General features: G+C 37.8%; 2 non-coding genes across 2 annotated transcripts; both read right to left on the bottom strand.

The window, feature by feature from the left end:
* Positions 1-21,507: 21,507 nt before the first annotated feature.
* On the bottom strand, positions 21,508-21,639 carry LOC125999863 (small nucleolar RNA SNORA51). The gene has a single exon (XR_007492325.1). It is a non-coding gene; the product is annotated as a small nucleolar RNA SNORA51 (small nucleolar RNA).
* Positions 21,640-39,579: 17,940 nt separating this feature from the next.
* LOC125999745 (small nucleolar RNA SNORA51) lies at positions 39,580-39,716 on the bottom strand. The gene has a single exon (XR_007492218.1). It is a non-coding gene; the product is annotated as a small nucleolar RNA SNORA51 (small nucleolar RNA).
* Between the last annotated feature and the right edge of the window lie 32,373 nt (positions 39,717-72,089).

Genomic DNA, 72,089 nt, shown 5'->3' on the forward strand with positions numbered 1-72,089 from the left:
CTGTCTCCCCTCTGGAAATCCAACTATCCCTTCACCCCTCAATTCCATCCAGATCTCCCACCATATTAAAACTCTTCACCCTCAATCCTTAATCTATTAGGCATCAAGGCCGACCTCCTACCCAACGAAACAGTACCCAGCACCCAGGCGAGGGGACACCCAGTCAAACCCACACCTCGTCTCCTGCAAGAAAAGACAGCCAACTCCCTGCGGACTCATGCTGTGCGGCCTTCCCTACCAACTCCCCCTAACGTGGACTGTTTCTTGAAACCGGATCTAGGTCCAAAAGTATCCCCAACGCAAGAACTCTTCCAAGACCTCCCTGCCACAAATTTTTACCAATCTGAAGAAGGTCAGGGGGTGGGATAGGAAGATGCCTGGGAACCCACACACCACAGGAAACACCCAAAAGACAATGGGAAAAACTGTACCTCCAACATAGGCATAAGACTGGTAATACACCACCTCTTTACCTACTCTCCCCCAAATGTAAGGTAGTCTTTTGCACCACTTTGGTCCCTTAAAAAACCTCACTAACTCACCTTAAATTTTTTTTTAATTTTTTTATTTTTTTTTTAATTAATTAATTTATTTTTTAAATGTTTGTCCTACATATACATTTGTGAGCGCATACATTTTTATTTCTTTTTTTTTTTTCTTTTCCTCGCTTTTGGGTATGTGACCTGTTTCTGTTATCCCCTCTGTCCACCCACAAATACACAGACATTATAATGTAGCACCACTTCCCCCTGCAAAGGCACACCAAATAAAGGGGAAATCTTACATATAAAAAAAAAAGAGCTCTTGTCTACTAGAGATGGGAACTCATAGTTGTTTACAAAACAGGGATATCTCCTACCTTGAAAATATGTCATGTGGAATCAACTTAGACCTCAGGTGATCAGATACCATTCATCCAGCCTTGAACCCTGGATCCCAGACATAGAAACGGCACAGTTCCTCACAACAGTGGCAAGAAACAAATCCCAGCCGGGACTGCCTTAATACTGCGGGGTCAACAACAAGGGCCAACTCTAACATGATTTCCTGACAATGAGGAAAATCTGAACATCCTGACCTCAGAGCAGATTAACCTACCTTACCAGCTAACGACAAGACACAACCAGAAGTCTCGGCACCCTTTGGTAGGTCCAAAAGCCAAGATCGTGATTTATAGTTGACTGGCTGCTAGAACTACGACCAGACGGTATACATCTTGGGACCAAAAAAAAAAAAAAAAGCCCTAGTTTAGGGTTTGAACTATGACCTGCACAATAACCAGGATCCCCAGTCCCAAAGGTCCGGCAGAGAAAATTGTAACGGAACAGGGCTTTTGGAAGCACAAAGAAAGATGCTATCCTAGGTGCCACCCTAGGATCAGGGCAAAGACCAAGATCACCAACCACAGAAGATGGTTTAAAATGATACGGAGGTAACAGAACCTCTAGAACCACAAAGACTGACTTCATCATAAGTCCCACCTCAGGAGCTGTGCAGATACTGAGACCTCTAAACACAGAACAGAAGTCTTCCACACACCAAAAAAAAAAAAAAAAAAAAAACCACCACCGGGAGAGTAAAGGCTCCTGAGCAAAGTCTAGTGTTGATCCCATGACAGTATGCTCCAAGGACGGAGAAACCCCATATCTCTTAGGCCAAGTGAATTCCTTTTCGAATGACCCCAATATTTACTGTGCCAGGGCAGGAGGGAAAAAATAAAAATACAAAAAGCACAAAACCTTGGTTATTATCTATATATTTTTTACCTCCATTTATTATTGTCGTTATTATTTTTATTCACCTATCTATTTTGGTCGATTTCTCTGTTTGGGAGTGATTATTGAAACTGTCCCCAACCATACTTATATTTTCTCTTCCTTTCTTTTCTTTCGTTATGTGCTATGCCATGTTTCTCATTTCAAGACCATGGTGTGTTTTTTTTGTTTGTTTGTTTTTGCTTGTTTTGCTTTTTGTTGTTTGTTTGTTTGCCTGTTTTTTTTTTTTGTGGTGCTTATCGATACAGCTCAAGCCCTCACTAGATATTTGACACTTCTTTTGGTACTGGTGGAGTGTTTCACCTTCTTTTTCTCCATCTCTCAAAACGATGATGAGAGCCTCTAGAAGGATTCCGCCCAGTTTCGGGGTATTAGATCCTTACCCCAGTTTATTACTTTTCTCTTTTTCAAACAAAACCACGCAACTTGAACTAGCTAGTCCTGCCTCCAGTTAGAGGGGGAACTAAGGGAGGCATCAAGACCAAACAGGTGCAAGACTACTAAGTTGTGGGTTAGATAAAGAGGGGACCACATATTCAAGCCGACCTGGGATGAGGGAAGAGGAAATGGGAGGTAGGACAGAAATGGAGGTGTAGGGAGGACAATTTGGTGATGGGAATCCCCCCTGATTTTATGTAAATATGTACCTAAAATATTATTGTCAACACTATGTAAACCATTATGATCAAAATAAAAATTAAAAAAAAAAAAAAAAAAAAAAAAAAAAGAATTATAGCAAATCAAATATTCTTAGACAGAGAAGGTTCTGACTGTTTTTGTTCTGTGTTCAACCTTTTCTATGTTTATCTGAGAAGCATAAAGGTGTTTTTGTATGTTTCTGACAACACCTGTGCACTCTTTCTCATGCATTATTTTTTATCAAATGCATTTCACTATAGCACAATGCAACATTAATCCTCAGGCCCACTGCTACAAAATATTATGATCTTTTAAACAGCCTGCCTGGTGTCCAGAGATATTGGCTTTTTGAATCTGTTTGTGTTGAGGGAAGAATGAAGGGGAATATTCTGGTAATCAGGGAGCTTAGGGAGGTGGGAAAGACACAGGCATGTTTGGTTTTCTTTTTTCATTTTTAAATAATATAGCATCAATTTGAAGATTGATTTCAAAGTCTATATTAAGACTACCTGGCAAGGTCCATTCTTTCTCTTCTTTTCTTTTTTATTTTTAATCTTAGGAGTCCCATTAAAGCAGTCAGACACTGGGATCTATACCAGACACAATAAGGGTCTGATTACTGAATATCAATATATTCAATATAAAATTAGTACCCACATCTCTTTATTTGAGGTATAGCACTGTTGTTTTTTGTTATTCTTTGGAATACATATTCTTAAATATTTTGCTAGCGTGAGTGTATTTTATCTAATGGGGCATCATATTAAATTATCATAAACACATTAGGAGTAAACCCAAATATTATGGGAGGAGGTAGGGTCTTAAGGAGGATATATTTGTGGGGAGTGCCTGAGAACTAGAATTAATTCTCTCACTTTATCACTACTGTCCACATTAAACCACCATCATTTACTGAATGATTAATATATGCCTGGTATTTTGTAGACATTACATACAACAATAGCAGTGGATAGTGCTATTATCTCACTTATATAGTTAAGGAAACTAAGAATCATAAAATAGCAAAGTAATTTGAATAGTGTTTCTCACACTATTCAGAAGCCAAAAAGTGGAAATGACCTGAACCCAGGGTTCAAACACAAATCAAGAAGGAGGACCTTTCTATCACAAGAGACAATCTAGTTAGTAGGTTTGGAACAAATGTTACATTTTGGAATATTGCTCAGGTTCTAGTCATTGAATAAAAAATATGAAGAAGCTAATGAATTCAAATTCTATAAGTCTCACTAATTTGGTGGTTGAACTAGGTTTGCTAGAGCCCAGCATTGAAGGACGAGACCACAAAACTGGAATGAAGTCAATACTTTAATCCATCTGCTAAAAGGACCCCATACTGGCTGGTCAGGGTCATCTTACAAAGGAAAATCACCCTGCCCAAGGTAATGAGGAAGATTATATAGGGATGGGATGTAGGGAGGTTCCAGCTTTCTGATGATCTTTAAATGATTGGCTATTATCTGGGGGTACCTTCCTACTGCACCCTTGTCCTTCCCTGATAGGCTACCTGGTATGTCCGGTAGTTTGGCATGGTGTTAATAGAAATAGGCTTGTGAGGACCTAGCATGTGGTTTACACCATATAGTTCTTACAAAATAGTGTCTCTCCCTGCTCAGAACATAAGAAGAAACCTGCCATATGTCCTTTACAAAATGGCATTCTTCCTTGTTCAGAACCCAGGTCCTAACAAGTTTATGATTTACATTTCACAGATACAAGCCTGTATTTGATAATTATACAAGGAAAAATTGTGTAATTGTGGGAAATCACAAGTTTTATTGCACAAATATATCATTTTATTCTGAAGATCTTAATCCAAGTTCTGAAGTTCCCTTCTTTGTAATCAACACATTTTTATTGCCTTTTAGCTGCACAGATAGGAATTAGCTATTATACCTTTATTATTTTATTTTTTCATCTGCAAAATAGAGTTAATAATACCTCATAGAATTGTTGAAAGCATCAATGTGAAAGTGTTTTTAAACTGATTGAATTAGATACTCAGATGATAACATATGGATTGGAAAATAAAAATGTACTGCTTAAGGATATTCTTTCTTGATTAAAAAAAGGAAGTGGCCTTATGAAAAAAAGGAGGAATAAAGTAGATCTATGAGTAGATCTCATATAGGTTCTCAAAACTCCCTCAACACATTTTGTTTTGTGCAAGTCCTTGATTTTTTCAAGCACAGTCACTCACTCAGTCTGACTTGACTTTGGTTTCTAACAAAAGCTTTCTTCAAACTTCGATATAAAGATGGCACTAACTCCCAGAACAATTCTTTCTCTCAATGTCAATGGACTAAATGCACCAGTTAAGAGACACAGAGTGGCTAAATGGATCAAAAAACTCAATCCAACCTTCTGCTGCCTACAAGAAACGCACCTGAATAGTCAGAACAAACATAGACTCAAATAAAAGGCTGGAGGAAAATCATCCAAGCAAACAAAACCCATAAAAAAGCTGGAGTGGCCACAATAATATCAGATGATGCAAACTTTATACTTAAGAAAGTTGTAAGGGACAAAGATGGACATTTTGTATTAATCAAGGGGTACGTAGAGCAGGAAGAATTCACTCTCCTAAACTCATATAGCAAGGTGGCAGGCTACAAAATTAACACACAAAAATCAATGGTTTTCTACACACCAATAGTAATAAGGAAGAAATGGACATTAAGAAAACAACCCCATTCACAATAGTGCCACACAAACTTAAATATCTTGGAATCAACTTGACTAAAAATGTGAAGGACCTATACAAAGAAAACTATAAAACTCTGCTCCAAGAAATAAGAGAGGACATGCGGAAATGGAAGCACATACCCTGCTCATGGATTGGCAGGATTAACATCATCAAAATGGCAATACTCCCTGAGGTATTATACAGATTTAATGCGATCCCTCTAAAGATACCCATGACATTCTTCAAAGAAGTGGATCAGGCACTTTTGAAATGCATTGGGAACAATAAACACCCTAGAGTAGCTAAAGCAATCATTGGGAAAAAGAATATGGGAGGAATTACTTTCCCCAACTTTAAACTGTACTACAAAGCAATGGTTATTAAAACAGCATGGTATTGGAATAAAGACAGGCCCTCAGATGAGTGGAATAGGCTTGAATACTCAGAGAATGTTCCCCAGACATACAATCACCTAATTTTTGATAAAGGAGCAAGAAATCCTAAATGGAGCAAAGAAAGCCTCTTCAACAAGTGCTGTTGGCACAACTGGCTAGCCACTTGTAAAAAATTGAACTTAGACCCCCAGCTAACACCATGTACAAAGGTTAAATCCAAATGGATGAAAGACCTCGATATCAGACCTGAAACCATAAGATATATAGAACAACACATAGGTAAAACACTCCAGGACATTGACTCTAAAGGCATCTTCAAAGAGGAAACTGCACTCTCCAAGCAAGTGAAAGCAGAGATTAACAGATGGGAATATATTAAACTGAGAAGCTTCTGCACCTCAAAAGAAATAGCGCCCAAGATACAAGAGCCCCCCACTGAGTGGGAAAACTATTCACCCAATACCCATCAGACAAGGGGCTAATCTCCAAAATATACAAGGCACTGACAGAACTTTACAAGAAAAAAACATCTAACCCCATCAAAAAATGGGGAGAATAAATGGACACTTTGACAAAGAAGAAATACAAATGGCCAAAAGATGCATGAAAAAATGCTCCACATCACTAATCATCAGGGAGATGCAAATCAAAACAACTATGAGGTACCACCTCATACCCCAGAGATTGGCACACATCACAAAGGATGAGAACAAGCAGTGTTGGCGGGGATGTGGAGAGAAAGGAACGCTTATCCACTGCTGGTGGGAATGCCGTCTAGTTCAACCCTTATGGAAAGCAATATGGAGATTTCTCCAAAAACTGGAAATCGAGCTCCCATACGATCCAGCTATACCACTCCTAGGAATATACCCTACGAACACAAAAATACAATACAAAAATCCCTTCCTTACACCTATATTTATTGCAGCACTATTTGCCATAGCAAGACTCTGGAAACAGCCAAGATACCCTTCAACAGATGAATGGCTAAAGAAACAGTGGTACATATACACAATGGAATATTATGCAGCTGTCAGAGAGATGAAGTCATGAAATTTTCCTATACATGGATGTACATGGAATCTATCATGCTGAGTGAAATAAGTCAGAGAGAGAGAGAGAAAGACACAGAATGGTCTCACTCATCTATGGGTTATAAGAAAAACGAAAGATATTCTTGCAGTATTAACTTTCAGACACGAAAGAGAAAAGAGCTGGAAGTTACAGCTCAGCTCATGAAGCTCACCACAAATAGGGATGAGTTTAGTTAGAGAAATAACTACGTTTTGACCTATCCTAATAATGAGAATGTACGACGGAAATAGAAAGCCTGTCTAGAGTACAGGTGGGGGGGGAGGAGGGAGATTTGGGACATTGGTGATGGGAATGTTGCACTGGTGATGGGTGGTGTTCTTTATATGACTGAAACCCAAACACAATCATGTATGTAATAAAGTTGTTTAAATAAAATAAAAAAGGCACATAAAAGGCTAAATAAAAACATAAAATTAAAAAATAAGTTAAATCAGCATATACCAAAAAAAAGCTTTCTTCTTCTGGAACATTTAGACATTATGAGTTGTTAATAAAATGTAGCAGCACTATGGTTTGGATAGAGTTCACTTATATTGCTCTGATACTAGGAAATTGAGGATTGTACTACTGACAGGGAAAACTAGATTTGAGGTTTATAAATGGGCATTTAATAAAAATATTTTCAACAGTCCAACCACTTTATAGAGCATAATCATTTAATTTTTGGACTATAGTGAAAGAATGTGTTTTTTCTTAGAACTGTCTCTAGGAAAATTTGGAAATTCATTAAAATTTTCTTAGCAATCTTTTTATTAATAAATGACATTCATAGAGTACTTACCACTTGCCAATAACTGCTGTATGCTTTACAAAAAAATTAGAAAATCACATTTAATTCTTGCAAAAAGTCTTGTACAAGGGCTTCACTTGCCATAATCTAATCCCAGAACAGGTCAAAGACAAGAATTAATAAACCAAGACAGTCATAAGGGAGTAGGAAAAGGCATGCAGGGCCAGGGGGCTTTAAGCCTCTTGGACTGAGAGTGTGCTAAACCAACCTTCCTCTGCAGTCTTTATTTCTAGACTCAATCCACATTAGCAGGGAAGGTAGAGTAACAGACAAAAGTACCTATTTCATGCTATTCAAGCGTAGGTGAGTCGTTCCCATCTTGAAAGGGGTGGCTGAAGGGAAAAATGAATCTATGGTAGAGTCTTTGTTTTGGGTAAAATAGGATGTAGTTATGTATATAGCAACATTCTTATACAACAAGAGTCTTGGACCTTTTTATTTTTTTGCATTGTGATTTCTAAGTGTGCTACACAATGCTTTGTATTCTCTGTATGTCATTTTATTTAAACTTTATAGTATCATATGAGGTAGGCATTACTATTATTTGTATTTTGTTTATTGAATTGTAAAATAAGACACAGTATAATAAAATACACTTTATCAAAATCATACACATATAAAGTATTATAATTGAAATGTAAAATCTAATGCCATAGATGGAGTTGAATTTTATTCACACAAAATGGTAAATTTAAATTTAGTAAGATGGTATATTGAGAAATTTCTGTCCCATGTGTAATTTTATTTTTATTCAGTCATTCATTCAAATGTATTTTTTCAGTCATTCTGACTAATCATTTTGGAGTATTTCTGGACTCACAAATACATCCAGTTTATGATAAAATTTTTTAAAATTTAGTTGTGTCTTCAAATGCCCACCATTCTTTATCAATCTCTGCAATACAATCTTGATACAAGTTATTCTGAGCTTTAAGTTGTATGGCTTTTATGCAAGTTATTTTTAGATATACGTTGATTTGCTACAGCCACATTAATGTTCGGTTTGTGTGTATCCCCAGGAAAGGATTTATGAGGACCACAAACACTCAATTGTTTATTTAAAAGTATTGTCTAAAAACATCAAATATCCAGGAATTGATTTAACAAAGAATGTAAAAGACTCTTACACTATACGTTGGAAAGTACAAGTCACTGCTGAAAGAATTAGAAGAGGACACCAGGAAATAGAAAAGCATTCCATGTTCATAGATCAGAAGAATCAACATTGTCAAAATGATCATCTGGCATTTATGTAGATTTAACATTTGACATTGTAGATTTGACAGTTTTCCAAGGACTTAGAACAAATTCTAAAAATATTTTTGTAAGGCCTCACAAAAGTCCCTGCATAGTCAAAGAAATTTTGAGAAACTAGAAGATTGAAGATATTATATTTTACTGACCTTAAATTATACTATAAGGCTATAGAAATCAAAATTACAATATACTGGAATAAAGGTAAACCAATGGAAATGAATTGAGAACCCAGAGAAAAACCCTAAATTACAGAAATATTAATTTATCACAAAGAAGTTGAGTGCATGATTGGAGGAAAGACAGCCTCTTTAACAAATATTGCTGAGAAAACGAAAAAGTCACATGCAAAAGAGTTAAACAAACATATTTGCATTAACAACATTATTCAAAAAAGTTAATTAAAAGCGAATTAAGGACCTTAAAATTAGACTGGACTCCATAAAATATTTTTTAGAAAAACGGACAGAACCCTTCAGATTTTAAACCTTCAGGTACCTTCTATGACAACATTGACAAAGACAACATTTAACAATATTGGCAAAGACAAGAAAAATAAAAATAAAAATAAACAAATGGGACTAAACACAATATCAAATTTAAAGTTTTTGAATGGTCAAAAAATCTCAAGTTAAAAGATACTCTCCTGTATAAGAGGAAATACTCTCATAGCATTGTTAAGGGATAATAACCAAGATATATAGAATACTCATAAAGTTAAACAATACAAAAAACCCACAACTCTATCATGAAATAGTGAGAGGACTTGAACTGACAATACAATGAAGACACAACAACCAGACTGTCAAGGTGGCCTTGGGGATTTGAATTGAGGGAACTTGGGAACACCGGTGGAGGGAAGTGGACACTTATGGTGCTATAAGATTATATGTCTAAAACTTAACTATGAGTAACTGTAAATCATGGCTCTTTAATATTCATTTATTTATTGTTTCTTGGGCCATACCCAACAGTGTTCAGGAGTTATTTCTGTCTCTGTGCTAAGGAATCAACTGGTGATTAAAACTGGTTGTGCAGTGTACAAGGCAAGCATCATACCTGCTCCATTCCCAATATATATTTTTTAAAAAGACAAAACAGCCAGTGTTCTTCCTCACTTATTATATGGGAAATGCAAAAAAGTATGAGTGGTCTGTGGAGTATATGGGCCACCACAGTTAAAGGCTCTGCACAACTTCTGCCAGCATCTTTCTGAATGTTGTCATGGGTAATGTCCTCCTCTGATCCCCTGCCCTGTGACTGCAGATTTTGACATTAGTTGCTTACAGGACAAGGGTCATTAGAACTTCAGCCAACAGACTGGACCATGGCTATGGACAACTGGCACAGGTCTTTTGCTGTTATTGACAGCAAGTGAAGCTGAGGTTTGTCCAATATGAAGATATCCAAGAAATGAATAAGTTTAGCTAGAGAGTTCATAATCCGAGGAGAGGGATGGAAAGAGATAATATATATTTTATTTTTTTTTAAATTTTTTAATCAAATAATTTATTTAAACATCGTGATACAAACATAATTGTAGTTGGGATTCAGTCATAACAAGATGGAAAAAGATGATCTTAGGGCTCTTAATTTCTACAAATTAAAAAGCCAGCACCCCTAGGGAATGCCTTGGTGGGGAGATATCCTGTATTCACTCTTTTGTCCTGCCAACTCTTCTGGAGTAAAATAACTCAAGAAATTCTACATTATCTTCCTCTTCCATATACACTCTTTCTGAGATGTAAAGACCCAGTTAAGCTTAATTAGCATTAGATAGGTATTTTCCTGTTAACATCTGCCTTTCTTCCCTTGTTGCTTGGCCCTGAACAATAAATATTGGATGTGGAGGACAATCAGGGCTCTCAGTCCACAAGGCTTCATGCTTTTCTCTTTTATATCTGTCTTGTTTTCCTTTCTTTTGTTTTAACTTCATTTTTTTTTCAGTTTAGTCAAGAGTAATTTATTGCTTGTGAAAAAAGTAAAACATTCCTTAAAGGGCAGACAGATGAAACCTAGCCAACTAAATTCTTAGGCTAAGATAAACTTTAAAAGCTAGAATGTCTATAAGGAGCAAAGAAGCTTCACATAAAATATACAGAATTCCTGCACTCTGGACATTTAATGGGAAGGAAAAGCAAGGAAAAAAGCAATATCATATTTTAGGATAGTCGCATAATATTTGAATTATCAAAAGGATGAAATAATATAGAAAATTTTGACATTTTGTGTCAAATGCCCATTTGTGTCTATTTCCACTGAAAAAATTTTTTAATTTATTTAAACACCTTAATTACATACATGATTGTGTTTGGGTTTCAGTCATGTAAAGAACACCACCCATCACCAGTGCAATATTCCCATCACCAATGTCCCAATCTCCCTTCGCCCCACCCGACCCCCGCCTGTACTCTAGACAGGCTCTCCATTTTCCTCATACATTTTCATTATTAGGACAGTTCAAAATGTAGTTATTTCCCTAACTAAACTCATCACTCTTTGTGGTGAGCTTCCTGAGGTGAGCTGGAACTTCCAGCTCTTTTCTCTTTTGTGTCTGAAAATTATTATTACAAGGGTGTCTTTCATTTTTCTTAAAACACATAGATGAGTGAGACCATTCTGCGTTTTTCTCTCTCTCTCTGACTTATTTCACTCAGCATAATAGATTCCGTGTACATCCATGTATAGGAAAATTTCATGACTTCATCTCTCCTGACAGCTGCATAATATTCCATTGTGTATATGTACCACAGTTTCTTTAGCCATTCGTCTGTTGAAGGGCATCTTGGTTGTATCCAGAGTCTTGCTATGGTAAATAGTGCTGCAATGAATATAGGTGTAAGGAAGAGGTTTTTGTATTGTATTTTTGTGTTCCTAGGGTATATTCCTAGGAGTGGTATAGCTGGATCGTATGGGAGCTCGATTGTATGGGAGCTCGATTTCCAGTTTTTGGAGGAATCTCCATATCGCTTTCCATAAAGGTTGAACTAGACGGCATTCCCACCAGCAGTGGATAAGAGTTCCTTTCTCTCCACATCCCCGCCAACACTGTTTATTCTCATTCTTTGTGATGTGTGCCATTCTCTGGGGTGTGAGGTGGTATCTCATCGTTGTTTTGATTTGCATCTCCCTGATGATTAGTGATGTGGAACATTTTTTCATGTGTCTTTTGGCCATGTGTATTTCTTCTTTGTCAAAGTGTCTGTTCATTTCTTCTCCCCATTTTTTGATGCGGTTAGATGTTTTTTTCTTGTAAAGTTCTGTCAGTGCCTTGTATATTTTGGAGATTAGCCCCTTATCTGATGGGTATTGGGTGAATAGTTTCTCCCACTCAGTGGGTGGCTCTTGTATCCTGGGCACTATTTTCTTTGAGGTGCAGAAGCTTCTCAGCTTAATATATTCCCATCTGTTAATCTCTGCTTTCACTTGCTTGGAGAGTGCAGTTTCCTCCTTGAAGATGCCTGTAATGTCCTGGAGTGTTTTTGCCTATGTGCTGCTCTATATATCTTATTGTTTTGGGGCTGATATCGAGGTCTTTAATCCATTTGGATTTTACCTTCGTACATGATGTTAGCTGGGGGTCTAAGTTCAATTTTTTGCAAGTGGCTATCCAATTGTGCCAACACCACTTGTTGAAGAGGCTTTCCCTGCTCCATTTAGGATTTCCTACTCCTTTATCAAAAATTAGGTGGTTGTATGTCTGGGGAACATTTTCTGAGTATTCAAGCCTATTCCACTGATCTGAGGACCTATCCTTATTCCAATACCATGCTGTTTTGATAACTGTTGCTGTGTAGTACAGTTTAAAGTTGGGGAAAGTAATTCCTCCCATATTCTTTTTCCCAATGATTGCTTTAGCTATTCGAGGGTGTTTATTGTTCCAAATGAATTTCAAAAGTGTCTGATCCACGTCTTTGAAGAATGTCATGGGTATCTTTAGAGGGATGGCATTAAATCTGTATAATGCCTTGGGGAGTATTGCCATTTTGATGATGTTAATCCTGTCAATCCATGAGCAGGGTATGCGTTTCCATTTCCGTGTGTCCTCTCTTATTTCTTGGAGCAGAGTTTTATAGTTTTCTTTGTATAGGTCCTTCACATATTTAGTCAAGTTGATTCCAAGATATTTGAGTTTGTGTGGCACTATTGTGAATGGGGTTGTTTTCTTAATGTCCATTTCATCCTTATTACTATTGGTGTATAGAAAGGCCATTGATTTTAGTGTGTTAATTTTGTAGCCTGCCACCTTGCTATATGAGTCTACTGTTTCTAGAAGCTTTTTGATAGAGTCTTTAGGGTTTTCTAAGTAGAGTATCATGTCATCTGCAAACAGTGAGAGCTTGACTTCTTCCTTTCCTATCTGGATTCCCTTGATATCTTTTTCTTGCCTAATCGCTATAGCAAGTACTTCCAGTGCTATGTTGAATAGGAGTGGTGAGAGAGGACAGCCTTGTCTTGTGCCAGAATTTAGAGGGAAGGCTTTCAGTTTTTCTCCATTGAGGATAATATTTGCAACTGGCTTGTGGTAGATAGCCTTCACTATATTGAGAAAGGTTCCCTCCATTCCCATCTTGCTGAGAGTTTTGATCAAGAATGGGTGTTGGACCTTATCAAATGCTTTCTCTGCATCTATTGATATGATCGTGTGGTTTTTATTTTTCTTGTTATTGATGTTGTGTATTATGTTGATAGATTTACAGATGTTAAACCAGCCTTGCATTCCTGGGATGAAACCTACTTGATCGTAGTGGATGATCTTTTTAACGAGGCATTGAATCCTATTTGCCAGGATTTTGTTCAGGATATTTGCATCTGCATTCATCAGTGATATTGGTCTGTAATTTTCTTTTTTGGTAGCGTCTCTGTCTGGTTTAGGTATCAAGGTGATGTTGGCTTCATAAAAGCTATTTGGAAGTGTTTCTGTTTGTTCAGTTTCATGAAAGAGTCTTGCCAAGATTGGCAGTAGTTCCTCTTGGAATGTTTGATAGAATTCATTAGTGAATCCATCTGGACCTGGGCTTTTGTTTTTCGGCAGACATTTGATTACTGTTTTAATTTCATCAATGGTGATGTGGGTGTTTAGATATGCTACATCCTCTTCCTTCAACTGTGGAAGATTATAAGAGTCCAAGAATTTATCCATTTCTTCCAGGTTCTCATTTTTAGTGGCATAGAGTTTTTCAAAGTAGTTTCTGATTACCCTTTGAATCTCTGTCATATCAGTAGTGATCTCTCCTTTTTCATTCCTAATACGAGTTATCAAGTTTCTCTCTCTCTCTTTCTTTTTTAGGTTTGCCAGTGGTCTCTCAATCTTGTTTATTTTTTCAAAGAACCAACTTCTGCTTTCGTTGATCTTTCGGATTGCTTTTTGAGTTTCCACTTCGTTGATTTCTGCTCTCAGCTTTGTTATTTCCTTCTGTCTTCCTATTCTTGGGTCCTTTTGTTGAGCATTTTCTAGTTCTATTAGCTGTGTCATAAAGCTACTCAGGTAAGCTCCTTCTTTCTTCCTGATGTGTGCTTGCAAAGCTATAAATTTTCCTCTCAGTACTGCTTTTGCTGTGTCCCTTAATTTCTTATAGTTTGTGTCTTTATTGTCATTTGTTTCCAGGAACCTTTTGATTTCCTCCTTGATTTCATCTCGGACCCACTGGTTATTGAGCATGAGGCTGTTTAACTTCCAGGTGTTAAAATGTTTCTTCTGAGTCCCTTTGGAGTTCACAAATAATTTCAGAGCCTTGTGGTCAGCGAAGGTAGTCTGCAAAATTTCTATCCTCTTGATCTTATGGAGGTATGTTTTATGTGCCAGCATGTAGTCTATCCTGGAGAATGTCCCATGTACATTGGAGAAGAATGTGTATCCAGGTTTCTGGGGATGGAGTGTCCTATATATATCCACTAGGCCTTTTTCTTCCATTTCTCTCCTCAGGTCTAGTATATTCTTGTTGGGTTTCAGTCTGGTTGACCTATCCAGTGTTGACAAAGCAGTGTTAAGGTCCCCCACAATTATTGTGTTGTTGTTGATATTATTTTTTAGATTTGTCAACAGTTGTATTAAATATTTTGCTGGCCCCTCATTCGGTGCATATATAATTAGGAGAGTGAATTCTTCCTGCTCTACGTACCCCTTGATTAATATAAAATGTCCATCTTTGTCCCTTACAACCTTCCTGAGTATAAAGTTTGCATTATCTGATATTAGTATGGCCACTCCAGCTTTTTTATGGGTGTTGTTTGCTTGGATAATTTTTCTCCAGCCTTTTATTTTGAGTCTATGTTTGTTCTGACTATTCAGGTGCGTTTCTTGTAGGCAGCAGAAGGTTGGATTGAGTTTTTTGATCCATGTAGCCACTCTGTGTCTCTTAACTTGTGCATTTAGTCCATTGACGTTGAGAGAAAGAATTGTCCTGGGATTTAACGCCATCTTTATTTCAAAATTTGGTGTGTCTTTTGGGTAGTCTTGTCTTAGATTATGTTTTTCAGTTTTTCTCTTAAGACTGGTTTTGTGTCTGTGAAGTTTCTGAGCTGTTTTTTGTCTGTGAAGCCATGTATTCTTCCGTCAAACCAGAAAGTGAGTTTTGGTGGGTATAGTATTCTGGGTGAAGCATTCATTTCATTCAGTCTTGTCACAATATCCAACCACTTCTTTCTGGCATTGAGTGTTTCTGGTGTCAGGTCTGCTGTAAATCTCAGGGAAGCTTGCTTGAATGTGATTTCCCCTTTTGATCTTGCTGTTTTCAGAATTCTGTCTCTATCTGTGGGATTTGTCATTGTGACTAGGATGTGTCTTGGGGTGGTTTTTCTGGGGTCTCTTTTGGTTGGTACTCTTCGGGCATGCAGGATTTGATCACATATATTCTTTAGCTCTGGAAGTTTCTCTTTAATGATGTTCTTGACCATTGATTCTTCCTGGAAATTTTTTTCCTGGGTCTCTGGGACTCCAATGATTCTTAAGTTGTTTCTGTTGATCTTATCATAGACTTCTATTTTCATCTGTTCCCATTCTTTAACTAATTTTTTCATTGTCTGCTCATTTGCTTTAAGTTTTTTGTCCAATCTCTCCTGCTGTATGAATTGTTATGTTTCTCATCTTCCACAGCACCAAGTCTATTCTCAGCTTCTGATACCCTGTCCCAGAGCTTATCCATTTTGTAATTCACTTCGGTTACTGACTTTTTCAGTCCTGTTAGTTGACATGTTATTTCAGTTTGAAGTTTTGTGATTTCTGTCTTCATATTTTCTTGGTTCTTATTAGTTTTCTGTTCAACTCGATCCATGGTTTCTTGGAGTCCATTGAGCATCTTCCATATTGCTAGTCTAAAGTCCTTATCTGAGAGGTTGATTAGTTGGTTGGTCATTATCTGGTCCTCAGAATTGTCATCTTCATTCTCTATGTCTGATGCTGGCCTGCGTTGTTTCCCCATTGTCACACTTGTATTGTGGGTTTTTCTACGTGTTGTGGTGGTATTCATTGTCTATATGATGCAGGCAGCACACTCCTCTGGCTCCTCCCTTTCTGGATGGGCTGACTTGCCTCTAAGGGAGGGGAGTCCTCCGTGGATGAAGCCTCACACTGGGTAAAATCTTAGGCCCGAGCATGCAACAGAGAAGACAGTCCGGAGAGAAATGTTTGCTTCTGTGATATAGCACCGTTCTTAGTGTGATTTTTCCTTCTTGTTGCAATGGAGTTCTTTCCTTAGAAAGAGTGCATGGCCTTGTAGCGAATGGCAGTGCTCCGCTGGAGCCTCTTTTTGCCCCACTCGCAAGCGTTTCACGCAAGAGGACAGTAGACAGACATAGACAGGTCACACTCACAGTTTTTCACAGTTGGGCCCCACTGGGCCGGTGTAATTTCGCGGATTTTCCCCGCCTGGTGTCACACACAGGGAGCCGGCTTTTGCAAAGCTTAGCCGGTTTTCATGCTCTGTAGTCCCTCCCTCTTCATTTTTATTGGTTGATTGGCTTGTTTCTGGGAAATACCCAGTGACACTCAGGGGTCAATCCTGGTTTCTGCACTCGAAAATCACCCCTAGTATGCTGGGGGACCATATGGGATGCCGGGAATCAAATCAGGTCCCTCTCAGGTTAGCCGCATGCAAGGCAAATGCCCTACCGCTGTGCTATCTCTCTGGCCCTGTCTTGTTTTCCTTTTTGTTTGTTTGTTTGTTTGGGGGCCACACCCGGTGATGCTCATGAGTTACTCCTGGCTATTCACTCAGAAATTGCTCTTGGCTTAGGGGTTCATATGAAATGGTGGGGATCAAACAGAGGTCCGTCCTGGGTATCTCATGCAATGCAATTGCCCTACTGCTGCACTGTCGCTCGGGCCCCTTTGTCTTGTTTTCTTAATCCTTGTGACACCCCTGTTTCAAGCATATTCACTTGGGTTTGATCCCTGGCAGAATTTACCAGGGGCCAACAGCTCCTGCATTGCAGCACTCTGCCACCAGTTAGATCTGGGTATTTCAGGTGGCATGATAGTGGAAGTCCTTAAAGGAAAAGGCCTCCCTTACGACAGCTTCCTTTTCATCAGCTCATTTGATCTCTATGTGGGCCTGGCTCAGGAGTTGTTGCTGTTGTTTTTTGTGCCAGAGAGGGTGGGGAGACTGAGTTGGGCTTGGTCGGGTGGGAGGTTCTTACCCAATATCTGAGGTTATCATGTTCTAGCTATGGTCAAGGAATGGGTTGTGTCTCAGATTGAATTAGAGTGTGCAATGGGCTCTGGATCCTGATTTGAAACTCTTGTCTGTGGGAATAGAGGAGCCATCTAGCTTGTAGAAAAGCCCGTGCCTGCCATGAACATGGAGCACTGGGAACCAGGCCTAAGTATTCTTTTGTCACTGCCTATCCTAACTGTGCTTCTTTCCCCTTCGTTCTAGAGGGGCCTGAAGACACAGACTCCAATATGTGCTACCAGAGAACCTAGAACAGTATATATTCAACACTGTCCAGTAGTGGGGCAAGAGCACAGAATGCCCATGCTATAAGCCCTCTCCAAGAATGTGTACCCTGTCTGGCCTGTCATTTTGTGGGGAATAGCTCAGAAGAATCTATGAAGCACTTAGTATCACATCATGTACCCAGATTGCTCCCCAGTTGTACCTTCCATTGTCTCCCCTGCACTTAAATTTTTCCCAATTTTGTTTTGATAGGTGCCTCAAATACTGCTCTGGTTGCTCAGGTTGTGGTCTACTAAGTGTTCCTGGCACCTGATGCATAAATTTTGTGTTACTTGCATGATGGCCAGGTGAGCACTAGGGCTCTGGAGGGTGTAGGTCATCCTCAGACACCAGTGCTTACTGAAGGCAGCTGCAAGTGTTTCTGTGGCTCAGAGTTGTCAATCAATAGCTCTGTGTTCTTTGAGTCTGAGTTAAAGAAAAATAGAACCACAAGGCTGATGACTTGAAAAGTACAGGTTAGGGGTTAAATCCTTTTGGAAGGACTTGCTTGTCTTGGCAGAAGAGGATGGGGGGAAGTTCGGCTTGGAAGCACACAAGACCTTTAGAAATGGGTGCATTGGGGAACTTTATGGCAGAGCAGATTGGTTCTGGAGGACTGATTCAACTGCCATCAGCATGGCGGCATGTTCAATTCATAGGAACAAGCTTGGACAGTTGCTTTGTACTGGCTCACCTGGAGAGAACCTGATTTCCCACCAAATGAGAGTTGTCCTATAAATCTCTCCAGCTCAGTTTCCCCATGTACAGGTTACTGGCAGACCTCTGGTGCTTGATCTTAAAAACATTTTTGGTAGGGTCCAAGGGTGCAAGGCAGAAGTACTTACAGGGCTGGTTATGCATTTGACTCTCTGGGACACACATCCTAGCCTCTGTGTCCCAAGCCATTGAAGAAAGATGAGTAGGACACCAGGCTCAGCCTTCCTTAACAAGTATACTAGTGCTAATAGCTGTTTTCAGTATTCTCATTAGTTCACCAAGACATTTATTTTGGTCTAAGTCCCTAAACAGCTTGCAGATTCAAAACTTTGTAGGAGTTGCAAGTCACTGAGGAATATAAGGGGAGAATGGAAGAATTTTAGGAATTGCAGAATTAACCACATTTTTCTCTCTATAAGATGCACCTGACCATAAGACACACATAGCTTTTTAGACGCTCTCCTCCCCTGCACTCAGGCTTCAGCTCCAGGTGGCATTTGCTCCATAAGACACACTTTTGGGAGGGAGAAAGAAAGTGTGTTTATTGCATAAAATGTTATATATCTAGAAAGAGGAGGCAGTAAAAATGTGGGACCAGGAGGAGTGATAGAGTATAGCAGGAAGGGCATTTTCTTTGCATGCAGACCCGGATGTGATCCCTGGCATCCCATATTTGCCCCTGCGCCCAATCAGGACTAATTTCAGAGTGTCAGGTGAAATGCCTGAGTGTCGCTGGGTGTGACCTCTCACCTCAAAAAGATGGGTCTAGAATAGAAGGATATTTAAATTTTTATTAGTTAAGTTGCTCCTGTATTTTTTAAGTAGCAAATTAAAAAATATGGGGCTGGAGAGTTATTACAGTGTAGGTTGGAAGCTTACCTTGCACATGTCTAACACAGGTTTGATCTCTGGCACCTTTTATGGTCTCTTGAGACCTGCCAGGAGTGTAGAGTAAGTCTTGAGTATGCCTACTGTAAAGCAAATGAAAAAGAAAATAGCAATTAAAATGCAAGCCCTGTATGAACCAAAGGAACCTGTATCTAACAATTGGAGTCAATAGGAGGCCTAGTTCAGGGATGTGTGTAACAATCCTTTTGAGTGTTTTCTGTTTTGTTGAAATAGGTTCAGGAAGTGTCTCCAGGCACTTAAGTTGTGAAGTCAGTGTGTGAACCTGTCTATGGTACCATAGTTTAAACTAGTATGTTATGTGGGTTCTGTAGATTCAGAAGGGTATAGAGGTTATTGAATATTATCTGAACAAGGTGATTGTGCATTTTTCAGGCTTTGGGGCAGTAATTCTTAAAGCTTTTCCACTTGTGGGTGTGTGTTGCTTGCTGGAAACACCTCAGGTTCATGACACAGTTGGTCACATTTTGAATTAAATGTCGGTGATTGTACCATCAGGAAGGGAGAGAAAGAGCACATCATGAGAGCAGGAAATTTTATTCACTGCTGTATCTTTTGTTCCAGGACAAATGCCGATATTACTCTAGTGGAAACATTTTAATCTTGAAGTCCACTTACCCAAAGGTTCAAGTAGTTTAGGCTTTGGAATCCACTTAGTACTGTTCCAATGTCAGAGTATGTTGGTCAGGAAGATTTTCCCACAACCAAAGTTTTGTGTAATTTAATGCTCGTATAAATCAAGTGAATAACATTAAAATGTAAATTGTAGGCCCCAGTGGTGGTTCAATGCCTAACACAGGTGCCTTGTAAGTTTATGACTATGATTCAATTTCTGGAGCCACCCACATGTGCAAAACATGCTTTCCTATCAGGGATTCTTGGCTCTAGCACAGAATGTCCAATCTCTGGCACACTGGAGTGATGTGTGTACAAGCAAGTTGTAAAACCACCATTGAACACTATAATTCACCAGATGGAAACACTACAGCTGAGAATATAAACCCTAGCATGTACTTGTGTGAATACCATTAAAGCCCCAGGTAAGTACAACAAAAATACACATGCTCACAATAACTAAGTGCAACCTCCAGTGAGCACATATGTACATATAATTATGTGGCTTCCTGTGAGCATTGTGGCCAGGAGTGTGAGCTATATAACCAGACACATAGTTGTGGTTACCAACAGCAACAACAAAGGAAGAGAAAAGAGGGTAAAAACAATGAAAAACTTGATGCAAATTCTGATTTAATGAACTGGGAGTGGGCCTGAGATTCTGCATTTCTTTGAAACTTTCAGGTAATGCTGATACTCCCAGTTCATTGACCACACTTTGAGTAGTAAGGCTTTGAGCTAAAATAGGGTAATAGGCATAGCCTGCCAGTTAATTGCTGTTTACTTGGGGCGACTTGATCCTCTGCTACAGAGAAACTTCCTTGCTTAAGGCCCAATAGTAGCTTATTAATTTTCAAGCTCTACCAAACAACTATACATGTTTTAATTAAAAAAGACCCCAAATCAATTAAGATAGACATCTCTGCAACTATAAAATTCATGGATGTAAATTGTGTTGTTGTTTTTTTCTGACAGGAATGGAATAATGTTCCTGTCTTTGTTTAATTAAAAAACGAGACAAGGGAGGTTTTGGAGGTGACAGACAGATGCCTGAATGTGTTACAATGAACTTAGGACAAGAGAATTTTCCTTTGGTGAATGTTTTAGTCTTCCACTCACCCTAGACTGGATGGCTTTAACAATTGATAAATATTTTTCTAAATACTGCAATCTGGTAAATTAAAAATCAAGAAGTTAGAAAGGTAGGTTTTTGCTTTGTTTTGTTTTGGTTTGGTTTTGGGTCACATTTGGTGATGCTCAGAGTTTCTTCTGGCTCTGAACTTGAGAATTACTCTTGGTGGTGCTTGAGAGACCATACAGCATGCCAGGGATAGAACCTTGGTTGGCCAATGCAAGGCCAGAGCATCATTCCATATACTTATTATTGTTCCTGCTACAGGAATGTAGGTCTTATTCCGAGGCCTCTTCTCTGTATGCTCACATGATCTCTTTGTGTGTATTTTCTTAGTAGGCAAAAATGAAAGATAGCTTTTATCTGGCATTTCTAAAAGGGCACTGCTCTTATCTGATCAGGGTCTCACCCTTAGTTTTCAGAATTTGTAATTCCTAGAATTTTCATTTGTAAATATAGTTACATTTGGAGTTAGGGTTTCACCTTATGAAATTTGTGTATATACAAATTTTTCATAATAATGCACATAATCTTAACTTATACCACCTTTTTTGTTCCCCAATTCACAATACAGACCAGGAGAAGGGCCTGGGTTGAGGTGTATATGGTGTGCATTTACTGAACCTTTTTTTTTATACAGTCAGTGTAAAGAACACAGCCTGTGATAAGAATTTGGAGGCCTTATCTTTTCTTTTCTGTTTTTTGATTTTTTAATATATATATAATATATACAAAAAATCCTTCACCAGTGCAACATTCCCATGACCAATATCCCAAGTGTCCTTCCTCCCCACCCCACACAAGCCTGTACTCTAGACAGGCTTTCTACCTCCCTCATTCAGTCATATTTTGTCATGATAGTTCTCAGTGTAATTATTTCTGGGACTGTACTAAACAATCCCTGTGGTGAGCTTCATGTCACCATGAAGCTGGACCCTCCAGTCCTCTATTTTGTCTCTGAGAATCATTACACAAATGTTTTTCGTTTTTCTCAAAACCCATAGATGAGTGAGACTATTCTGTATTTATCTCTCTCCCTCTGACTTATTTCATTCAACATAATAGATTCCATATACATCCATGTATAGGAAAATTTTATGACTTCATCTCTTCTGATGGCTGCATAATATTTCATTGTGTATATGTACCATAGTTTCTTTAACCATTCATCTGTTGAGGAGCATCTAGGCTGTTTCCAGAGTCTGGCTATTGTAAACAACACTGCAATGAATATAGCTGTGAGAAAGGGATTTTTGTATTGCATTTTTGTGTTCCTAGGATATATGCCTAGGAGTGGTATAGCTGGATCATATGGGAGCTCAACTTCCAGCTTTTGGAGAAATCTCCATATCGCTTTCCACAAGGGTTGGACCAGATGGCATTCCCACCAGCAGTTAATAAGAGTTCCTTTCTCTCCACATCCTCATCAGCACTGCTTGTTATCATTCTTTCTGATGTGTGCCAATCTCTGGGGCGTGAGATACTTATACCACCTTTGTAATAGAATTTGGTGGGTGAAAATAAAGTTTTGTTCAGATTTCCTCGCCTATCAAGAATCTTGAAATTCCCACTTAATTCTATTGTTTCAATGCCTTTAAATTGCCACTTAATTCTGCTGTTTTAATGCTTTTAGATTCCAAAAGTTTCCCCATGACAATTGAAATTTTCTTGAACTAGGAAAATAGTAACTACTTCACTTTTCAAGTCAGCAGTTTTTTACTCTATGACATTTTGAGGGGGTTGAGTCATATCCAGCAGTGCTCAGGGGTTACTCCTGACTCTGAGATCAAAAGTTGCTCCTAGGAGGTTCGGTGACCATATGGGACGCTGGGGACTGAACCTAGTCCATCCCAGGTCGGTCGCATGCAAGGCAAATGTTCTACTGTTGTTTTATCGCTCCAGCCCCTGGACTTCTTAAGGTCAAAGAATCTCAAGTCACTCAAATTTTCTGACAAATTTACATATAAAAATAAATATATAATATATAACACCTGTGAAGTTTTTGAGAGACAGAGAGAGTTAGTGCTTATATAGAGTTATCAGAAGGGACCAGTAATTCCTAAAGGCTAAAATTCTCTGATATAAGTAGAACAGAATTTAAGGCAAGGTATTTTGAATAAAGTTGAAATATCAAACATTTTATTGCATTATGTTGTGTTTCATATATCTCTCAGATCTTCCTTGAAAGAAATTCATAATCATATTTGTATACCTTATTCCCAGCATGGTGTCTACTACAGAGAATTTAGACAATACGTGGTCTGATATTATGATTATTTATGATTATGTTTATTCCCCTTTTTTCCTTTAGTTTATGGTTGTTGTAATGGCAAGATGTCATGCACACTTGGCTGCAGTATGTGCTAAGAGTCACACAATCGGTTGTGGTGCTTATACAGATGTCACCAAGGGTTTCATTTTTTTTTTGCCACCCCCCCAGGTTTCACTTTCTTTTTCTTTTTTTACTTTTTCTTTCTTCTTCTTTTTCTTTTCTTTTTTTTCTTTTTTTATTAATAATTCTTTTTTTTATTTCAACACCTTGATTACATACATGATTGTGTTTGGGTTTCAGTCATATAAAGAACACCACCCATCACCAGTGCAACATTCCCATCACTAATGTCCCAATTCACCCTCCTCCCCACCCGACCCCGTCTGTACTCTAAACAGGTTCTCAATTTCCCTCTTACAGTTCAAAATGTAGTTATTTCCCTAACTAAACTCATCACTCTTTGTGGTGAGCTTCCTGAGGTGAGCTGGAACTTCCAGCTCTTTTCTCTTTTGTGTCTGAAAGTTATTATTGCAAGAATGTCTTTCATTTTTCTTAAAACCCATAGATGAGTGAGACCATTCTGCGTTTTTCTCTCTCTCTCTGACTTATTTCACTCAACATAATAGATTCCGTGTACATCCATGTATAGGAAAATTTCATGACTTCATCTCTCCTGACAGCTGCATAATATTCCATTGTGTATATGTACCACTGTTTCTTTAGCTATTCGTCTGTTGAAGGGCATCTTGGTTGTTTCCAGAGTCTTGCTATGGTAAATAGTGCTGCAATGAATATAGGTGTAAGGAAGGGGTTTTTGTATTATATTTTTGTGTTCCTAGGCTATATTCCTAGGAGTGGTATAGCTGGATCGTATGGGAGCTCGATTTCCAGTTTTATGAGAAATCTCCATATTGCTTTCCATAAGGGTTGAACTAGACGGCATTCCCACCAGCAGTGGATAAGCGTTCCTTTCTCTCCACATCCCCGCCAACACTGCTTGTTCTCATCCTTTGTGATGTGTGCCAATCTCTGGGGTATGAGGTGGTACCTCATAGTTGTTTTGATTTGCATCTCCCTGATGATTAGTGATGTGGATCACTTTTTCATGTGTCTTTTGGCCATCTGTATTTCTTCTTTGTCAAAGTGTCTGTTCATTTCTTCTCCCCATTTTTTGATGGGATTAGATGTTTTTTTTCTTGTAAAGTTCTGTCAGTGCCTTGTATATTTTGGAGATTAGCCCCTTATCTGATGGGTATTGGGTGAATAGTTTCTCCCACACAGTCGGTGGCTCTTGTATCTTGGGCAATATTTCCTTTGAGGTGCAGAAGCTTCTCAGCTTAATATATTCCCATCTGTTAATTTCTGCTTTCACTTGCTTGGAGAGTGCAGTTTCTTCCTTGAAGATGCCTTTAGCCTCAATGTCCTGGAGTGTTTTACCTACGTGTTGTTCTATATATCTTATGGTTTTGGGTCTGATATCGAGGTCTTTAATCAATTTGGATTTTACCTTCGTACATGATGTTAGCTGGGGGTCTAAGTTCAATTTTTTGCAAGTGGCTACCCAGTTGTGCCAACACCACTTGTTGAAGAGGCTTTCCCTGCTCCATTTAGGATTTTTTGCTCCTTTATCAAAAATTAGGTGATTTTATATCTGGGGAACATTCTCTGAGTATTCAAGCTTATTCCACTGATCTGAGGGCCTGTCCTTATTCCAATACCATGCTGTTTTGATAACTATTGCTTTGTAGTAAAGTTTAAAGTTGGGGAAAGTAATTCCTCCCATATTCTATTTCCCAATGATTGCTTTAGCTATTCGAGGGTGTTTATTGTTCCAAATGAATTTCAAAAGTGCCTGATCCACTTCTTTGAAGAATGTCATGGGTATCTTTAGGGGGATCGCATTAAATCTGTACAGTGCTTTGGGGAGTATTGCCATTTTAATGATGTTAATCCTGCCAATCCATGAGCAGGGTATGTGCTTCCATTTCTGCGTGTCCGCTCTTATTTCTTGGAGCAGAGTTTTATAGTTTTCTTTGTATAGGTCCTTCACATTTTTAGTCAAGTTGATTCCAAGATATTTGAGTTTGTGTGACACTATAGTGAATGGAGTTGTTTTCTTAATGTCCATTTCTTCCTTATTAGTATTGGTGTATAGAAAGGCCATTGATTTTTGTGTGTTAATTTTGTAGCCTGCCACCTTGCTATATGAGTCTATTGTTTCTAGAAGCTTTTTGGTAGAGTCTTTGGGGTTTTCTAAGTAGAGTATCATGTCATCTGCAAACAGTGAAAGCTTGACTTCTTCCTTTCCTATCTGGATTCCCTTGATATCTTTTTCTTGGCTAATCGCTATAGCGAGTACTTCCAGTGCTATGTTGAATAGGAGTGGTGAGAGAGGACAGCCTTGTCTTGTGCCAGAATTTAGAGGAAAGGCTTTCAGTTTTTCTCCATTGAGGACAATATTTGCCTCTGGCTTGTGGTAGATGGCCTTAACTATATTGAGAAAGGTTCCTTCCATTCCCATCTTGCTGAGAGTTTTGATCAAGAATGGGTGTTGGACCTTGTCAAATGCTTTCTCTGCGTTGATTGATATGATCATGTGATTTTTATTTTTCTTGCTGTTGATGTTGTGTATTATGTTGATAGATTTACGGATGTTAAACCAGCCTTGCATTCCTGGAATGAAACCTACTTGATCGTAGTGGATGATCTTCTTAATGAGGCATTGAATCCTATTTGCCAGGATTTTGTTGAAGATCTTTGCATCTGCATTCATCAGCGATATTGGTATGTAATTTTCTTTTTTCTTAGCATCTCTGTCTGGTTTAGGTATCAAGGTGATGTTGCCTTCATAAAAGCTATTTGGAAGTTTTCTTGTTTTTTCAATTTCATGAAAGAGTCTTGCCAGGATTGGTAGTAGTTCCTCTTGAAAGGTTTGAAAGAATTCATTATTAAATCCATCTGGGCCTGGGCTTTTGTTTTTGGGCAGACATTTGATTATTTTCTTAATTTCCTCAATAGTAATGGGTGTGTTTAGATATGCTACATCCTCTTCATTCAATCGTGGAAGATTATAAGATTCCAAGAATTTATCCATTTCTTCCAGGTTTTCATTTTTAGTGGCATAGAGTTTCTCAAAGTAGTTTCTGATTACCCTTTGAATCTCTACCATATCAGTAGTGATCTCTCCTTTTTCATTCCTAATACGAGTTATCAAGTTTCTCTCTCTTTCTTTCTTTGTTAGTTTTGCCAGTGGTCTATCAATCTTGTTTATTTTTTCAAAGAACCAACTTCTGCTTTCGTTGATCTTTTGGATGGTTTTTCTGGTTTCCACTTGATTGATTTCTGCTCTCAGCTTTGTTATTTCCTTCTGCCTCCCTATTTTTGGATCCTTTTGTTGAGCACTTTCTAATTCTATGAGCTGCGTCATTAAGCTATTCAGGTACGCCCCTTCTTCTTTCCTGATGTGTGCTTGCAAAGCTATAAATTTTCCTCTCAGTACTGCTTTTGCTGTGTCCCATAGGTTCTGATAATTTGTGTCTCCATTGTCATTTGTTTTCAGGAAGGTTTTGATTTCCTCTTTGATTTCATCTTGGACCCACTGATTATTCAGTATGAGGCTATTTAACTTCCAGGTGTTAAAATTTTTCTTCTGTGTCCCTTTGTAGTTCATATATAATTTCAGGGCTTTGTGATCAGCAAAGGCAGCCTGCAAAATTTCTATCCTCTTGATATTATGGAGGTATGTTTTATGTGCTAACATGTAGTCTATCCTGGAGAATGTCCCATGTACATTAGAGAAAAATGTGTATCCAGACTTCTGGGGGTGGAGTGTCCTGTATATATCTACTAGGCCTCTTTCTTCCATTTCTCTCCTCAGGTCTAGTATATTCTTGTTGGGTTTCAGTCTGGTTGACCTGTCTAGTGTTGAAAATGTCGTGTTGAGGTCTCCCACAATTATTGTGTTGTTATTGATAATATTTTTCAGATTTGTCAACAGTTGTATTAAATATTTTGCTGGCCCCTCATTCGGTGCATATATGTTTAGGAGGGTGATTTCTTCCTGCTGTACATATCCCTTGATTAATACAAAATGTCCATCTTTGTCCCTTACAACTTTCCTAAGTATAAAGTTTGCATCATCTGATATTAATATGGCCACTCCTGCTTTTTTTTGGGTGTTGTTTGCTTGGATGATTTTCCTCCAGCCTTTTATTTTGAGTCTATGTTTGTTCTGACTATTCTTGTAGGCAGCAGAATGTTGGATTGAGTTTTTTGATCCATTTAGCCACTCTGAGTCTCTTAACTGGTGCATTTAGTCCATTGACATTGAGAGAAAGAATTGTCCTGGGAGTTAGTGCCATCTTTATATTAAAGTTTTGTGTGTCTGTTGGTAAGCCTTGTCTTAAAGTATGCCATTCAGTTTTTCTTTTAAGAACGGTTTTGAGTCTGTGAAGTTTTTGAGCTGTTGTTTGTCTGTGAAACTATGTATTGTTCCTTCAAACCTGAAAGTGAGTTTTGCTGGGTGCAGTATTCTAGGCGAAGCATTTATTTCATTGAGTTTTTCACTATGTCCCACCACTGCCTTCTGGCCTTGAGTGTTTCTGGTGACAGGTCTGGAGTAAATCTCAAGGATGTTCCCTTGAATGTAATTTCTCTTTTCGATCTTGCTGCTTTCAGAATTCTGTCTCTATCTATGGGATTCGTCATTATGACTAGGATGTGTCTTGGGGTGTTTTTTCTGGGGTCTCTTTTAGTTGGCACTCTTCGGAAATGCAGGATTTGATCGCATGTATTCATTAGCTCTGGTAGTTTCTCTTTAATGATGTTCTTGACTGTTGATTCTTCCTGGAGATTTTCTTCCTGAGTCTCTGGGACTCCAATGATTCTTAAGTTGTTTCTGTTGAGCTTATCATAGACTTCTATTTTCATCTGTTCCCATTCTTTGAGTAATTTTTCCATTGTTTGATCATTTGCTTTGAGGCTTTTTTCCAATTTCTTCTGCTGTATGGAATTGTTATGCATCTCATCTTCCAGTGTACTGATTCTATCCTCAGCTGCTGTTAACCTGTGGGAAATCTCAGCCATGTTTTTCTTCAATTCATCTACTGAGTTTTTCAGACCTGTTATTTGATCTGAAATTTCTGTTTGGAGTTTTCTCATTTCTATCTTCATATTCTCCTAGTATTGCGGGTTTTTCTACGTGTTGTGGTTGTATTCATCAGCTAAATGATGTGCACCATCGCGAAGGGGTGCGGAGCAACCGTGCTCCTCTGGCTCCTCCCTTTCTGGGCGTGTGGACTCACCTCCACGGAAGGCTCACAGGAAGGCAGGCTGGCAGATGAGCCACACCCAGGATGAAATCAGGCCGAAAATGCAGGACAGCAGAGTAGAGAGGCAGAAGGGTGCTGGCATCTGAGATCCAGAGGAGTTCAGTGGCTCCTCCCTTTCTGGGCGTGTCGACTCACCTCCATGGAAGGCAGGCTCCACGGAAGGCTCACGGGCAGGCCGGCTCCCCGAAGGCTCACGGGAAGGCAGGCTGGCTGATGAGCCGCACCCAGGATGAAATCAGGCCGAAAATGCAGGACAGCAGAGTAGAGAGGCAGAAGGGTGCTGGCATCTGAGATCCAGCGGAGTTCAGTCCAGGTTTCACTTTTTAATGCTGCTGCTTGCACAGATTTTAGTTAAAGTTCCCAGTGTTTATACATTTAGCTGTGGTTCATCACACCTTTTTGGTTAGGATAAGCCAGAGATTACCAGCTCCAGTGCAGTGTTGGTTCGGAACAGCAGAGCCACAGCACTGAGTACATGCAAAGGGCATTTGTGGATTGAACTCAGGACCTCACACTTGCAAGGCAGTAACTTTTGCTACTAAGTTAACTCTGAGCATCCAAATAATAATTATTTATTATTTTTATTCAATTTAATTTTACATTTTATTAATAACCACGATTCACTAAGTTGTTGATAGTTATGTGCTAGACATCTAATATTCTAGTGCCAATCCCACCACCAGTGTCAACTTCCTTACACAAGTGATCCCAGGTAACCAACCTTCTTACCTCCCAGTTTGTCAACTTGACAGGCACAATTTTAAGTTTGGTTGCTATAGATTGAATCTCATGTTTTCAGTATTATTGTGACTCTGGTTTGGGTATATAGATATTTTTAAATTTATTTTGGGCCACACCGGTGGCACTCAGGGGTTACTCCTGGCTCTCTGCTCAAAAATCGCTCCTGGCAAGCACGGGGGACTATATAGAATGCCAGGATTTGAACCAACATAGATCCTGGTCGGCCACTTGCAAGGCAAATGCCCTACCACTGTGCTATCTCTCTGCCCCCTATATAGCTATTTTTAAAGAGAAAATAAAACCAGATCTTCATCGATTCCTGGAAAATGCTCTGAAGTACAGAGCTCTGGCTATTTAGGTGCCTACCTAGGTGGGCATGGACAGAGGATACAGAAGTTCAAGAGTATCAAGATGAAACTTCAGTTAATTGATGCTATCTACAGGAACTCAAATCCATATACATGTATTCTTTTGGGAACCTATTCTCTGTCAGAGGCAAATTCCATGTCTAACATCTCAGCTTTTTCCTTCTTGTTTCCTAGTTAAAATGTGCTATTCAATCAATAAAAATGAATAATTTAAATTCAATATCCCTCTGTCGCTATCAATAATACTTTTGTGAGTGATGTAGTACTATGGTAATTCAATTTGTTAGTCGCTGCCACATTTTCACATGACAGTCTGCTGAAGTTGTAAACTTAATTTACTTGAGGCATTTGACACAAGTAACATTGATGGGTTTTATCTTTGAAAGTATTGATTTCGCCCCTCCTGGAAAATCCATCCTCTGTATTTGTGTTTATTAAATAAATAGGCACCTGTCTGTTTCAGGAAAATTTTCTTAAGCTAAGAGAGCTTCTTACTTAGTTTTAAGCAGATCTTTGTTAAGCACGTTAGAAACTTAGAATTGAGAGAGTCTGAGTATTTGTAGCCTCTCCTTCCAACGAATTCCCTCCCCATTACACTGATAAGTTTTAACATCAAGAGAACAGAGTCCACTGCTGGGTAGAGCTCACAGTTGGAAAGTTCCCCACAGTGGATAAATCTATTTTGCAACTTTCTTCTATTATTAGTTTTCTAAACGACATCGTAAATCTATTCATCAGTTGTCAATTCCTCCAGTATTTGTAGATTGTTTTCATGTACTTCCGAGATTTCTTGTCCGAGTTAAATATTCCGAGTACTTTCAATTCCTTTTTACTTGACAGGATTTCTTTCTAGATGACTTCACAATTATGCAGTTCTTCTTTGCCTATACTATGGTTGTTACTTAGAAGATGGCACCCGAGAATAAACAAAGCACTTCTGAGATCTAAAGGGATGAACTTTACTTAGAACTCCTTTCAAATAATGCTATAAAGTGACTGTCAGTTCAAAGTATTATTAATAAATGGTATTTTAGTTTCCTCTGTTGCTCTCTCCCTAGGTTAAATATCTATTCGACTCATTTTTCTACAATGAATAATTTGCATGTAAACAAAGTCACTAACTTAAATATAAGAAGTGAAATTATGGATCTATTACAGTCTTATTATTAATAACTAAGTGAAGAGACCCCTTGCTATAACTCATTGCACTGTTTCTCTTTGAAAAATAAACATTACATATTTCATAAATTACATCTTTAAATATTAGGTCATGGGTTAAGGGGGGGAGAACTGGCAGTCTTGATGAGGAGTTGTAGTACACACCCAGCAATTCTCAGGAGGTACTCTTGGTTCTACACTCAGGAATTACCACTGTGAAGGCTCAGGGGGCAACTTGGGATGCTGGGAATTAAACCTGGGTCAGCTTCATGCAATGCAAGCATTCTACCCACTTCACTATCTCTCTGTGACTTCAGAACTGTTGGTTTTAATGAGTTTTTTCTTAACAATTTGTTTTTCATTTGGAAAAATTCCAAACATTTACCAAAATAAAAAGTACATTATAAAGAATATCTATAAGCTCACCCACCCAGGTTTTATGAACACAGATTAAATGGCAAATTTATTCCACCTGTGAAATCACACTCTCCTTTCTGCCTTACCTATTTACTGTCTCCCCAGCCCCAAGCCTTATTGAGTATTTAGATTTTGCTTTAACCTTCTTTATCTCTGTCTGCCTGTCATTTAACCTCTTTCCAATAGAGTTGTCCTTTTTTTCGGTATAGTTTCCTAGTATGTATTTTTTAGTTGTATCCCACTAGTAGTGTTTAAAATTTCATCAGTTGTCACTTCCTCCAGTATTTGTAGATTGTTTTCATGTACTTCCAAGATTACTTGTTTGAGTTAAATATTCCTTAAAAAAAGTTCTCCCTTTCTTACTTTGGCCCAATTAGATATTGACTAAAATAAATTTAGGTTTGATTTTTTTTTTTGGTTTTTGGTTTTGGGGCCATACCTGGCGGCACTCAGGGGTTACTCCTGTCTCTGCACTCAGAAATCACTCCTAGCAGGCAAGGGAGACCATATGGGATGCAAGGGTTTGAACTAGGGTCTGTTCACTTGCAAGGCAAACACCCTACTGCTGTGCTATCTCTCTGGCCTCAGGTTTTATTAGAATGCTTCATAGACAATGTCCTGTGAAACTATTAGGAGGCATTTGCCCCCTTGTTTCTCTTTTGTGATGTCAGCTTCCATTGATGCTCATTGCAGATAATCTATAGGGATTACAAAATGATGATATATTTGTACTATTATTCTCAAGTCATTTATTACTTTGAAGAAATTTACAAATACAATCTGTTCCTCTTCAACTATATAGTTTCAATACGATTAATAGAAGAGATTAAAAAATTAATTCTTTATAGCAGTAGGGACTGAAGTGTAAGGCACTTACTTTGCATGTGGTCAACATGGTTTTGATCTCTGATCCCACACATGGTCCCCTGAGCACCACCAGAGGGGATCCCTGAGTACAGAGCCAAAAGTAATTCCTGAGCTCCATCCTGCATGACTCCTAAACAGGAAAAAAAACAACCCCAAAATTCTTCATAACATTGCAAAAATTGGATAATATTCAAAGTATGTAAGGAACCCATATACAGTTACAAAAACAAAACCTAATTATTTATCTCATTAAAAGGGGTAAGGTACTTGAATGGACATTTTAGCAAATTTTTTTCTAAAGAAGACAAAATTATCAACTGGCACATGAAATGATGCTCAGCATCACTAACCAGGGAAATTCAAATCAAAATCATAATGTGATATCACTTCCTACTTCTTAGAATATTATTGGATAAGAGACAATTAGTGTTGAGGAGCTTGTGGAGAAATAACTCTTATACACTGTTGGTGAACTGTAAATTGAAGTTACATAATTATGGAGGTTCTTTAAAGCACCTCTTGTGTGATTGGTGTTGGAATATCTTATGCCTGAAACTCAATTATAAATAACTGTAAATTATAATGTCTAAATAGAATTTTTATTTGGAAAAACTCTAAAAATAGTACTATATATTATTCAAAGTTTCCATAAATATATAAACTTCTGGCTATATATTCAACTAAGAAAACCTTGTGAGAGTTTTATGATTATATCATGACATATTTTTGGTTTTCTCTGAAAAAAGAGGCAAATAAAGTTTGGCCTTTTACCTTTATTTAAGGTGAGTCAAAACTAAGTTGGACTATGCTAAAGAATAAAAATAGAAAAATATGTATATATATATATCAGTTTCACTTATATTTTTAAATATGATGAATCACACATAAGATCATACAATGAAATTATATCCATGTGGTAAGCCATTAATATATTTCAAATGAATTCATATATTTAATTAAGTGATAGAAGTAAAGATGTGACAGATAATTATGAAATGGACTTACTCATTTATAGAATATAATAATTATTGCAATTGAACTGGCAGAAACAACCGAGCCATCTCCTAGACATAGTAAAAACTATGATGGTTGCTGAATAAAAGGGGATTTCTCACCTCCTGTGAGAAATAGACAGAAAGGTCTTTTGTATGTGTGGGGGAATTAAGATTGTTTTATTATTTTTATTATTAATTGCATAATTTAAGCATGGTAGATACAAAATTGTTCATTGTTGGGTTTCAGTCATAGATTGTACACCATCTTTTACACTTTCCACCACCAATGTCTCCCATTTACCTCCCACTACCACCCTACCCCCCTTCCTTCACCTATATCTAGGGAAGGCAATTTACTTGTATTCCCCCCATTTTTTTTACACTATGTTTGCTTGATTATAAATGGAGGGGTCTTTTTGCATATAGATGGGACTTTGGTCGTGAGAATGGTTAGTATTCTGTGTACATAGAGGTTTAAAATTGCAAATAAACTTTAGTAATTAATATTTCACATGTAGGTGAAACTGTTGCTGGCAGAAATATATAGAGGGCCCTAGTAATATGCGTATTTGGGAAAACTGCATCTGAAACTTGATCTAGCTCTAAGGCATGGAGCAATTTGATTCACAGAATTCTAAGCCATGTACAAGGAGGCTTCCAAAGAGATGTTTGAATTAACAAAGGTCACAGAAAGTATATCAAAAAGAGACCATCAACTGCTCCAAATTCTCTAATCCTAGGTCTCCCAGCCATTCTTAGGGTGTAGAGGTGGATAAAAAATAGGAACTTTTCTTCTTGAGACTGCCCCCATATAAGTCACCCTGGGAAAGCTAACAGCATCAAAACTATCTAATGAGTACCTTTCACCTCATATTGTGGGGTCCTGTGTTCTGAATAAAGAGGGACACCATTTTCTAAAGGCTACATGTCAGGCTTCTCTTAGATTCTGAAAAAGGAGGGATGCCATTTTGTAAAAACCACAGTTCACCCACATGTTAGGCCTTCTCAAGCCTGTTCTCATTAACACTGCTCCAAGCTACCTGGCCACATCAGGTAGTCTATCGGGAAAGGACACAGGGAGAAGTAGAAAGGTAACCTAGAAAACAGCCAATCATTTTAAAGATCATCAAAAAGCTAGAACCTTCCTCTATCTCTTATACAATCACATTCATGACCTTGGGTGGGGTTCGTCTCCTGTGAGACAAAATCCTGACAGGTCAGTTTGGAGCTGTTGGTAGGTGGATTAAAGTTTTGTTCAGTTTCGACTCTGGACCCTAACATTACTACTACACATAATTCCCTTAAGTTCTATTCATTTTGACCCCAAAGAGCATGATTTCATTATTTTTCCTTGACCAACTGGGGGTGACAAGGGTTCTGCACTGCCAGAGATTACCCAGGCCACCTCAACAATGATTGCGGGGATTCAGAAATATATCCAGTGATGCTCAGGGTTCCATGTAGTGCCTGGTACTAAATCTAGGTCAGCTATAGGTAAGGCACTTCAACCTATGATGATCTCTCTGGTCCCTCATCATTTTGTTTTGATTTTAATTTTCTATACTACTTATCTTTGCTTTGCTTATATATTTTCCTTTTGTTATTAGATACATATGAGGTTTTCAGAAATGTGATCTCTTGTTGAATAAAATGTGAGCTATAGTAATAGTTCTGTCTTCTTTTATAGAATGCTTTGTTTGGAAGCTCATTTTAAAGTCTAAACTATGCCCCTAATTGTGATACTATTGCTAGAGCCATACTGTGTGCTCTCTAGCCATAATTTTATCTTCAAAATAGACCTACTTTACTTCTTAGCTTGAGTTTATTATCTCAGATAATTCTAAGACTTGATGTTTGTAAAAACATAGAGTAGGTTCTATATTTTGATAGAATATGTCCACATCTTTCTGTTCTATGCTTTAGCAAGCATTCTTGATTAGGAACTAATATATGGGATTAGTAGGCCAAATAGAACACCTAGATGACCTGCATTGACAGTAGGAAGAGAGTTCAAGTTATGGCTACAATTATGATAAAGTTGAGAAGGGATATTACTAACCTAGTATTACTAAACTAGTAATCTTTAGGTGCTAGAATATGACAAAATCTGCTGAAATGTTTGTTAAACACATTGCTGATCCCAAGCTCCAGAATTTTATATTCATTAGGTGTGATGTCAGTGCAAAACTGTTACATGTCTAACAAGTTCCTTGGTGATTCAGGTGATACCTCTTTGGGGACCAAGTCATCTTCATTGGCATAGAATAAATGTCATTTTGGTATTGCCAATCTGCTAGATTGAATTTATTGTGTCTTGTCTGTACAGTGAATGATACTCATTATATATTTCCCTCATCCAGATCTTGGTTTAATCAGGAAAGAGGCATGAAATAGGTCTTCTGATTGTGTACATTTTTAAATGCATAGCTTATAGCTGAATCTGATTATGTTATATAAGTTGTTTTATGTTATGTTACATTATGTTATATTATATTATGAACACTGCATTAAGGAGATAGAAATAAGGAAGGCTAAGAAGAACAAATCTTTAGAAAATATCCTATTTTATATTGAAGAACTATATACTCTGAGATACAATGAGGAAAAAGTATATTACTCAGAAACAGGGCTTTTCATAATACTTTGTAAATCATTGGATGCTCTTTAAAATTGATGTATCGATATCATGGGATTGAGCCTAATGAACACAGTACAGGCATGATAAAAATGTGGTCTATGTAAAAAAAACCCAATTGCTACTTGCTGAACCCATCAAATAGGATATGTTGTCCCAAAAGGCAGGCTTATGGAAAAAGCATTGCAATAAGCCACCTGATGCCATTCATAGAAGTTGAAGTGAATATCTTAACATTCAACATGAGACATAGAAAGTTTCTGTAGGTTCATCCAAATTGTTTATTTCATTATCATTATTAACTGTTTGGGCACTGAGACTTTATTTTCTGGTAATGGCAATTCAACATTCTCAATCAACTAAGATTCATGAGTCTAGCTAGACTTGGTAGTAGATTGGTTTGTACCATACACTTTAGATTCAAAGAATATTTGTTTTAGCTCCCATTTTGTTTAAAGCACTGTGTTAAACATATCAGGAACACATGGTCTAAGGAAAGAAATAGGTCCAATGCAAAGAGTTGATATCAGAATATAAGGATATAATTAAAATATATTTTATATGATTTTAAAGGAAATGAAATTAAGGTTGATTGGGATAACCAAAGATAACTTTAAAAGGGAGGAATAGACATGAATTTAGCAACATAAAACAGTACTGGGTGAAGTGGGGTGGTATTCTTGGATTTCTCAATAAGGAGTAAACAGCAGAGGCAAGCAAAAGTGAGTTGTTAGGACAATGGATAGGGCATTTGCCTTACATCCGACCAAATTTGGTTTGGTCTTCAGCATCCTATATGGTCCCTTGAACCCAACAGAAGTGTTCTCTGAGCATAGAGCCAAGAGTAAACCCTGAGCACCAGAGGGCATGACCCAAGAACACACACGAAAAAGGAGCAAACAGCAAATTAAATAGGTCTCAAGTTTCTACTCCAAGGAAATGATTTCAAATTTTGATTTTGTAGATTGTATAATTTCTTCCACCATTTTTTGAAAAACACTTTTTCTTTAATATTTACTTTTAATGTACTACTTCTACCTTTTAATGTAGTATAAGAGTATGTTTTAAAGAGTTTACAGTATAGAAAATATAATGATGGGAAGAACATAATTTTCACTCATGTTCTTAAACTAAAGTCCCCAATGCCAGACTCATGATTTGATAGAAATAATATGACCTGATAATGAATTATTTTCCTATTCAAAAAGCAAGTCAAATATTCGTTTCTTATTAATAATTCAATGTGACAAATTTATTACCTTGAAGGTGCTGCAAGTCAATCAGACAATAGGAAATTGTGTCTTCCTTTCAGCCCATTTAATTGGTATCGAAGTGTGACCTTCATCAAAACCTTGACTTTGACTGTAAACTTTTATTATATTAGCTGTATTGGAGGTTTGACACTGAGCACACTTTACTAACCCTCTGAGGATATGGACTCTAGAATCTTTACAGAAGCCCAGTCAGTCACTTGTGACATTTTGATGTAGAATATCAGTGATTGGTTATATAGTGTGGTTGTTGCTAATGCTGGACAGGAGAGAACTGCCTTGAAGATCATTTTTAACTATCCAAAATTTTTTTTTGGTTTTTCGGGCCACACCCGTTCAAAGCTCAGGGGTTACTCCTGGTTAAGCGCTCAGAAATCGCCCCTGGCTTGGGGGGACCATATGGGACACCGGGTGATCGAACCACGGTCCTGATCTTTGGCTAGCGCTTGCAAGGCAGACACCTTACCTCTAGCGCCACCTCGCCAGCCCCATCTATCCCAAAATTTTTTTTTTGTTTGTTTTTTGGGTCACACCCGGCGGTGCTCAGGGGTTACTCCTGGCTGTCTGCTCAGAAATAGCTCCTGGCAGGCACGGGGGACCATATGGGACACCGTGATTCGAACCAACCCCGTTTGGTCCTGGATCAGCTGCTTGCAAGGCAAACGCCACTGTGCTATCTCTCCGGGCCCTATCCAAAATTTTTAAAGTGTGTATTTATCTTTAATAAAATCTCATGATTTTTAAAATGATGAGCCTAAATAGCTTTAGAGTTTTCCAAATATGGTAAATGTGCTGCTAGAAGAGTGTTTAAGTCTTTCAGGCACTACAAAGATGAACATTTGTATTTTGATATTATTTGTGGTTTATATATTAAGTAAATTCATAAATAGTAAAAGTAAATTATTTGCATATGTAGTATGCAAAAGAGTGCATATAGCTATCACAAAGGCCCATTATATATACATATACATTATAAAATAGGATAAGGATAAAGCAGATATTTAAATAAGTTAATTTAAAGAAAATATTCAGTATAGTGTTGCTAGTGCATAATGCATGGAAACTCAGAGTACCAGCAGTTCATTGATATAGAAAGAATTGTAAAGGTGGAAAAGGATGGCTAAGTTTTAGAAAACACCACAATCTATACACAAGACTAACTTTATGCAGAATTAATGAATGATGTCAAGGACATCAGAAATGCTACTCAATAGAAAGAATTGTCCATCAGAACCCTGCCTCAGAGAATCACCAACACCAATGTCACATCCTCAGGATCTCACCCTGAGGCTCCTGCCAGGAAATAAGTATTCAAACTGGGTAAAAATATTTCTTTCTAAAATTATCCTAGTACATACTAGTATGCCATTATCCATTTAATTGGATGATCAGAACATTTTTTACATCAGTTGCAACATAGAATAGGATCCTGAGTCAGCAAGTCCTCATGTTTGGATGAGGAAAGAGAAACCCTGAGCATGGATATCAACATATATGTTTAGGTAATGTGACTTGAAAAAGTCCTTTGTTTTCAGTACTCCATGCGACTGCTTTGATTATTATACTCACTTAAATGTGTTTCTTCTAAAGAAATGCAGCAAAATAATGCAACCTGAAGGAACATTTAAATTTGGGAGAAGTTATTTCCTTGACAAAAAATACTATTTGATTTTCCAAAGGATTTAACTCTTGTGAACATTTAAGTTTACAGCTGTTAACTCACCATGTTTCTTTAGGGCCAAATATCCATCAAAGTTTCAACTACAGTGAGTAGAAGACATATTAGAGAATAGTTAAGTGAAACAGTCAAATTAGCTTTATTTTTGTATTAGTTTGGTTTTTGTTCACACTAGGTACTTCTTAGAGCTTACTATTCCTAACTCTGTCAGGTTCCCAGGATCAAATATGGGTTGGTTGAGTGCCAGGCAAGTGCTTTACCTACTATACTATAAATGCTGTCTCCAAATTTTGTTTGCAGAGTTCAGTTTACTTGTAACATATTTAAAATGTCATTTCAACAAATAAAACTATAGGCATTTTATTTCTCAGACTATATTTTCTGCATGTTTACCCAAGGATTTTTAAGGCAAAAATAAAGAAAATGCCCGTTAGATGCTTATTTTAGTTCTACTGCATCTCTTGACAAGATTTCCTTCATCAGTCATTCCATTTACACTTCTGTAAGATGTTTGATCATGGATCTTTGTATTGGAGTCTGCATGGAGAGGTGCTATTTCTGTTCTGTATCTGCTGATGGCATTAATCTTTTCATCTTTCAAAATATATTTTCAATGGTGTTTCATCTGGAGAATACTTGCTCAAATCTTTGAAAGGATTTTGGCCACCCTGTCAATACAAGGAATTTTTAGAGTAGGCGTTCCATTAAGATGAAACAGAGCACAAAACAGGGAGTAGCCCCTGATCACTGCAGGGTATAATTAAAAAAACAAAAACCACAACCACCACCAACAAAGATAAAACCCAGAACTCTTTCTAGCCTTTTTTTTGCTGGAATGTCTTACCTTATTCAATATTCCTTTTTTATTAATTTATTTTTCTTTTTTCCCTCATGTCCCCTCATTCACAATACAGACCAGGTAAAGGCCCTGGGCTGAGGTGTATATGGGGTACATTTACTGTGCCTCCTCTTTCTATATATAGAGTCAGTGTAAAGAACACAGTCTGTGCTAAGCATCAGGAGGCCAATTAATTTATTTTAATTTAAACTCCATGATGCTGTAGAATTTTAGTGGTTTAAGAATAGCTCTTAAATTGGCAAAAAAAGATATAAACTTTTTTCCCTTTCAATCCAACAGCTGTTTGCTGTTTGAGTTTGTGAATCTGGGGTGAATGGTGAATGGAATATAGAGAACTCAGTTGAGTGAGGGTGGGTGGAAATGAAGGGTGAGGAGGAGAGGGGGAAATACATGTTGTGGTACAAAAGTAGATTAGAATATATGAAATATGCATTTGAAGTCATGGATCCCAGTACAATCTCAATAACATGCTCTTTAGTAAAGGTTTAGTAGCCTCTTTCTGCTATATATTCAGTTTTGACTGGTGGAACATGTGGTTACAGCAGGCCTGTTATAGTACTGAGTTGATTTAATAAAAGTAAATTTACTTATTAATAATGTATCCTTGTACTTCTTGAATAACCCTAGTCAGTTTTGTGAAGCTCAGATTCTATATACTCAAGAATCTGATTACACAGTCTGATACTGTGTCTACTATTCTCTTTTATAAGGAGCAGAATTGCAGTCTGAATCCTGGCTCAAGAGGTCTTTGCACTGAATGATTAGAGTAATTTTCTCTTCCTCCCTCCCTCTCCCCCATCTTCCCTGTTCATTCACTCATTTGCATATTTTTCTTTTTTGAAAAATTAGATTCTGTGACTCAATATCATTAATGGTAGTTTTTTCATGTACATAATTCCAACACTATACCCATCAATAGGATACCCATCTTCCTCCTTCAAAGATCCCCCCAAAACATCCTTTCAACCATTTCCTCTGCAATGCAAGAGATCAATTCTCCTGTTCTTTTCATTGGCTCATTGTTGCAATCTTGCTGTTTATCTTTAAGTTTCATATATGAAAGAGATCATTCCGTATATATTTCTTTCTTTCTGATTGGTTTTACTCAACATAATATCCTCTAGTTCCATTCATGGTGCTGAAAATTGCATGATTTTGTTCTTTTTTAGAGCATATATTCCACTATGTATATGCATATTCCACTGTATTTCACTATACAACTAGAGCACAATTTCTTGACCCATTTTACCTCCTTGGTTATTTGGTTGTATTCATATTTTGTCAATTGTACTAAGTTCTGCAATGAACATAAATGTGCATATATCCTTTCAAATTTATGATTTTCTGCTTGGAGGAATATTGACCAAAAATGGTATCCCGGGGTCATAATGGAGTTTTATTCCCATTTCTTGATAGATCTCCATATTGCATTCCAAAGAGGCTCAATTAGATTACATTCCTACCAATTGTCAGTAAGATTCCCTTTTCTGCTCAACCCCAACACCACTGTTACAGTTGTTGTTGTACTTTGCTTTTCTTCCTTCACCTTTTCTTCTTCTTCTTTCTTCTTCTTCTTCTTCTTCTTCTTCTTCTTCTTCTTCTTCTTCTTCTTCTTCTTCTTCTTCTTCTTCTTCTTCTTCTTCTTCTTCTTCTTCTTCTTCTTCTTTTCTTCTTTTCTCCTTCATCTTCTTCTTTCTTCTTTTTCTTCTTCTTCATCATCATCATCATCATCATCATCATCTTCTTCTTCTTCTTCTTCTTCTTCATCATCATCATCATCTTCTTTTTTGTATTTTAGGTCACTCCTGGCTCTATGCTTAGAAATCACTCCTGGCAGGCTCAGGGGACCATATGTGATGCCCGGATTCAAATCGCCATCCTTCTGCATGCAAGGCAAATACCTTACCTCCATGCTATCTCTCCGGCCCCATCAACAGTCCCATTTTCACTGGCATGAGATGATAGCATCTAATGTTGTTTGTATTTGTATTTTGATAATCATGGGTGGTGACGAGCACTTTTAATGCTTATTAGTTATTTATGTGTCTTTGTGAAAGTATTTATTCATGTCCTCACCGCATTTCTGGATGGTACTATTGGACTTTTTATTGTTTGGTTTTTTGTATAAATCTTGTGTATCAACCTTTTCTGTGATACATTGTATGCAAATAACTTTTCTTATTCAGTAGGGTGTCCATATCATAGCTTCAGTGTCTTTGTTCTGCAGAAACTTTTTAATTTGATATGACCATTTTCTTTTGAATGGTTTATTAATATTTGTCAAAACTACTATATCATATATTAATTATATTATATATAATATTTATTATAAGGCTCTGGTTTAAATAACAATGATAATGGAGACATTTTTATGCCATATCCTCTGTAAGCTGGATATCAAGGAAATACATCAGTACAATTCCAATTTAAGAATGAAGGCCTGAGAACCAGTGGAGGTTATGGGATAAGTCCCAGACTAAAGAAACTGATTTTCTAGCTCAGTAGTCAGGCAGACCAAAAATGCCATTAATTCTTTCTTTCTCAACCTTTTTGTTCTTTTAAAGCTTTGAATTTATCAGATAATGTCTATCCACATTGTGTAGGGAAATCTACTTTAATAGAGCCACCAATTCAGGTGCTATTTACATTTGGAAATAGTATCACAGACATATCCAAAAATAGTGTTTTATTTAACACTTCATAAGCCCAGACAATTTAATATATAAAATTAATCACCAGAAAGGCTGATGAGATAGTAAAAGAGTAGGGTACTTGCCTTGCATGTAACCAAATGGATTCGACCCCCAGCACACCTTAAGGTCCTCTAAGCCTTGCCATGAGTGATCACTGAGTGTAGAGCCAGGAATAAACCCTGAACCTACCACATATGGCTCCAAACAAAAACAATAACAACAATGTAATAATCACAAATAATTTTCTGTCTGTGGTTCAGTACTGAACCTAGAATTATTTTTTCACTTTTACTTTATTTAAAGAAAATGCATCATAGTTGACATAGTTGATCATAATACATTTGTTTCCTGATAAGTGAGAACAAAGTTTTAAAGAAAAGAATAGAAAGAAAAAATAAAAAGGAAAAGAGAAGAATGTTTAAAAATAATGAAAAAAGTACAGTAGCGAGCACATTTGTGAAAATTATTATATCTCCAATGAAATAATTAATACAATGGCAGGTTTCATTAAGCTCTTGTTATTAGCTTTCTATTCTGTTAAAATGGTGTGTTCCTATAGTAAAGTAGTAAATTGTCCTAAGATTGAGAAAACAAAGCTTATGTGGTATCAATTTAATTGGGTGTAGAACATACCTTGCAGTGCCCAGGGGTTATTCCTGGGTTTTGCTTAGGAGTGATCCCTGAAAATGCTTAAGAGACAATATGTGGTTCTAATGATTGAAATGGGTAAAGATAAATGCAAGATGAATCTAGTTACCTCCTGTACTATATCTCTGGCCTCATTTTCACTTTAATATGCTTATTTGGTTGTGTTTGTGTGCATGTGTATATATGTATGTGTACATTAAAGTGATTTCCTAAGACTTTTATTTCAGTTTGTATTCATACAAAATATGAGCTAAGGACATTTGAAATATATATATTAGAAGTAAACATATCAGCCTCAGTGAAGAGAACTGATTTCTAGAGAACATTTAATATACCATCTGCCAAATTAGACATGGAAGTGAATGTGCTTGATCTGAGTAAGGTCATCTAACATTAAAAATTATACTCAGTAATGAAAGACAGGTCACTTTGCCCCTAATATCAGGAATAATACATGACTATCCACTTTTACAATTTAACATTATATTAGTAATTCAGATCAGGGCAATTATACAAGAAAAAGAAATAAAGACATTTAGATTTAAAAGAAATGTGTAAAACTACTTTTACTCATAGGAATCCACATTTATCAATAAAACAAGTTCAACAAGTTTGTATAATTCAAGTTCAATATATAAAAATAAGTTTTATATTTAAAAATCAACAATAAAGAATTTGAAAATGAAATCACTAAGATAATTCCCCCTTGGAGTACAAAAGAGAATTAGCATTCTTATGAATAAATTTAATGAAGAGGATGTAAATGTTGTATACTAAAAACATTGAACGAAATTAAAAGAATGTCATAACTAAGTTATGTTTACATAGACTTGAAGAATTAATATTACTAAGATTGTCATACTTTCAAATTTGATTAAGAAATATACTGTGATCTCAAACAAATTTGTTTTAACTTCATCAACAATGTGATCCTAAAATGCATTGAGAAATGCAAAGGATTCACATTTGGAAAAAAAATCTTCAAGGAAAAGCAGACACTCTGGTGATGGATGTGATTTTGAAAGGCGGTAGGCATGAAGATGTCATTCACAGGACTGTAAAGCACAATAAAAATGGGAAGAAAAAAATGAAAAAAGTTGGGTCAGACTGATACAATGGTTAGGGCCAACCCAGATTTCATCCTCAGCATTGTATATGGTCCACCAAACATCATCAGAAGTGATACTTGAGAGCAGAGCCGTGAGTAAGCCCTGTACATGCCAGGGCTAAAAAAAAAAAAGCCCTAAAAAGCCAAAGAAAAAAAACTAATAAACAAGTTCAACATATATATCTTTACATAAAAAAGCACTGACAAAGGAGCCAGAGCTATACTACAATAGGTAGGGTGCTTGATTTACATGCAGCCAACTCTGGTTTGATTTCCTAGCATCCCATATGGTCTTCTGCAACACACCAGGAGTTGTCCTGAGCTCAGAGCCAGTAGTAACCCCTGATCATCACCAAATCTGGTCCAAACACCAGCCTCACAAAGAAATTTACTGAAATAATCCAGAAAATGTGATACTGAAAAAGAATAGATATACCAGTTTAAGTGATATGAATGTCATTTAATAAGCCTACATATTTATGGTCAATTGGTATGTAATATGGCTTCAAGATATTCAATGGGGGAAAATAGCTTTTCAATAAATGGTACTGGAACAATTATATATGCACATGCAAAACAATGAAGTTATTCACTGACCCAGCACATGGGCTAGCAAGTAAGTTTGTGATAGTACTTGCCCTGCATTTTTATGGCCATGGGTTGGAATGCTGGCACTGAATTAAAACAAAACAATTTCTTATCCCAAAATACCTAAACTTGAAAACAGTAAATTAAATTCTAACTAAATTTTTTCAAACAGCCAAATGTATGACCTAATTTTTATCCTTTTTATTAGAGAAGTATAAATTTTTATGCTTTGAATTAGACTTTGATTTCTAAACTGTAAAGACAAAAGCATAAGCAACCAAAAGAAAAAATGATGCTTAATTTATTTTTATTTTTATTTTTTTGTAGGCCACACTGGTGATGCTCAGGGATTACTCCTGACTTTGCACTCAGAAGTCACTCCTGGCAGGCTCAGGGGACCATATGGCATGTCAGGGATCAAACACAGGTCTGTCCCAGGTTGGCTGCATACAAGGCAAATAAATACCTTGCTGCTGTGCTATCTTTCTGGCCCTGATGCTTGATTTATTAAAAATAAAACTACTTCCTTTTAAGAAGCACTACCAAGAAAATGAAAAAGACACCCCATAGAATGAGTGATATTTGTGAGTTGCAAATTTTACAAGGGACTTGTAAAAGACCCCTCTTTTAATTTAATAATAAAGAGGATGAGGCCGGTGAGGTGGCGCTAGAGGTAAGGTGTCTGCCTTGCAAGCGCTAGCCAAGGAAAGACTGTGGTTCGATCCCCCCGGCGTCCCATATGGTCCCTCCAAGCCAGGGGCGATTTCTGAGCACTTAGCCAGGAGTAACCCCTGAGCATCAAACAGGTGTGGCCTCAAAAACCAAAATAATAATAATAATAATAATAATAATAATAATAATAAAGAGGTAAATAGTCCCATTAAAATTTGGCAAAAAATTAGGTGTTTTTCTAAAGATACAAATGTTCCATGAAAAGTTGCTTCATATAATTACTTATTTATAAATGAAATTTAAGAACACAATGAGAAAATATTTTATGTCCACTATGATGACTATAATAAAAAATACTGATAATAAAGTGTTTGTGAGGATGTGGAAAAATGTCTGGCAATTTTTCAGAAAGGTTGGACTGAAATTATCATATGACCCAGCAATTACATTCTTAGACATGAGAAATGAAAATTTATATCTGCAAACTTGGAAATAATTCAAATGTCTATCAACTGATTAGTTGATAAAACTATTATATGCACAATAGAATATTATTTGAGCACCGAAAATGTTGAAACATGTGGCATGAATGAAAAATATGTGAAATAAAGGATACCTGACACCTTATATACATTAAGTTGTCATTAACAGTACTGTAAAGCACAAGAAAAATGGGATGATAAAAGTAAACAAAGTTGGAGCTGGAGAGATAGTACATTGGTTAGAGCATTTGTCTTGCATACAGCCAATCCAGGTTCACTTCATATAAAATGCAAGTCCATATATGCAAGTCCATATGGAAAAAAAGACAACAGTATTTTCTAGGAGTTTGGTGTAGGGGAGAAGTAGAAAGTGATTGTTACTGGAGGTAGGATTTTCTTTTTGCAAAGATTCTAGTATTTTATAGCAGCAATACATAAACAACTTTGAAGTATTAAAAACATCTACAATTGCAATATTTTAAATAGTGGTGTTTTTTTTTGTTTGGGGGGGCACACCCGGTGACACTCAGGTTATGCACTGGCTATGCGCTCAGGTTACTCCTGGCTTGGGGGACCATATGGGACGCCAGGGGATTGAACCTTGGACCTTCCTAGGCTAGCACATGCAAGGCAGACACCTTACTGCTTGCGCCTCCACTCCGGCCCCTAAATAGTGAGTTTTATGGTAGCAAATAATATATCTAAATTGTTTTAAACACATTCACACATATATCAGGGAGAACTTAGACAAGTCACTCAATCATTTAAGAAAAAAATTATTCTTTAAGGGCCGGAGAGATAGCATAGTGGTAGGACATTTGCCTTGCAAGCAGCTGAACCAGGATGAATGGTGGTTTGAATTGTGGCATCCCATATGTTCCCCCGTGCCTGCCAGGAGCTATTTCTGAGTGCAGAGCCAGGAATAACCCCTGAGTGCCACCAGGTGTGACCTAAAAACCAAAATAATAAAAATAAAAATAAAATAATAATAACAATAATTAAAATTCTTGCCCTTTTCCACTATCCATGACTAGGAAGAAGGGCAAATATGAACCCATCGATGACTTGAAACTCCCAACAATAAAAAACTTAAAATAAAAATGTTTTTACAGGTAATGAGTAAAAGAAAAAAATGAACAATTTCTTTTAACTATTTTTCTTAAATTTTCTTTAATGTTTTTCTCCATACCCAACAGTACTCAGAACTTAATCCTAGCTCTGTGCTCCAGGACTATTCCTGGTGGGTTTGGGGACCATATGGGGTGCCAGAGAATGAACCTGGTGGGCAGAATGTTAGGCAAATGCAGTACTTGCAGTACGATTATTCCTGCCCCAAAGAATTAATAGTTTCTTTCCTAACAGATTTCTCAGTATGCAAAAGAAGGACACCACAGTTCCTGCTGTAGCCATTGACTTGTTAAAACTTTGCTCTACCCACCCACAGAGAGAGAAAAGACAATTTTACTTTTTCACTTCTAATTGAAGCAGACACTACCTTCTTGGTAAAAATAAAACTAAATAGCCCTAAGGCTGTCAGGTCCTACCTTGGAGACACAGGAACAAGACCCGTGTCTAGTCCTTAACTGGTTACCTGCAAAGACCCAGAGAAGCTGGACCCCCCACCCCACCCCCAAGAGAAGCTTCAGCAAGAATCAAGGTATATCTACCCTCCTAACATGTGGACTGTCATACTTAAACACTGGAATGAGTACTGGGGCTGTCTCCACTTTGGAGAAGCCTGTATTCTTTCTAAAGAGTCTCTGTTTCTGTCTCTCTTTGTCTCTCTGTCTCTGTCTCTTTCTCCCTCTCCTTTCCTTCCTCAAAACTTCCAAATAAAATCTGTCCACTGACATCTCTTCCTGAAATTCCTTTCCTTTGAGCAGAAGACAACAAATTCAAAGGCCCCAGTAAGGTGTAGAACTGAATTTTCTTTTTTTTTTTTTTTTTTTTTTTTGGTTTTTTGGGTTACACCCTGTGACGCTCAGGGGTTACTCCTGGCTATGTGCTCAGAAGTTGCTCCTGGCTTCTTGGGGGACCATATGGGACGCCGGGGGATCGAACCGCGGTCCGTCCTAGGCTAGTGCAGGCAAGGCAGGCACCTTACCTCCAGCGCCACCGCCCGGCCCCAGAACTGAATTTTCATTCCTGCAAAGAGACAAACTTCTAGCAGACTTCATCAGTCTTAGTTGTCTTTTGCCTTTCCTGGGGTGGCAGAGGTGGCTAGAGAAAAAGCAGTCATCTCCTCATGACATATAAGTCACTTGGTGACCCCCAAAGGCATCACACAGTCATATTCTTCTCTGTTTCAGACTTTCAGACTGACAATTCTGAAACCCAAAGAGGCAAGCAAATAGGAAAAGGCCCAGACATACCATGAGTTATTTATTTATTTATTTATTTCTATTGATTTTTTTAATTTTATTTTATTGGAACAATTGTGATCTACAGAGTCCTTCATAGTTGAATTTTATATATACAATGAATCAGGACTCTTCCCACCACCAGTGTTAACCTTCCTCCACCAGTGGACCCAGAATGCATCCTACACCACCACCCTTTGCTCCCTGGTCTGCCAGTATAATAGGCCAATTTGAGTTTAGATTATTAAAGTTTAGGTCTCTTAATTCTATTATTGTTGACTTTGGCATGGATATTTTGTTCTGTTCTTATTTATTTCCCCACCAATGCATCTGAGACCACTTGCCCACTGCCCCCAGTCATTTTTGTTCCTTTCTTCTTAGTTTTATAGACAAATGAGGGAATATGTGATAAAATAAAGTAATCTGTGTCCCAAGGTTTTATGAAAGTGGCAGGAGCCCCAATTTAAAAGATGAGATAAAAAATACAATAAAAAGGTGTGTGTGTGGCAGTTGGAATTCGTGAGACAGCAAGGAAACTTTGAGAGGTAGGAAAAGTTTGAGGATGCCATAAAACCAAGAGAAGTAATTGGAGGAGTAACAGTGTCACTAGTAAAGGTTTCCCATGTGCCACTGCATCTGAGAGAAGGCTGTAGCTCTACCAGAAAGGTTCAGTAGGAAATAAAGGAAAGTGCCAAAGATGACCATCTCACTCACACTTCTCCCTGGCAACCCCCTAGTAACCACTCTAGAAAAAGACTCTCATCTAGTAGAAAGTTCTATAAGGCGCAGGTTGCAAGAAATCCTATAAAAGCCAACCTAGAGCAAAGGAAGACCACACATGTGTGTTTCTAGCCCGTGCACATGGTGTTTGCATGTATATGGTGCACACATTTCTCCTCTTGAGATGTGGACTTTCATACTTTAACTCTGGGCCATGCACCAGGCTTCTATCTTTTTTGGAGAACCTACACTCTCCCCTGATGGCATTTCTTTTTCTTCTCTCTCTCACCTTCCTTAGTAAATGCAAATAAAACCTGCATTTACTTCACTGCTCTTCTCTTGACATTCTTTTCTGAAAGAGAAGGCCTAAAAGACCTGAAAAGTATTAAGGCTGACTTTCCTTTCTTGCAAAGAACAATTTCTCATGCAAGACTGAGTCCACAGCTCCCAGAAAAATTGGGCAGTAAGGATTAACTCCTGTGTCAGGCAAAACAAGCGGATGGACAGATGTCAGGTATGGCTTGATGGCTGCAGAGTGTGGCTGGCTGAATTTGGTGTCATGTCATGAAGTGGCTCACTGCAGACTTTATTAGTCCTAGATTTACCCAGCTTCCCTCAAGGTGGTAAAAATAGAGAGAGACAGTTGCATATTTCTTTTATGACAGTATCACCTCATTCCTCCTCACTTTTCATAACCAGGGTACCATCATCAACATTCTGGTTAAATCAATGCTGGACCCATTAGAATTAAGTCATCATGAGATTTCAGACCCTTATATATAAGCAGAGTGTACACTGTTTTGTCAGAGTGAAAAAAGGACTTTCACCCATGTACACCTTAAAGATTTAAGAAGATGAAATGTTACAGGTAGGAATGGTGGGGGAAAGTATCTGTTAAGGTATGTTGGGAAAAAACAGTCTTAAAACACAAATAAGCCTGGATATGAAGGCCTTTGACATAAAGCACCCATCTCTGAAGCTCAGAAACTAGTTTTATTTTGTTGTCTGTTCATTTGGGATTTTGTTTATTTGGGGGTCACACCCAGATATTCTTAGGTTTCTGTGCTCAGGGATCATTCCTGGGGATGTCTGGGAACCAAATGGAATGCCTGGAATCAAATCTGAGTCAGCCTCATGCAAGGGAAGTGTCCTATATATGCTACTATTTTTCGGATCCCCCAAAATTATTGTGATACAGAATTCCAGGCCCATATCCTGAGGGATGGATCCCTGGAAGGACAGGTTCCAGAAATAAAGGCTGATAAAGGCTGCATTGAAAATTTAAGACTGGACCACCAGAAATATTAATGCTATTCCCCAGGGAAAAGCTCCATTAGCTCTGCTTGTGTAGAGTCAGGGAAATGAGGTAGTTTTTGAAATTATCCATACTTATCCTTTCCTCAAAACATTACTTTAAACTCTCTCCATTCTGTAGAAGCCTGTGTTCTCTCTTAGAGCTAGTATATGCATCTACCTCTAACTCTCTCCTTTCCTTCCTTTAGTTATTTATTTATTTCCCCCATGAACTTGTTTTGCTTAACTAAAATTATGTATATGTATATATATTTAGCATAAGTTGCTTTATAAATTCACGGGCTTATTTCTCTTAGGTCTCGACTTCCTTTCTCACAATCTTCAGCCTCTGCCATCTTCAATTCTAGTGGGCATAGATGCTCAGGTTCTTGTTCTCAAGCAGTCAAAATGGAAAGCAATTGACTGGAGACTTAATGGATGGATTCTGTAAAGGCCTTGCTTAGGGTAAGGGAAAGAAAGGGAAAAGGAAACAGGTAGACTCAAAAGTGGTTGAGCATTGATTTATTATGCTCCAAGAATATGGTAGATGATGCTCAGGTGACTCGCTTCCGGTCAGAATCCCTAAGGGTCATTTAGGTTTTCAGGTACCAATGAAACCCATCCTGCCATCTTTGTGACATTCTATTCAGGTAATTTGTTTGCTTAGGACCATATCCTTAGTCTCAGTTTACCAGTTTCCCTTTTGTTGCTATCTCTCCTACAACAGAATCCAAAATCTAGGAAGTCTGTGTCAATTTAGGGATTGGGGTATTGAGATCAGAAAAGCCAATCATGTTGCCTTTCTCCCACCACCTTCCTGTCTTGCAACCTCCCGTGGGAGACCCCCGACCCGCGGGGGTGTGGAAATGAAGGTTGCTAGTTATTAGTGGGTTCACTCGAGCAGAACCGACCTGTAAAGAAGAACTAGAGAAATTAGTAAGAGAAGCCTTCAAGACAACGCATGCTGTTCAAAAAGGGAAGTTTATTGTTGGGGGATCAGCTTTTAAGGGCTGAAACACGTCAGAGGTGTTACAAGTTTTCCACCAATCACAGTTACAAGCATTCATTAGCATAAACTGGGGCAGGTAATAGGGAGGGGCAAAGAGGTAGACCTGAGCACGTTTTACTAAAAGGCATAAGATTCAAGCAGAGTTCTATAAATTATACTCAACAAGTATAAATAGAACATCAGCTATAATCTTAATAACGTTTTGCTAACACAAAGGCAGGTTGCTCTATATTTTTCTTTCTGGCTGGATATATTGGGCTGCTCTGAATTACTTTATTTGTCTATTTCCTTTGTCCTCAAGGCATGGGCGCCTTTGGTCACGTGGGTGACCAGATTAGGAATTACTGAGGTGTCTTTATGTTCTAGGTTTATCAGCTAGGCTCCCCACACTGTCTTTCCTCCTTTTCTTACCCCACCTCCCCCATAGTCCTATCCAACATACATACAGCACTACTGCTGAACAGCATTTTCTCTGGTATGATATCAGAAAGTTTTCCTTTTTCCCCAAAGGAAAATGGAACCGATTGCATTAAGATGCATGGCAAGCTTTTAAGAATCTTGATTCTGGTACGGAAAAAGTAAATAGAGCCTACAGTTGAAAGCAGAACAGGGTTGCCAGCGAAGTGGCTACGTGACTAATCTCCCTTTTCTCTCACCACAGTCCTTTTTTATACTGTTCAAGTTGTTTGAGATAAAAAAAAAGGGCAATAAAGCCTCCAAATTGTTGTGTGTTGTCAATTCTGCCCTTCTGATGGGAACCAGGAAGACAAGGTTGGGGGATGGAAGGTGGGAGGTGGATGCAACTTGGCACCCCTAATGGAAGCACAGTCATATGTGGCTGAAAAATGTGCCTATAAACAGGTAGAGACACATGTAAACTTGTGTACATGTGTCTTCCTTTATTTTATTTGATTGTGCAATTTGTGTGCAAGCCCTCAGATATAAATCAGTTTAACATTAATTAAAATGTATGAAGCTTCATAAAATGGTATTAAAATGCCAGACTTCCGTTGCCACCCCTTTAGAAAAGATCTATAAAAAAAGATAAATCTTGCTCTGCTCATCTTTTCCACTCCACCTCTTTTATAGTCACGCATAGGAACACAGAGCTCACATCCTCTTTCTGTTGGACTGAGCTTTGTCTCTGCAACAGCTTCCTTTGTCATGTGCATCAACTCCAAATACTTCCTCCTGGTTTTTATGGTCTGGCCTAAAGTAGTCCTATCTTCATTAACCAAACTATCTCCTTTTGCTCTTTAACAAAGATCCTACAATTCATTTCTACATTTTTCACAGCTTCCTGCTAATTCTGTCTATTCTCACTTTCCTATCTACCCAGCCTATCTTAGCTTCCCCCTGAATTTTTTGATGACTTTAATTTAATTTAATTTTTTATTTGAACATCTTAATTACTAGGTTGTTCATAATACAGTTCTTTTTCACAGATAAAGTTGTTCATGACTGAGTTACAGCCATACAATATACAACAACCTTCAGCAGTGGGCATTTTTCACTACTATGTTACCAGTTTTCCCCCTCCCATAATTTTTTTAAGTCTTTCTTCTTTGTCTCCATGATGGTTCTTAAGCACTACTTTATTATATGGTGAGTTTCATTTTTGCTGAGGTGTTATAGCACCTAAGGTCTCTGTGTAGCATTTTCAACAATTATTAAATGTATTTCAATTTAGTAAAAAAAAACAATTTTCAACTTAATAAACAAAATCAAATAGTATATTTTGGAGCTCTATGTATGTATATATGTACATTTATATGTTTATGAGTATCTATGTGTATAATCAAATGGATCAGCCATTTCGTAGTCACTTTTTTCAATTACTTATATTTAGGGATTGGGGCAATAATATAGAAGGTTGGGTATTTGCCTTACATCCAATCCCCTGCATCCCATTTATCCCATATAGTCTCCTGAGCACCACCAGGAGTGATCCTGAACACAGAGCCAAGAGTAAGACCCCACCACTTAGGTGTGGCCCAAATACAAAACCAACCAACCAACCAACCAATCAACCAACCAATAAAAACCCCAATTATTTGTATTTAAATAGTTTAATTTCCTTACACAAGACAGAAAGGTTGGTGTTGTGATAATTCTGGTTACTCTTGAATGTGAAGATTCACCCATGAAATTATTCAACAGGGCCCGGAGAGATAGCACAGTGGTGTTTGCCTTGCAAGCAGCCGATCCAGGACCAAAGGTGGTTGGTTCGAATCCCGGTGTCCCATATGGTCCCCCGTGCCTGCCAGGAGCTGTTTCTGAGCAGACAGCCAGGAGTATCCCCTGAGCACCGCTGGGTGTGGCCCAAAAACCAAAAAAAAAAAAAAAAAAAAAAAAAAAAAAGAAATTATTCAACAAATCGCTGTTGAGAGCTTGGTTTATAGGAATATAGGAAAGATTACTTGTAATATGTATTACAGAGAGAGAAAGGCTGTGATATTCATTCCTAATTGTTTCTTGAGGTTCTTTTGTTTCTTTAGCCGCAAATGAAGCTTTCTCAAGTAAAGAGATTCTATTTTAATCATTTGCAGTCACTACTGCAGGAACTGGCAGTCTGTAAATGAGTTAATAAGTATCGGTGATTAGTTAATACACTAGTAGTCATACTGAAATAATGGCAAGATTGAAGTATATACAAGAGCCAGAGAAATTTGTATTCATATCTGTCCACTTAAAATGATAATTTGTTAAGTTGTTATCACCTGGAATTATATTAATTAATGAAAGGATTATTAGTCTAATGTTCTAGGATATTAATTATTTCTCCTTTGTATCCAGAATTTGATAGTTTTAGGTTATTTTCCCCCCATGGGGACTTGAAAGAGAGCTCAAAGAGCTCTGGCACATACTTTGCATATGGATCCTTAGCTTTGACCTCCAGTACTGTGTGTTCCCCTGAACACTGCCAGCAGTGACTCCCAAGTACTGTGCTGGGAGTAGACCCCAGCGCCCCCCAGCACTGCCCCAAACTAAAGACAATAACAAAAATAAACAAACATGGTGAAAAGGTAGCAAAGCCGAGTCCCCCCCCCCCATACCTCCTTAAGATATCTACCCTCCCCACAGCATCCTAAGTACTTTCTGTGTTTTTCCAGAGCTGTGTTAAGCACACATCAGCACATTTGCATATTCATCGTCCTCATTTACGTGCAATATGAATGTGCTGTACATATAACATACTTACACTGCTGCTCGGCAACTTGTTGTTTTAAACACCTTGACACTGGCACATTCCACTAGTGACACACACTTGAATGTGCTAACCGAACACAAACTGCAGCCCTAGCATCAGCTTCTGGAACTTAATTCCCCCCCCTCACACAGATTTCATTGTTTTTAGTAAGCTATTATGCTATGGTAGTTAGGCAAACTATTTTCTCCCACTAATTAGGGTTATTTTTAATATAGGGTTATAGTTAATATAGAAAATAAGGTGTGTCATTTTCTAGTAATTAGAGTTAAATGCAAAATAGAACTGGATAATTTTAGAGCTAGGAGGAATTTTAGCAAATAGTTAACATAAATCACTTACTTTCCAGATGAGGAAATTAAGATCCATTCAGAATAAGGACTTGTTCAAGGTCATACAGCCTGGGGGCAAAATGAATGTTTTCAGTTATTTGGATGCACATGGAAGGTTCTAGTACCCTGGGTTTTACTTGTTAAGAATGACAGAGCAGAGACAGAATGGATGCATGTCTATTATCTGGGAAATAACCTGCAAAATGACAAAGCTGACACACTCGTTGTTATGGTAAATTATAAGTGGCTTAAAGAAATTGTTAACCATTTTTCTGGCCAAATGGTGCAAAAGGAGGAGAGATAATAACTAATCCTGAAATTATTGATGTGATGATGGTTTCCTGAAGAGGACAAAGGGCTGACTAGTTCCATGCTTCTCACTTAATCATGCTTAATTATAGATTATTTGCTAACTTCTGCCACGGTTTCAGAAATCACGAGCAAAGAAATGCTTTAAATAAGAAAAGAGTGCCATTATGGTTTTCAGCATAGGTTTATTTCCATTCAATTTTTTTCGGGCAGGGGGAGGAGGTGGTAAAAGGCATCATCCTTTTCACACATTACCAGAAAAGTATTCTGTTTTTTTTTGGGGGGGGGGCACATTTGGTAATGCTCAGGCTATACGCTCAGAAATCACTCCTGGCTTGGGGGCCATATGGGACTCCAGGGGATCGAACCGAGGTCCATCCTAGGCTGGCACTTGCAAGGCAAACACTCTACCGCTTGTGCCATCGCTCCGGGCCCAGAATAGTATTCTTTATAGGGGAGAATTTGGGGACCACACCTACCATTGCTTAGGTCTACTCCATGCTCGGGGCACAGAAGTCACTCCCCAGGTATACTTGGTGATCATGAATGCCAGGAATAGAATCAGAGTCAGCAGTATGCAAGGCCCAGGAGTTTTCCAGTCTCAGAAATGTATTGTTTTATTTACCTGGTAAATTAAACTCAACCTCCTTGCCAATATTGCTCTCATACTATTTACTAACGGTAACTTTGTTATAAAGGGGATTTGGATTGCACTTTATTTTAATCCTTTTTGGAGAAATCTTATCAATTAATTCTTTTCGATTACATACATGAGTAATTTTCTTATCTTTTTAAAACTTGATTTAAACACCATGATTTACAAAGTTGTTCATAATGCAGTTGCTTTAGGTACCAATCCCACCACCAATGTAACTTTCCCTCCACAATTTTCCTCAGTTTCCCACCTACCCTCCTAGCCAGCCCCCGGGGTAGACACAGAACCATTTTATATTGTTACAACAAACTGGCTATTGGAATTTTCAAAAAAAAATTACTAAAGTAAAAAACAATGTATATCTCAAAGTGATTGAGGGGGTTTACCGAGTTGTTGCTTGTTGAGACTTCTGTGCCACTATTTTCCTTCATTGAGCTTATTTGGATTCTATGCTACTTTCGAAATAATTTGCTGGGCTCCTACTGGGCTGTCAGTATTGCAGAATTGGAGGAATACGTGACTGTGCACTCCAGGAGTTCCATGATCTGTAGAGCTGGGACGATTCTGGCATCTCTTCTGAGATTAGCAGCGAGGCTGTGAAGCTAGTCTACTGTTTACCTGGTAGCACCTGTGGGATGTACGTGTGGCGGCTGGAGGTTTGCAGGAACGCTGCCTGCCTCCTCTCTAAGAGAACCCCAGAGTTTCAACCTGAAAACCAGTATAGCTGGGAATTTTCATCAGTTTGGTGTCCCCACAGAGATTATCATGAAGCAGTGAATTTGTGCACGGTGCTGAAACTCACGGGATACCAGTTTTTGGAAGGAAAACTCAGGAGTGTTTTGGGCTGTTCCCCCTCCCTGCTGAAGACTTGGCAGCTGGCTGTATACTCCACAGCCGCTTCCATGTAAACAGCCCAACTTCACTGCTTCACAGCTAAACTTTTGCAGAGATCCCAAGCCAACAACACCTGCCAGGGACACCAGTTTTCAGGTTGAAATGTCCAGAATCTTCTTTTAGTGAAGGCAAAAAGCTTACCCCTATTCTTCTTACTACTGGCGGCCAAATAACACCATTCATATAGTTCATTAGAGTATGTGAGTTAACATCCCTTCCCTTTTATTTAAACGGAAGGTGAGCCACACCCAGTGATGCTCATAGAGTATTCTGGGATATGCACATAGGAATCATTCCTGACTAGATCAGGGAACATCTGGGTATCTGAGAATTAAACTCAAGCTGACCACGAGCTTGGCAAGTACTTTATTCATTCTACTATATCACTATAGCCCCATGAGTCAATGGTTTTTAGAGAGCATTTTAGTATGGAATGTTAGCGGAGGAGATTTAGTGAAAACAAAACATTTTATAGGTTGGAAGGTTGATCTCTAGCACAAAAAATTAAATATATTGTTTATATGAGAGATTATATTATATTACTATTTTAAAATATCTGCTTCTTCCACCATGGCATGAATACCTATTTGCATCTCTCCACCTTGAACCTAATTAGGTGGCATGCTTTGGTAAGTGGAATGACAACAGATGGGCATAACCAGAGATATGAAATAACTTTGTGCAATTAAACTTGCTTTCTGGTGCCTCTATCTTCACCAAAAGAATAACTATACTTTTCCCTGGGCCTTAGAATAAATTTACATCAACAGAATATCACCTGTCATTTACTGAGAATCTGTTCAGCGAGACCTGTAACTTGAAGCAAAACTGACTTCTGAACTCAATACAGATTGGCTAACCACTGCCAAACTACACATATTTGAAAGAGAAAAAGTGGTTGATCTGTAGAGCTGTGGAGTTTGAGATGATTTTGAAAATATTAAGTACTTTTACTAGTGATAGGTGCACTACCTATCACTACAATTGATTTCTACTCAAACTTTTCATTTTTTTCAGGATATTTTAAGTACCCTAAATAGCATTGTGGTGCCAGTGTAATATTTGCTAATATATTTCCAGTCAAAAAAAGGGACCCAATTTTGTTAAAAACATTATAAAACTGCCAGAATATTATCTGTTTAACTAGTGCACAAGATTGAAAAGTGAGATGAAGTTAAACTGATCTGAATAAAAAGGGGGTCAGGAACATAACAGAGGAAGAGACTAGTATACTGGAAACTGGATGTTGAGAAAGAGTTAAGGGGAATAATACTTACAGAGGATTTTGATTAGTTGTTTGCATTTATATATAAACCATTATTTTTCCCCATCACAATCTGAACTCTTTAATACTACTTTATAGAGAACTTTTCTTTTAGTGTGATACAGTTTTAAATACCATTTGGGGCTTAACAAAGGGGTCTAGATTTTAATTCCTAGGTTATATATAACAAAATATTAAAATACTAGGCAGTATCTATACATTGCAGAGAGCTGGAGCACTCTGAAAATGATGTTTCTAAAACCAACTTTATAATATCTCTGAGTTGTTATATGTACATAAAAGTTGTTATATGTATATATGTATTTAAAAGATCTTTTTTTTGCCACAACATGATAGTGCTCAGGCTGTGCTCTCAAGGATCAATCCTGGAGAGGTGTGGGGTACCATGTAGAGTACCAGGGATCAAACGTGAGTCAGCTATATGCAAAGCAAATATTTTGCCTACTGTTCTATTGCTCCAGATTTTTTTAATTCAGTGTCAATCCATCCCACATAGCTCAAGATGCGGAGCTTGCATGTAGGAAACCCTGGTCTCCATTCCTGGCACTGCATTGGCACCACATGCAGTACTGGGTGTAATTTTAGTGGCTCTTGAGCACTGCAAGAGGTAGACTTGCTAGTCTACAACATTTTCAGACAGAGCTAAGTATTGGGCTCCCAAGCACAGCTAAGTTGACCCCTCTAAAAATTATATTAGAGGGGCTGGAGTGATGGTGCAAAGCGGTAAGGTGTCTGCTTTGCGCACGCTAGCCTAAGTCAGACCGTAGTTCGATCCGCCAGCATTCCATATGGTCCCCCAAGCCAGGAGCGATTTCTGAGTGCATAGGCAGGAGTAACCCCTGAGCATCACAGGGTGTTCCCCCCAAGGGAAAAAATATATTAGAGTGAACATTTTGATACAATATAATTATATAAAATATTCCAAACAAAGATCTAAAGATAAATATAATGAATACCTATGACTCTAACCCGAAGCTATTAAATACTAAACTTGCATTTTGGGAGGAAATAAATTGTTTTAAGTAGAGTTTTTGTCTTTCATGTATTCTACTCAACCCTGATGACATTGCTGTCGTCACTCTACTAAAGGTGTTTTGCCTCACTTACTTTGTATGTATGCTTTATACAAATCATACATGTTTTATGAGTGTTGTGTAAGCACTCAAAGATAATATATGACATTATTTTATATTCAAACTTTATATAAATAACTTTTTATGATGTCATTTGCAACTTAGATTTTCCTATGATTATAGACAATGTCTTGGTTCTATAAGAGTGCTAAAGAAAATAAAGGAAAATTATTATGATAATATTTATACATATCTAGATCATTCATTTTTACCTGCAGTGACTGTTCTATTTAAGGACATAACTCAAACATAATTTATTCATTTTGAGGCAGTCAGGAAGCCAGAGAAAGGGCCCTGGCAATGAGTTTCCAGAATAGGACTAAGATGTATCCTGAAAAAGATTTATCTTGCCCCACTCCATCCTAAGGCTCAAGACTTAAATGACCCAGACCAGACTTAAAACCATCCAGAGCCTTCAATTCAAGATGATCCAGGACCCAGCCCAAAGTCTAGACCCCCTTAGGAGATTTGGCAGGCTCTAACTCCTGGTAAGACTGTAAATGCAGAAGCTCACTGGGGCTCAAAATCCTCTCCTTGACAACAGCCTAGCAACAGACACTCATCTACATAGGAAGCCCCCAAGCCAGAGCAGTTTGTGAAATCCCAAGGAAAAAACCAACCTTGCAAAAGCAAGCTGTATACATTTGATTATGGAATAGCCAGGCACCCTGATATTTTTGCATGTAATTCTGTTCTTTTTTGCTATGGAGCTCGCTCTTCTATTCCCTATATTTTCTAAATAAAACCATTCTAATTCACTATTTCTTTACTCCAGAAATTCCTTTTTGCAAAGTAAAGAAAAAAGCTTGAGCCTTGGTCCAATGCGGGCCTGACTTCTGTTGCCAGTCCTAATCTTCCTGGACTCACAGCTTCCCAATGACGGTTGCTTTTTGGCAAATGCCTAGATTGTTTCCTATTACAATACTGTGATAAACATCTTCAAACATGCTACTTTTTCATGTGTGCAAAGGTATTTTTCTAAGGTGAGTGACTAGAAAGAACCATGAAACATTATGGAACTTTGTGTTTTCATATTTCTAGATATTGCCAAATTGCCCTCTTATGTGAGGTACCAATGTATATTTCCACCAGAAGTATATGATATTCTTTTGTCTCTATTTTCTGTACAATCTTTAGTTTGTCAGACTGCAGTTTTCCCCTGGTGGAACTGCATGCTTTAATTCGTATTATCTTTGTAACTATTGATGTAGAATATGTTTGCTTATTTGTAGTAGTCATTGAAATTTTCTCTTTTTTTGAAATGCCTTTTGAGGTATTTTGTCCATTTTGCTCTTACTTATAGATTTGTAGGAATTGATTATATATTCAGAATCTCCATCCTTTGTCACTTTTTATGCTTTGTAAATCCAGTCTATGTTTTGCTTTTAATGTGTTTATGATGCAATTTACATACATAAGTTTCAAGTTTTCAGATAGTGAATATTATTTATCTTTTTGTTTACAGCTTGTGCATTTCTGTTTTGTTTAAGGAGGCCTGAGCAGACAAAGGACTTGAGCAGAAGACAGAGATTAAAAATATATGTCTCTTGGGGCTGAAGCGATAGTACTTAGAGTAGGGCATTTGCCTTACATGCGGTGACCTAGCTTCTCTTCCCAGAACTCCATATAGCTTCCTGAGCCTGCCAGGAGCAATCTCGGAGAGCAGGACCAGGAGTTAAGCCCTGAGAACTGTTGGTTTTGATCCAGAAACAAACAAGGAAAAAAAGAAGAAGAAAAATATGTCTACTTTATTCCAGTTTTTCTCTCTCTTTTATTTTATTTTCCTCCTCTGTTACTTCTTTTCCCCTTCTCCAGCTTGATGCCTTTAATGAACAAACTGTTTTTGATGTACCTGTTCTGTTTTTAGTCTACATATCTTTGGCACAGTTCTGTTGGACTACTTTCTTCAAAACTTTATATTCGTTGTCAGTAGTAAATAATAGTGGAGAAGATTGATTTTATGCCTTTAGGAATAAAAACATGAATACATATGCCTCAAGGTCAAAATAGTTGTGTTTGCCCATGGAGGGTCCCATAGTGACTTACGTGAAAAGCTTTGAGAAGGAAATCTACTGCTTTTTCTCTATTCATCTCTACCACCTCGGGAATACCTAAGTGATCTAGGACTGGAGAACACCTGCAACAGTGGTCTCTAGAATAACCAATCAGGATATTACAGGACACCACAAAACAGCTGGCCAGTCCAACACCACCCTAGCTGACCACAAACCCTAATCATGGAGTCTTCTGATACCAGACAAACCTATCTCTAGCTGCCATTTGTTAAAAGTTGAATAAAAGTCAAACACTCTCCCACTGGTTGGAAAACCCTTAACTGCCTTTAAAAGGACCTGCAAACCCTAGTTCAGGATCACCACCCTACCATGTTTGGTTGACCCCAAGCATGCTGGAATTTTGGCTCCAATAAATGCTTCTTTTCTGATCAATTGGTCTGGTCAGAGACCAAACCCTACAATTTCCGACACCTGATTTCTCTTGGAGCCATGGACTCCAGCTGGAAGGCAGAAATGCTCTTCATAGGGAAGGAAAGTCAATCAGTCCTAGGCTTTCCTCAAGCTTTTTGGGTCTGTTATAACTTTCCTTCTCAAAAAAAAAAAAAGAATTTCAGGAGGAGGCGAAATAATGAAGTAAAACGACTTTACTGAGAGATGATGAGGATAAAAAGATAGAACTAGAGGAAGCTGCGAGTCCACATCTCAGGCAGCTTTGTGGGCATCCAAGAAGAGAATGGAGAAGTATGTGCTAGCCTAGAGCACCACTCAAGAAAGTAGGTGTAGGCAGCGTGGACTAGCAACAAATGTGTCCTGGTAACATATGTGCTCTGTTCCTTTGTCCAAGATAGTTTACATACACTTGACAAACTGCAAGCCCACCAGTCCATGATTAGGGTGGTTATCAAGGGTGGCGTTTGGAGTAGTTGCTAGTTTTCTTGTGATAGTCACCACCTTACTGATGTTCCAATATTGGTGCCTCTCCTCCCTGGGACTTAGTCATCTCTCTTCTCAGGAAGCTTCCTGCACTTGGCCTTAAGGTGCATTTCAATGGCTTTCTTGGCTCCTGAGTTGGGCCCTTTATGACCAAGGCCTTTATGTCTTCAGGTAGGTCCTGGTTTCAGATACTATTTTCCCAAAAACACACATTATCATGCCTACCACTTCCTCTCTGCAACAGTTGGACAAATGAACTGTAACAAATGATTAAAAAATAACAAGCAACAGATCTCACTTGGCACAATTGCATTTGTTTCTGGTGAAGGAAGACTTTCTCAACAATCATTTTCAAGAACTTTATCATTCTAAACCACTGTTGCTGTACATTTATTCTACTTCTGTAACTGCCACACACCCTCACTCCCCTCAGCCTCACCCCCACACAATTTAATCCAATTTGTTATAACCTGGATTGGGGATCTGGGGGAAATTAAGAAAATTGAAGGAAAATGTTGCATCTAGATTTCACAGACTTCCTCTAATTCTTTCCCCCACACTCTCCTTTACAACATTGTGTCCTGAATTATTTAGTTGTTCAAATCAATCCATTTTTCTCTGTTCAGTAGTTGGACAATAAAAGTAAGATTTACTGCAGCGACTGAATAATAAAAAACGAATTAGCTGAAAACAAACAAAAAGCTGCTTACATGGCAATCTTCTGTGTTAATCAAAACCTTGAGGACAGGTCAGGAGATCAATATTTGACTATGCGAGGAAAAGAAGGAAAGCTTCTATTGAGGTTGAGGGAAGAAGGAGATTGGGGGGATGACCTAAGGGCAAATTTCATCAAAAGTAGCCAATAGAAAATTTTATCCAGTTCATTGGTAGGGCTCTTAGGGAAACCTCTGTTTGAGAAATGTTTTTTATGCACATATCAAAGTTCAGCTTGATTGTCTCATCTGGGAAAGAGGGCCATCTGTCAGTATTCTCCAAATAATCTGCATAATTGACTTTCAAACAAGCCTCAAAGAAACGGGCATTTATCACCCTAATTGTGGCGGGCAGAGAGTGTGTCACTGCCATTTTATAAAGATAATGGTAAATGGCGCTTGGGTTTCTTCTTTCCTGTCTTCTCCCAGATTTCTTTCAATTTGTACATACAGCTACATTCCCTTTGAGGCCAAATTTAGAAAAATGCCAGCCTGGGTCTAGAGCAGGGGGTGGGTATTTTGCTTGCATTTTGACAAGCCCTGGAGTCAGTTAGCAGCCACCTGCCACACTTTCATTCCACTCCCATAGAACTTGATTCAGTAGGAGAGTCATTAAGAATCTCTGTACCAGGGCTGGATCCTTGAGAGACTATTTTGTGAGCTTGGCTCTTCTGGCTTGGAATTCATTTCAATTATTGTTGTTAGGACAGGGTAAGCACATCCTCAGAACTAAATTTTCTTAACATCTAATCCAAGCTGAGTGGGATAAGTAGTTTCTTTGTTATGACATGATATCCTTATATTGCAGTCAGGGAGATAGAGGCGCCTGTTAGACTGGAAAAAATGCTATTGGAACTCAATGGACATAGGACATAGAGGTCTTTTGTCATGCAGAAAGCCTACTGAGGAGACCTTCAGGAGGAAGAAAACCAAAGTGCAAAGCATTGAATGGATACTATCCACCCACCAAAACCCAGGAGAGAACCCTTCAAGACAGAAGAAACTGCCGGAAAGATAGCACAATGATAGGGCATTTTCCTTGCACGAGGCCAACCCAGGGGATGGTGGTTTGATTCCCATATGGTCCCCTGAACTTGCAGGGTTTGACCCAGAAACCAAAACAAATAAACAAACAAAACAAAACAAAAGCAGAATACACTGTTAGAGGGGACTACTAGAATGTAAATTTAAAATTTATAGTAACTTCTATTTTGCTTCCATAACCCTGCTTTGCTTAAGCTGCAGAGAATAGGGACTAGGCCCAGAAAGATAGCCAGTTTCAGAAACTTCATGAGCACACACCAGGACAGTTAGATAAACTAAGGAATGCAAAATATCTAGAAATACCCAGTGACCTGCAGGTGGCAATTCTTATCTAACTGCACCTAAAGGTCAGCTGGTGCTCCAGCTGCTCCTGCACTACTTCATCCCATCTGTTTAAACCTAGCTGATGCAACATGTAATAAGAACCTATAGATTTACCCCTAGCTTGTAGTCTCTGTAGCACCATAAAAGGAACCTGAAAACCTACCTTGGACTCATCACCTGCTAAAGTTGTGACCCCAGCATCCTGTTAATTGAATAAATGCTTTTGCTTTTTTGCAGTACTGACCTGTCTCCTCTGGTCTTTGTGGGACAGATCTTGAATCTTGAGTTCAGAGCTAACAAATCCAAACCACATGTATATGAAAGGAGAGCATTAACAGTTCTATGTTCTCCCATTTGGCAAAATCTTACAATATAGACCCTCGATGGCGAACCTATGGCAGTCGTTCCGGCGGTGGCACGTGATGGCCTTGCAGCTAGCACGATGGAAGGTCCACAATTAAGATATGCAGTGCAGCGGGAAGCGAGTGTGCCAGTGTCTGCTTTGCAGCTCACCTGGCAACAGGGCCAGACTGGCCATTGGGAGGACCAGGCATAGTGCGGTAGTTTGGGCATCCGAGCTCAAAAAGGTTAGCCATCTCCGATGTAGACTTTGTGGGCAGCTTGGGGAAACTATTAAAAAAAACTAACTTGGAAAAAACAAAGGCACGTATTTCCTATTCTAGAGTTTGTCCTCAGCTCTTCTTGGGATGTATACTCATTACTTTCCATTTCAAGAAAACTCATCTACCCTTTTTTTTTAAAAAATAATATTTTATTTAAACACCTTGATTACAAACATGATTGTGGTTGGGTTTCAGTCATGTAAAGAACACCCCCATCATTCCCATCACTAATGTGTCAAATATCCCTCCTCCCCACCCCACCCCCACCTGTTCTCTAGACAGGCTTTCTATTTCCCTCATATATTCTCATTTTTAGGATAGTTCTCAATGTAGTTATTTTAACACACATATCTTTTCCCATCATATTGCCTAAATAAATGTATCTTATTTCACTATTTACCTCTTTCCTAAATTTCTTTTCTGTGAGAGTAGGTGATAGACTCAATGTGAGCAGAGGTCAGCACTGATATTTTTTATCCCTGCAAAGGAAAATTTTTCTTCTTCAGCTGGAGGCCATGAAATCAAGTGGTGGGGATAATGCCCACACCATAAAGATCAAGTAGGACTCAGGTACCATTTGACAATTGCCTGGTAGTGTTGATGGGATCAAGCCACTCTATCATGAAGGGGGCTCCTAGCATGCTTTACCACTCCTAACTCTATCAGACACTTCAGGGAGCCGAAGGACAAGGGGAGTAGACTCCCCTCTAGGGTTTGGTACTTTTTTTTTTTACCATTTTACATAAGTTATGACTGTGGAAGTATTGAAATTTTAATTTTCTTTCATTTTTGATTCCAGAAACACATAGCTATAGGAAATTTGCTGCAACAAACATGTATTCATGCACATGCAGACACACACTATATATACATTATAGAACACATAGATAATATTAGAAAAATACCTGTATTAACTCTGATTTCCATCAAATTCAAGACTGAGTACAATTTGCCTGGAAGAAGAGTTCTGTTATTTTCAAGGCAAAGGTGCTTTTTGCTTTACATTTTTAGACTCTCTATGATATTTCTTTGTTTTATTTTATTTTTGTTTTGTTTTGTGTTTTTGTTTGGGGACCATACTCAGTAGTGCTAACAGATTATTTCTGATTCTACACTTTGGGATCACTGTTAGCAGGACTGGGGGAACATTCTGAGTGCAGTTTGGCCATATAAAAGACAAATGTGGTACCATTTTTATTATCTTTCAGGCCTTATTTGTAATATTTTCTAACAAGGCTAGCTTTAGACAGTTTCATATTTTCTTGTATACTTTGAAAATAAAGACTTATTATACCCAATAATTATCAGAAAAGAACAACAAAGTGCAAATTATTAAACTAATTGGGTTGAAACCCTCATCCTTCCCAGAGTATTCTAAAAGTATTCTTGGTTTCCCAGAAATATATAAGAACATATTTTCCTGGCATTAATCCATTTTTTTCCACAGATATGAAGTAAATCAGTGAAACATTCAGGTAGTAAATATTGAATCTGAAGGTGTTTTATTTATTAGCAAACCATTCACTAAGTAAAAAAAATCATAAATAAAAATAGCTACCACATATCTGAAAATTAGTCTCTTTTTTGTGACTTTGAACTACTTTTTTGTTTTTGTTTTTTGGGTCACACCTGGCAGCGCTCAGGGGTTACTCCTGGCTCTATGCTCAGAAATCGCCCCTGGCAGGCTCAGGGATGCTGAAATTCTAACCACCGACCTTCTGCATGCAAGGCAAATGCCTTACCTCCATGCTATCTCTCCTGCGCCTGAACTATTTTTGACATTTAACTATAGTGTTCATATCATAGCATATGTACATAATAAAGCTATACTTTTAAAATATTAGTTTATATTTTTGTTTTGGTCATACCTTTCTGTGCTCAGAGCCTATTTCTGGCTATGTGATCGAATAATACTTCTGATTGACTGATGGGCTCTGGAGACCGTATGGGTTGCCTGGAATCCAACCTGGGTTAGCTACACGCTTTGTAAGTTCCTTGCCTGCCCATTATGGCCACAGTCCTGCTATCTATATTTTTAAACATCTATAAAACATCATAATATAAAAACTAGTTCCAAAATTGGAAGTAAGGAAATATATAAGGCCTAAGTCATGGTAAAGATACAGTTGGGAATCCCGTATTGATTTACGTGAAGAGGAGAAGAGAGAGGTAGCCTTCACAGGGAAACTTGCTGCTTACTCTCCACTTCCACCACCTGGAGAACGGCTGGGAAGATCTAGGAATATGGGTCTTGCTCTGTCCTAGAAAGCAAAATCAAGTCCTAGACCTTGCCCAGGCTTTTTGGATCCATCACCTTCCCTCATAATAAAGAATTTCAGGAGGAACTGTAAAGTAGAAACAGGCTTTATTTGTAAGAACTGAGGAAGGAGATGGAGAGGTTAAGAAAAAGACAGACATGATCAAGAAAGGTGGTGGGCTTCTCAGAGGTGGATAGGGCCCTGTACATATCCAGAGTTTATATATAAACTTACATGTTTCAAGGGGGATATACAGGTGATATGTGCACGTGGACACCATATTCATGGACTCAGAAAGTACATGCGTACACCTTCTTTGTTCTAAGTCGACTTTTATGGGTTTTTCCTTGTCTGCCCACAAGGGGCTTTCTATCTAGGCCTGCTATTAGGGTAGTTTCCTGGGAAAGAATTTAGGGTAGTTGATGGTTTTCTTTTATATTCCTTTCCTGGTCTTTATTCCTGCTTATCCTCCTACAAAGTTCTGCCTATTCTGGCTTTCAGTGGCAACAGGTGAGGGTATTATCTCTAAAGGAATAATTCCTTCAAATCTCATCTCTTGGTTTTATTGCATTCCAAGAATTCATTGCCTTTTTCTATGTATATGCTGGCTTCAGTTATAGCATCCCCTTTCTCGTACCCAGATAACCATACTATTGAAATGTCTTCTGCTATGTTTTCTCTCTAATACACACAGCATCTTTCTGTATTCTGATTAAAGAGTGGAATACAGTAGCAGCATCAGAACTGAAAGGGGCAGGAAAAATACTAATTGTTGCAATAGATGATGATAGGTAGTGGTATTCAGTGATCTCTTAACTAAATTAAGGCAGAACCAAGCATCTGGGATGCTTCTCCCAGATGGATCTTAAAGTACAGTGGTTTCTTTAAAACCTTCCCAGTTACACAATGTTATTTTTACCATCATTAAAACTATAGGTATGTTATCGTTGAGGGATAGTTTGATAGTGATATATGGGCTACATGAAAGTAAAGCCATGAACAATATGATTGAGGATGTCAATATTTATAATAGGTCACCTCAGGGTAAGATTATATTCATCCTGGAACAGCTGAGAATTTGTCTTATAGAGAAAAGAATTTGACTTAAATGATTTAGGCTTCCAGGGCAATGAAATGTATACACAACTGTAGATATTTTTATAAAGTGAGTATGATGCTAAAATTATATAGCTAGGATTGTTTTATTTATTGCTCACTTGTTTAATGTTCCAGTCTCTTAATCCTTAAAGGAGTACGTCTCAAATGCTAACATATTGTCCCAGATACAAAAGAGTAAGTACTCTGTGTTCCATACATGAAATTCAAGGGCAATGAAAACCAATCTAGTTATAAGAGAACTCATAACATAGTTTCTGAATGTGAATACAAGAAAATAACTAAAAAGAAGCAAAAGAAATTTTCTGGGTTATGGGGAAATATTCTGTACCTTTATTTGTTTGATAATGATTGGAGTTGACTACATTTGTCAAACTTATTAAACTGAAAACCTAAAATATGAGATTTATATTATATGTTAAACTCAATTACAATAAAAACGAATAAAAAGAAATATTTACAGGTGCTTTATGGTTAAGTCCTAGGTTAGGAACTGGTTTGGGGCTATCATGTGTGTATAAACTGTTTCCAAAAAAACAAAAAAATTCTTAACATATAGAATTCATTTTAACCAAGACATAATACAGGGTTGAAGGTGCTGTACTGCATGCAGTGGATCCTACTTTGATCCCCTGCACTGCATGTAGGTCCCCTGGAACACAGGCAGAAGTGATCCTTAAGGACAGAGCCAGAAGTAAGTCCTGAGTAGTTCCAGATATGGCCACCCTGAAATAACACCCCTCCCCCAACAATAACATCTCACTTCAGAAAACTTAACACAAGACCTCATTTTTTTTTGGTCTTTGGTGATATATGTCCCAAATAAAAACTTACATGTGTCCATTTTAAATTCTGCACGGGAAATTTATAAGCTGCGAACATTTCCTTCTGGTGCTTCTCAATAAAGAAATGCTTTGCCCTATGCATCTTGTTGATCTTTCTTTCATGGAGTGTACCTCTCACTAGATAGCTGGTCTAAGGATCCAGATAGGTTTCTGATTTATTGTATGTGATTTACTGCATTTATTTCTCTATTACTCACTACAAGGTAAGGCTATCATTTCTTAGATAAGTGGTCATTGTTAAAAGGGAAACCTGTACAACCAATTGGTTAGCTAATTCAGGAGATGGACTTTGCTTTTCAAGAACTCACAGAAAATATATCTTGGTAGATGACTAGTCTCATGATCCAATTTGATGTATTTCTTAAGCATTTGATTTTTTTTTTTTTTGGTTTTTGGGTCACACCTGGCAGCGCTCAGGGGTTACTCCTGGCTCTACGCTCAGAACTCGATCCCTGCAGGCTCTGGAGACTATGGGATGTCGGGATTCGAACCACCGTTCTTCTGCATGCAAGGCAAACACGTTACCGCCATGCTATCTCTCCGGCCCTATCATTTAATGTATTTCTTAAGGACCCTTCATATTGCTCAATTAGCCTGTTATCCACTTGCCAATCAGCTTTAATCCTCTGTCCTATTAATAAAATTAGATTAGACAGTAAATGTCTAGATACAACTTTCTCCAGAAGTCCATGTTAGTTTTCTGTAGTATCTTACAGTTCCTTAGCATATTTTACAAGTATGATTAAGCATTGTAATGTAATTTGTTAATACACAAAGAAAGACAGTACAAAATGAAAGCAGTTTTAAACTTTAAATATTCCTACTTTGAGGGTGCTATGGTATGAAGAGATTGGGTCAGAGACAACAGCGCTTGGAAAGAATTGACATCCTTGGGATAATAGAGTGTGTTAAATCACTGCTTTGATTATGCTGTAGTTAACAATCCCTTTTAAAATAATGTGGCAAACTGAGGAAAATCAAATGGTTTGGCATAGATTCTTGAACATATGGTTTTTAGGAAGAGTCAAAATCAAGAATTAATATCCAAACCAAGTTAGTAGGGGACATTTAACAAGTTACAGATTGAAGGAGACAATAAGGTCCTATACCTCCCTTGGAGCACAAGGTTTGAATATAATTAATACATGTTACATAGCCAAATTGGTAACTTTAAAGGTGTTTTCTTGAGAATTTAATATCAAATTTATTTTTAATGTAAAAAAAGAAGTATTTGTAAATCAAAAATAAAACCAATAAGGCTAATGATCACTGGAGTAGCCTATTTTTGGAAAGCTCAGGCCTCAAAGGATGGTTTGGTCTTTAAGACTATTATGAACTTATCCTCCTCAGGATTGTTTCAGCTCTCAGCTCTATAAACCTGCAATAACTGCTGTTTTATGACTTATACCTGGTCATAATACAAAAGATTGATCGGGATGCCCATGTTACAAGGAGGGAAGACAGCGCTTTCAAATATGTGGTGTCCCAAAAGATTTTTATGAGATAAGCCAAAAATGCTTGTTCAAGACTCATGTAGTAAGCAAATGTGATCCAGTACTTAAGTATGTAAATAGCATATTCAGTCCTAAAAGCTTATATTTCGAATCTTTTGATTTTGCGGCTTCCTTAGTAAAATTCATATTGTGTTCGAGAGACTAAGTTTTTACCAGAAAAAATTAAAAACAAACAAAAAAAAAACAAGAGAAAAAAGTATCATATCCTTGCTAGTCTGCCATGTTCTTCTCTCTTCTTCCTATTCTCTATACTTAGTTCTGAAAAGTTCACTTAACTGAGCTTGATATTTTCAAGACTAGCAAAGCATAAGCTTTTGACAGTTTTATGCAACTAATAAAAAAAGATTAAAAATAAACAAACTCTAGCTTTCTGCATTCTGAAAACCATTGGAAAAAGAAAAAGCTCTCTTATGTAGGAAGTGTTAAATGCTTCAGAGGTGCTTGAAAACTGCTAGGAATCAATGGCTTCTATATATCTAAGTGGCATTCAAAAGAACAAAAATCAAGGTCTATTAATGTAGCTAGATTGTGGAATTCAGGTAGTATATCTTGTAACTCATTCTGACTGACAGTTGTGAGGAGAAATCAGAGCAGGGCTAACCAAAATACCATTGCTTGAAAAAACACCCGGCAACAAGACTTCAAAAGTGATTCCTCACATATCAACCTGATCTCTCCGAGGGGACTACTTTCCTGCTAAATGTTGAATTTAATTCCTTACATCACATTTCTTTTGAGAGATTTAGTACTTTAATTATATTTTTATGTGTCATAGAACTGTAAACATAAATTATCTTTCTTCCCTTTATCTTTAAAGGAAAACTTAGAAAAATAATAGTGATTAAAGGTGTATATGACTCTTCCTTGAGTTTTTTTCATTGCTTGTGTCGTAGGAACAATAGTTCTCTGCATCTGTGTCTAAGGAAACCTTTGACCAGACTTTCAGATCCTCTCAGGAAAGACTAGAAAGTCTAAAAGTCATTCATTAACGATCTATTTTGGCTACAGAGATGATTATTTTTGTCATTTTTTTCTTCGCCTTATAATGCTATGGACCAAGAATTCATTTCTGTGTCATATGCAACATTGCTGCAGCATGGGTTGGAAGGAAACTATTGGAAATTTTTCCTTATTCTAAAGAATATTTCAGTTAGAATCTGGTGACTCAGACCCAGAAAAAAATTGCCCCAAACATTAAAATCAATAGTATTATATATTATAGGCAGAGTTAATCATCTAAAGGAGATATCAGGCCCTTTCTTTGCATATCAATACCTAATGGAATGTGTCGAGAGATTTAAAAACCAATTGTTCTTTCATTTTTTCTCCTCTATTGTATAGTGTCAGCAGTTGTTTTTTCTACATTTATTCAGAGCTACTGATTATGGTGACACTTGCTGGAAAGCTGAGCTACTCAAAGCCCACCTCTTCCCATCCTGCATCTGGCTTGTAGAACATGCCAACTATGTGTAATATAATGTGTCATATCTGTCAAGAAGGATTATAAGTTGTACCTGTGATGCCCTGTAATTAGTAACCCTCAAATGGCTCCAGCTGCTATCTATGTGAACATTTGCCTTGATAACATCTTACAGGAAATCTAACTCAGAACTCAGAGTACTCAGGTCCAAAGGACACTGTCTGTAAAGAAAGGGGAACATTTCCTTTTAACATAAAAATTCCTCTTTTCTACTTAGTTTCATACCAAAATGACTCACCAAAGAATAATATGGAATGTTTCAGTTTATTTCAGATGTGTTTGCTGA

The sequence above is a fragment of the Suncus etruscus genome, chromosome X (genome assembly GCF_024139225.1).
Source record: "Suncus etruscus isolate mSunEtr1 chromosome X, mSunEtr1.pri.cur, whole genome shotgun sequence".
NCBI classification, from domain to species: Eukaryota; Metazoa; Chordata; class Mammalia; order Eulipotyphla; family Soricidae; genus Suncus; species Suncus etruscus.